General features: G+C 54.4%; 6 protein-coding genes and 1 long non-coding RNA gene across 9 annotated transcripts in view; 6 read left to right on the forward strand and 1 right to left on the reverse strand.

Moving 5' to 3' along the window:
• HOXB8 (homeobox B8) overlaps positions 1-485 on the forward strand; it is a gene marked incomplete at its 5' end in the record, with an annotated part of 1,568 nt that extends 1,083 nt beyond the window's left edge. The window contains one exon of the mRNA XM_079725812.1: positions 146-485. Within this exon, the coding sequence (XP_079581938.1) occupies positions 146-453 (308 nt within the window). The 3' untranslated portion in view covers positions 454-485. The remainder of the gene's footprint in view (positions 1-145) is intronic.
• Positions 486-2,753: 2,268 nt separating this feature from the next.
• On the forward strand, positions 2,754-6,130 carry HOXB7 (homeobox B7; the record flags this gene model as incomplete). Its single annotated transcript, XM_079725970.1, has 2 exons — positions 2,754-3,153; positions 5,285-6,130. 2 exons carry the CDS (start codon positions 2,754-2,756, stop codon positions 5,536-5,538), a joined length of 654 nt encoding a protein of 217 aa, XP_079582096.1. The 3' UTR covers positions 5,539-6,130.
• Positions 6,131-15,195: 9,065 nt separating this feature from the next.
• Positions 15,196-17,551, forward strand: HOXB6 (homeobox B6). The gene is made up of 2 exons (XM_079726211.1): positions 15,196-15,625; positions 16,660-17,551. The coding sequence occupies exons 1-2, from the start codon at positions 15,211-15,213 to the stop codon at positions 16,917-16,919; spliced, it is 675 nt and encodes a 224-aa protein (XP_079582337.1). The 5' UTR covers positions 15,196-15,210; the 3' UTR covers positions 16,920-17,551.
• Positions 17,552-19,595: 2,044 nt separating this feature from the next.
• On the forward strand, positions 19,596-21,081 carry HOXB5 (homeobox B5; the record flags this gene model as incomplete). Its single annotated transcript, XM_079724577.1, has 2 exons — positions 19,596-20,157; positions 20,834-21,081. 2 exons carry the CDS (start codon positions 19,596-19,598, stop codon positions 21,079-21,081), a joined length of 810 nt encoding a protein of 269 aa, XP_079580703.1.
• A 13,999-nt stretch (positions 21,082-35,080) lies between these two features.
• HOXB4 (homeobox B4) lies at positions 35,081-36,664 on the forward strand (the record flags this gene model as incomplete). The annotated part of the gene is made up of 2 exons (XM_079724924.1): positions 35,081-35,537; positions 36,366-36,664. 2 exons carry the CDS (start codon positions 35,081-35,083, stop codon positions 36,662-36,664), a joined length of 756 nt encoding a protein of 251 aa, XP_079581050.1.
• A 23,953-nt stretch (positions 36,665-60,617) lies between these two features.
• On the forward strand, positions 60,618-62,734 carry HOXB3 (homeobox B3; the record flags this gene model as incomplete). 2 transcript variants are annotated; one of them, XM_079725294.1, is made up of 2 exons in its annotated part: positions 60,618-61,065; positions 61,914-62,734. In XM_079725294.1, the coding sequence occupies 2 exons, from the start codon at positions 60,618-60,620 to the stop codon at positions 62,732-62,734; spliced, it is 1,269 nt and encodes a 422-aa protein (XP_079581420.1). The 2 variants fall into 2 exon arrangements, with proteins under 2 accessions (XP_079581420.1, XP_079581421.1); XM_079725295.1 differs by having other exon boundaries at positions 61,917-62,734.
• Positions 62,017-67,749, reverse strand: part of LOC307067735 — a 7,216-nt gene continuing 1,483 nt past the window's right edge. Inside the window, exons 3-6 of one of the 2 annotated variants that reach the window (XR_013811420.1) lie at positions 64,696-64,774; positions 63,155-63,216; positions 62,678-62,728; positions 62,017-62,110 (exon numbers count right to left, since the gene is read on the reverse strand). This is a non-coding gene — a long non-coding RNA (uncharacterized lncRNA). Of the gene's footprint in view, positions 62,140-62,677; positions 62,729-63,154; positions 63,217-64,695; positions 64,775-67,749 lie in introns of both variants that reach the window. The other variant, XR_013811421.1, reaches the window with a different exon arrangement.

Here is a 67,749-nt window from a genome sequence, read left to right on the forward strand (position 1 = left end):
GCCCGTGCACGGGGTAGAAGGCCCCCTGCCCTTATTATACTGGTCTCCTAGGCTGGTTCACGAATCTTCCAACCTTCTCTGTCTCTGCCCCCTCCCCCACCCTCCCCTCCCCTCCCCTCCGTCTCGCCCTTTCCCCCATTCCCAGCAGCCGCCGGACGCAGGCGAGGCCGACAGACCTACAGCCGCTACCAGACCCTGGAGCTGGAGAAGGAGTTCCTATTTAATCCCTATCTGACTCGCAAGCGGCGGATCGAGGTATCGCATGCGCTGGGACTGACAGAGAGACAGGTCAAAATCTGGTTCCAGAACCGGAGAATGAAGTGGAAAAAAGAGAACAACAAAGACAAGTTCCCCAGCAGCAAATGCGAGCAGGAGGAGCTGGAGAAACAGAAGCTGGAGCGGGCCCCGGAGGCGGCGGACGAGGGCGACGCGCAGAAGGGCGACAAGAAGTAGGCTCCAGCTGGGACTGCCAGGGCCGCGGCCGCCCTGCCTCCGCGTGTCACCCGACCGCGCTGCCGTCGCCCGCCCCCGCCCGAGAGCTCTGGCCCCGCGAGCGGGGCCCGGAGCCTGGCCTCCCACCGCAGCGTCCCCGCCGCGCCAGTCCCCGCTAGTGGTAGTTTCTCGTAATAGCTTCTGTGTGTGAGCTACCGTGGATCTCCTTCCCCTCTCTTGGGGGCCGGGGGGGAAAGAAAAGGATTTTAAGCAAGGACTCCCTCTCCCTGCTAGGGTGAGCGGCTGCGGCCTGGCTGAGCCCCACCCCCACGCCCCTGCCCCGTGTAAAAAGCCTCCTTGTGCAATGGTCTTTTTTCCTTTGAACGTGCTTCTTTGTAATGAGCGAGGTACCGATTTCTGCTAAGTTCTCCCAACAACATGAAACTGCCTATTCACGCCGTAATTCTTTCTGTCTCCTCTCTCTCTCTCTCTCTCTCTCTCTCTCTCTCTCTCTCTCTCTCTCTCACCTCGTCCTCATTTCCCCTCCCACCCCCCTCCCCGCTGCCCTCTCTAGCTCGCTGGCTTTCTCTGGCTTCTCTCTTTTCCTCCCCACCCCCCACCCCCCACCCCGCTTTGGTTTGACAATTTCGTCTTAAGTGTTTCTCAAAAGAGGTTACTTTAGTTAGCATGCGCGCTGTGGGCAATTGTTTAAAGTGTTCTTAGGTTTACTGTGAAGAGAATGTATCCTGTATCCGTGAATTGCTTTATTGGGGGGCGGGAGGGCTAATTATATATTTTGTTGTTCCTCTATACTTTGTTCTGTTGTCTGCGCCTGAAAAGGGCGGAAGAGTTACAATAAAGTTTACAAGCGAGAACCCGAGACTTGCCCGGCCCGCGCTCCTCATTTGCTCCCGGCGCCTTGCAGAGCTGAGGAGGGGGGGGAGCCGGTCACCGGGCTCCTGCGTCCGCCTGGCCGCGCAGCGGAGGGGGCGGGGGCTGGAGGCAGGTGGTGCGAGTCCCTTGGCCCAGGGGCGCAGGGGGTGAGGGAGGCGGCTGCGCGTGATTGGAGGAGAGACGAACGAGGGAGGGGAGACGAGAGAAACCCCCTCCCCCTCCGCGTTCCGAGGCTGCCGGCCCCGGAGACCCCCGCGCCCAGGCCATGCTGGAGAGATGCGCCTGGGCTGGTGGCTTTATCCCCCCAACCCCTCCAACCTCCCCCTTTGTTTTTGTGTGCCCTCTCCTCTGTGTGTGTGTGTGTGCGGGGGTAGAGGTGGAGTGCGGAGCTGCTGAACAAGCTGAAAAATAAAAAAAAATGTTTAATTTTTTTTCGTACTCTCGTGGCGGGGGGGGGGGCGAGCAGGAGAAGGGAGATGCTCTTCCCTGCCTCTCCCTTTCTGGGACTTGGCCACCTTCGCCCAGCTCCGAGGTGGTGGCTCGCCGCCTTCCTTCCTTCGCTCCCTCTGCTTCTCCAGCAGCCACGCTCGACTGAGGCATCCGCCTCCGGGAACCAGGAGAGCAGCATACCGGGCCACCCTCCTCCCTTCCTTTCTCTTCCCACCCACCCCACCCCCTTCCTTTTTTAATTTTCAAACCTTTTTTTTTTTTTTTTTTTTTTAGCCACCAGAAACCGCAGCATCCAACGCCCGTGGGCTGGATTCCGCGCCTCTGGGAGCACCCAGGAAACCTCACTCCGTCCCTGCCCGTCTGGGGCAGAGAGAGAGGCAGAGAGCGAGCCTTGAGGCCAGGCTCACCTCGCTCCTTACCTCGGGAGAAACGGACCAATTCCGGACCAAGTTCCCCCAAAGGCCCAGCCAGGCTGAAGCGGTCCGTATTAAGAAAGACCTGGCCTGCCCCCACCCACCCACTCACCCGGTTGTATGCAATCCCTGCGTTTGTTTCTGGCTGGGTAACGGGCTGGGGAGGAGAGGGTGACAACAAGGATCGTTCTCGGAGGTTATTTATTTTCCCTTCCACTCAATCCCTTCTTCCCCAAATCTCGCCTGCAAGCTGCCTCCAGCCCACGGGGGTCGACAGCGGCCCTTGAGCCCCCAGCCCTAATCCACAGGGCCTGGTTTTCTCATTCATTATTGATCATATTTTATAAATCCAACGCCACACAATTTTTTCCACATTACCGGGAGCCGTGGGGAGGCTGCCCGGCTATTGGCAGAGGGGGCGTCACGTGGGCGGGGTCACGTGGTCCAGAGAGGAAAAAGGGGGTCCTTTTTGGTGTAAATCTGGACTCTAATTCTGTAATATATCAAGGAATCTCGTAAAACCGACACTAAAACGTCCCTGCCTACAAATCATCCGGCCAAATTATGAGTTCATTGTATTATGCGAATGCTTTATTTTCTAAATATCCAGCCGCAAGTTCGGTTTTCGCTACCGGAGCCTTCCCCGAACAAACTTCTTGTGCGTTTGCTTCCAACCCCCAGCGCCCGGGCTATGGAGCGGGTTCGGGCGCTTCCTTCGCCGCCTCGATGCAGGGCTTGTACCCCGGCGGGGGGGGCATGGCGGGCCAGAGTGCAGCCGGCGTCTACGCGGCCGGCTACGGGCTCGAGCCGAGTTCCTTCAACATGCACTGCGCACCCTTTGAGCAGAACCTCTCCGGGGTGTGTCCCGGCGACTCTGCCAAGGCGGCGGGCGCCAAGGAGCAGAGGGACTCGGACTTGGCGGCCGAGAGTAACTTCCGGATCTACCCTTGGATGCGAAGCTCAGGTAACGCCGCGCACCGAGCAGTCCCGAGCGGTCCCGAGCCGAGCCGCAGTGGCCCGGGCACATTCCCCGGAAGGCGCCCCCTTCCCGGCCAAGTGCCCCTCTCCGTGTCCAGAGTGCTCCTGGTAGGAGGTCGGCCCTGGGGACGCGGCCCCCCACCCCGAGCCGCGACCCGGCGCGCCGCCCCCATTCCCGTTTTTGCTTGGTGCTCTCAGGCTCGCTCTGCTTCCCTAGCGGAGCCCTCTCCGCCGACGCCGCGGCGCTCTGAGCCCCCAGCCCACCCCACCCCCCACCCTTCCTCCCGGCCTTTTAGCTTTAAATATTTATCAGCCGCGCCGGCACGGGCTGGAGAGGAGGCCGTTTGTCTTGCGGAGGAAGACTGGGGTTTGCGGAGAACAGCCATTAGGGTCTCCCCCTCCCTTCTCCCTTCCCCAGCCGGGGATCTCAGCTCTGGGTGTGTCCCCCAGCCCCAGCTTGGATAAGGTCTAGGGGAGGGGGCTGCAGCGCTGAGCAGTTCTCCCCTCCCCCTTTCTTCCCAGCCAACCCCGCTCCCCCATTATTCCCTTCTGGACAATTAGAGGTGGGCTCTAGAGGCCTGGCGGGAGGAGGGGGTGTGAGAGGTGATGAGGATTCAGCCAGGGACACAGAGCCAGAGAGGCAGGTGGAGAGAGGGGGTGCTGAGGCCAAGAGAGAGCAGGCTCCTGACCCCCAGTAAACTCGGGAAGCGGGGAGGCAGGAGAGCTAGAGAAAGGAGCGGAGGCCTCAGGGGAGTACAGCTGGCTTCCTCAGGTGCCCTTCCTAGCACCCCTGGAGAAGCGGCCGGCTAGTTTGCAAGTGTCGTTCCAGAAGGGTGGAGGTCCTCTTGGGTGAGAGGCTAGGACTCCAAAGAGTCAAATTAAGAGTTAGAGAGCGCAGGCCACCGAGGAAGCTGCTGCAGGAACCCCAAGAGACCAGGGGCTCCGTGGGGTCTCCTGACAAGCCTGCCCCAGACATCCTTCATAATGTTGTCCTGGACTCAGAGGCCAATCGCAAGGTGCAGAAGACCCAAGACTTGTGTTCGGAAGCTCCCAATCCAGCCAGGGTTGAGGGCCAGGAGAGCCCAGCTCTTACACTTTCAGTATTAGTGGTCATGGTCCCCATTACCTGCTTCATAATTCAACTGCCTTTCCAGCTGATTTATTAAAGCCCCAATTTTTCTGCTCATAAACATTTCAGCTTGGCTTTTATCTGACTTGAAATTAGGGCCCCTAGCCCCTCCTCCCACTGTCTCCTTCCTAGGAGGGCTGGCCCCAGCACCTCCCCCAAGCCTCCTCAGGGTTTGGGGCCTAACCTGGGAAGCTCTTCCCTGCCCTTCAGCCCCGACCGCCAGATACTGAATGTTCTACTCCAACCCAGGCTGCTGTGTCTCCTCTCCCTCTGGAGGAGGGAGAGGAGGCCTGGAGGCCCAGAGGTTGCTTTGGAGGGCTGGGTTGTCTGGGCAGGTGGGCAGGCAGGACAGCCTGGCCCTGTCTGCACCTCAGCCACTCACTGGAAAATAGTCATCAGAAGGCAGTTGCTCTCCAACTGACTCCACGCTCCAAGGAAATCTGCAAATTCTCACCTCCTCCTCATTCCACAACAGGCTGGGGGAGGAGGGAGACTGGACCTGTGAGGCTCTTTGTCTCCTTTTCTTTTGGGGAAAAGCCCTCAGGCCAGGCCTAGAGTCCCACTCCAGGGTCACTTGCATGGTTTCTGTTGTCCTGTACCCCGAAAGACCATCAGAGTCAGCATGCAAAAGGGGAGACTTGGGGTTCCCGGTCCCGGAGGATTAACTGCCTTTCACCCACATACACCCCTTTAGGCACAGGGCGTTCAAGAGCCAGCAGGTTAGACCTTGTGTTCAGAAGCCCTAGGCTAGAAGACTTCCTGGGTGGAAGATGGGAGTGTTTGCCGTGGGAGGCCTGTAGAAAGGTCTGCACGTTGAGGAAAGATGGCAGGCATAGGCTGGGGTATGGATAGTGACGATTTGATGTCATGGGAAATAGGCTTTTCCAACCCCCGATGCCAAACCGCATACAGGGTCCAAGAGCGAGGTGAGCACTCCCATGGCTCGTTCCTCACTCACTGATTTTTCTCCTGCAAATAACCTGCGCAGGGACCGACCGCAAGCGAGGTCGCCAGACCTATACCCGCTATCAGACCCTGGAGCTGGAGAAGGAGTTTCACTACAATCGCTACCTGACGCGGCGGCGGCGCATCGAGATCGCGCACGCGCTCTGCCTCACCGAAAGACAGATCAAGATCTGGTTCCAGAACCGCCGCATGAAGTGGAAAAAAGAGAACAAGACAGCGGGCCCCGGGGCCACCAGGCAGGACAAGGCCGAGGCGGAGGAGGATGAGGAAGAGTGAGGGACAGAGAAAGGGCAGAGGAAGAGAGACGAAAAAGGGAAAGAGAGAGAGAAACCCAGCTCTGGGAACTGAACCAGGAAACTCAAGTCAAATAGGGAGGGGAAAAAAAACTATTTAAATAGAAAGCAGTTAATTTTTTTTTTAAGGAGAGAAGGTGAAATTTTGTTTTCTTAACACTGAAAAAAAAATACTACCTATAGGAAAGTCCATCAGGTTTGTTTTGTACAGTATGGGAAGGACGTCATCTACCTGTTCTGTAGCTTTCTGGAATTTGCCTCCCCTTTTCTATGTCGCTCATTGTTAAGGTCTTTGGTAAAATCTTGCTGTTTTGTAAGCCCCATCTTTGACACTGTCTATGTGGTCTGTGGGTCTGGAATAACATGTGTGGTTCCCCGGCTTCCTCAGGAACCCCCCCTTCCCAGTAGCGGCACTGAAGGGGCCTTCGGGAGCCCCAAGGACCCACCAACTAGCTCAAGTGTCCCCTCTGTGCACCTGGCCTGCCCGCTACTCCTTGCTCCCACCAGCCCCTGTGATCCTCTTTGCATTCTATGTGTATCTGAAGGATGGAGAAATAAAAGCAATTAAAAATAAACAGATGCCCTATTTTCTGTGTCTCCCTAAGGCTGGGAGGGGGTGAGGGAGAGTCATGCATCCCAGCACCCATTTGCTCCAATTTCTGCTGCTGGCCCATTTCTTTCTGTGCTGGGGCCTGCTCGTTTTTCTTGTGCCCCTTGCTCTGGGGGCTGCCAACTAGTGAACCTCAGATACCACACACACACATTCCCTTTACATTTTTTTACACATATTGACGCACACATGCACCCAACCACACCTATTTACAGGCTGACACTGCACATAAATAAATATATACATTGTCACACACAGTCACAAACATCCATATTCATATGTTCACAAATAAACATACAGGCATTCACACATCCCAAACCCTGCCCAGAACACATAGTATTCACATTCACTCACACAAGTAAACCCACATTCATACTCACACATTTATACATACCAGGGTACACTCACACACTGGCTCATAAAACACACAGATTCATATTTGCCCCCAAGGAAACACGTCCTTGAGTCCACATGCCCAGTCGCACACATTCACAAAACAAAACAAAAAACAAACCCCCCACAGTTCCACAAACTCTTCCTCATTCAGGCCTTCACACCAGGCTGTGGCTCGGCGGCGCTGCCGCCGAGGCACAAATATAGAGCTGAAATCTGAAGTGCTAGGCCTCAAGCGAAGAAGGAGCGGAAGGAAAGGGAAGGTGACCACCCAAATCCACTCCCCCTTCTCGCGCCGGCAGGCGGGCGGCGTTGGGCAGAGGCCAGGCCGGCGAGCAAAAGCCTCCCGGCCGCCCAATCATCAGGCCTCCAACGTCAGGATGCTCCTGGCTTTCCGCTCGGTCGGCAAACATTTTCCGCAAGAGCTATTCGGTTATTTTATTGCAATTTATTTTACTTTCACTTATTTTAATTTATCTCATTCTAAATTGACCCAGCGGCCCAAGTAAAACTTGCAATTGGGGGAAGAAAATGAGCGCCCATAGCGAGGAGCTGAGCGGTGCAGACTACCCGGCCGCTGTGGCCGCATCCCTGCTGCTCTGAGCCCGGCCGCCCGCCTTCCGCGGGCTGCCTCTGAGCCTTTCTGCCCGCTGTCCGCGCTGCCGGCAACCTGGAATCTTCTCCGGAGTACAGAGGAAGAGAAAAAAGGAAAACACTTGTGTGTGTGGGAGGTTATTTCCTTTCCTGCGTTTGGGCGCTGGTAGCTCAATTCAAAATTCGGGCATATTTCAGGGGACCTGGGAAGCCTGGGGTGAATCTGGGTTGTTGTTTGTCCCCAAAACACCCCCTTGATTGAGGGATAAATACCCAGAGGACGGTGCCTAGGTAGCTAGACCTGCGGAGTTGATTTTTAGTATCTTTTCGATTATAAACCCTGGATTATTTAAATTTAAAGATTGGGCGTCGGAACAAAGAAGAGGAAGAGGGTTGGAAGGAAGCGTGTTGTAGGAGAATCTGTTTAATCTGAATTTGTCAGTAAAAGGCTCCTAAGCCTTCAGTTCCCTCATTAACGACCGCAGGAACCCCACCCCACCCCACCCCCCCGCAGAGCACAGGGAGTTGTCCCTGGGAACCTGGGCGTGTGGGCATTTGGGTGGGAGAGTCAAGGGTCCGGCTTTACCCTCCTCGAATTTCTGGGGTGCAGAGGCAAGCATCCAGTGGCTAGAGTGTCCGCCTTGGCCCCCATTAGCCTCTTTGGGGCAAAAAGTAGGCCCTAGGAGATCTAGGGCCCCACACTGGCAGTGCTACAAGCTTCACAGGTGGGGTTCCCGCCATCTATAGTGCTCGGAGTGAGGGGGCATTCAGAGGTGGAAAAGGGGGCACTGAAGCTTTCATTTTGCCCTGATGCAAGTGGTAACTCTGGACACTAGCTGCTGCTCCTAACTCACCCCCAGATTGCCTTAGAATGGTCCCTGTGTGGAGGTTTTGGGGTGAATTTTTACTAGAAAAGGGGGACAGAACTCCTGTGAGAATAGGGAGGCTCCAAAAAGAACCCCCCTGCCAGCTGGATGCTTGTGCCTCCTCCGCCTGATTCCCCACACCCCAAATCGCACCCCTTCTCAGATTGGGGTTTCCCCAAAAATCGAGAAGGAGAAGAAAAGAAGATGGCGACTGAGAAAAGCGTTGCTGGTGGAGCAGCCATGAAGAAATGCAATAAATTCCTTGTTGTTTTATGAAAATTTACAACTTTGTGATAGAAGTTTATGAGTGGTTGAATCCAGCGATTGGCCAGCGCCGGTCATGTGGCCGGGCGATCGTGAACATGAACTTTTTATCATTTCCCTGGTGGTTATAATGCAGCATTCTTTTGGACACCACACCTAGGTCGGAGCACTGTCGCCCTTCAGGGCTCCAGCCTCTTGATATTTTTATACTTCAGTATCAGCTCGATAAAGCAAAAGAGAGAGAGGAAAAGAGAGGGGGAGAGGAAAGAAGAGAGAGAGAGAGAGAGAGAGGGAAGGAGGGGTGGGAATTACACAAAAGAGAAAACCAAAAATAATTTTAATTTCTAAGTTAATTTGCTTGCTGATCTGGGATTTTAGTCATCATGGAGGGTAAATGGACAATCTGCCCAGGACTGCAGCCTGATACCATTTTTCAAAGCCAGAACTTACTCCATTTTCTATGCATATATCAGAAAAGCGAACACCCTCTCTTCCCAAGTCAGAGAAGGGGAAGCAACGGCTCTCAGGTTGGGACAATATTATCTGGAAGATGAAGAAGAAACCGAACGCTCTCTCTCTCTCTCTCTCTTTTTTCTTTCCTTTCTCTCCACCCCCTTCAATCGGAGGAAAGAAATCCCAAGCTCTGCAAAGGTAAGGGAGATTCTACAATTTCTTCTCATTCTTTTGTATCGATTTTATAGGGGGTGGGGCTTGGGTTTGTCTCTCTCTTCCCCCCCGCCTAGACGGGGCTGAACCCCACCTTTGGGCGCTGCAGAGAGAAGCTTCTCAGGACATTCGGTGGCCGAGAGGAGGGGTGGCTGCTTCCTGGAGGGGGAGCGGGGCAGGGAGACGGGAGGAGGAACCGAAAGGGGCCACGGAGGCGAGCTCTAAGTCGCCTTTTTAAGCTGGGAGGAGAGGTTTAAGCGAGAGGACTGCAAAAGAGAGGATGGGGCTGTCTGGGCTTCGGGACGCCGGCAGAAGCCGGTTGCGACGGCCTCTGTGGGTTTGCGCCCCTCCCCCTCCCCCGTCCTTCTCTTGTTCCGGCCTCCCCCAATTGCCCCCGCGCAGTTCTCTTGCCCGGTGCGGGTATCGGGTATCGGGTATCGGTGGTTTCCCGGCAGCACTGGCACGAGGGGCGGTGGCGCTGAGGGACGTCCTGGTCTCTGGGGGGCCTGGAATCTCCGCAGAGGCCAGCGAGGGCGAGGAGGCGTCTAGAGAGACACAGAAAGAACAATTCACAGAGAAATACTCATTATCTCCCTTCGGAGATATTTCTGAAATTAAAGGGCTGTGGGTGGAGGCACCCAAATCGAGGGAGACCTCCCAGGAAGCGTGCCTGAAAATGCCCAGGTCTTTCGCCACTCCCGCAGGAGGCAGCCTCGCTCTGCAGAGAGACAATTTTGTGGTTTTTAAGGCGGTAGGTTACAGCGTGTTGATTTCTGTGCAATATTGGTTCTATTACTTGTGTTTTGTTGGTATGGATTTCGGTGGAGGAGAAAATTGCCGTGTGTGTCTTGATGTGGAAACATTTCAAACTTTCCTAGATCCAAATGTGGTGATTGTGAAGAAGCTGTTTAACACGTTGTTTTAGGCATGTAAACAAAAGAGAGAATCAAAAACAAAAAAGAGAAGAATAAAATTAAAGGAAAATCCCATTAGGGGACCTGATGGTGTCCGGACCAGAAAGCTGCCTGGCACTGAGCTCAGACAGCTAATCCTGTCCCTCCGGCGCCTGATTTCATTCCCCAGCCAGGCCTCCGGGGGCGGGGGTAGGGGGGAGAAGAACCGCTGGTGGGGTTGAAAAAGGCACAAGTCGCTAGGTTAGGACTTAAAAATAGAGAGGGCTTCTGGGGAAGCTGCCAGACGACAGATAAGGGACTTAGGGCGCGGAGGGCAGGAGAGACTGTGATTTAGTTGGGTTTGCAGGAATAGGTGATTGCCTTCCTCTTTTTAAAGACCAGATGCAGAGCATTCAGCCTCGGGCCTCTGGTTGCCCAGGGATTTGGGGGTCTGGATGTGTGTAGGGGGATATTGGCCCTCTCAATCCTGAGCTTGAGAAGAGAGAAGCAGCCACTTGTGGCGCTGGAGGGGGGCCCCTGGAGGCACAGGTAGATGCCCTCGAAGCAGGCCCGGAATGGGTGCCTGAAGGGACTCCTCGGCTGCGTAGCGAGAGAAGTTCTCGGCCAGCACCCACGGCACTAAGAGCCTATTCTCAAAGGAAAAATTCCCCAAACCCACCCAGACTAGACTAAAGGTCTTTTTCTCCTGTAGTCTTGGCGGGGTATAAATCATCCCTTAGTTTGCTCTGACCCAAATTATGCGGTTTGCTGCCATCTACCGTCCATTTGGAGACATGCGGCTTCGGCACCGAATGCCCCGCGACACTGCCTGAACCATGCCCGACGACTGGAGCCCCCGCCGCTCTGGTTCGGCGGGATTCTGGGGACGTCGGCCCAGATTGACGCTTTCCGCTGGATCTTGGTTCCCGCCTGCCCGCGTGTGAATTGGAGGACAAGCGTCCCCTCCCCCTTGTCAGCCTCATCCCAGCTCCAAACCTGGCGGCTGGCTGAGGGAAGCGGCTTATTCTAGGGCATATTTTAAAAGGACTAATACTTCATCCCGCGGGCAGGGGGCCCTGAATCAAAGGATTGGGGGGTCAGAGTCGAGAGCCCTCTCCCTGCTATACCCCTCCAAGCTCAAGAGGGGATCACCAGGGCCGCTAGGGAGATCCGAGGCCAAGGCTGTTCAAGGTTTATTTGGTTTTCTTTTCGGCTAAGGGAGGGGTCCCGCAGGGGAGGCGCTGGCCCGGGCAGTTCCACTCGGTTGTCAAAAGACAAACCGAGTCTGTGTTCTCCGCGTTTGGTGGTGGGTCTTGCCAGTTTCTTGGCCATTTGAGTCTGTGGTGAAGGAATTGAGCCGAGTTTTCTGGAAACTGTTGGTGTCTTGCAAGTGAGTGTGGGTCACCTTCCCTATTCCCGATCATTTCAAGCGAAATCAACACAAATATGATCTGGGAAAAAACGGGGAGTGGGAGTGGGGATCAATCAGTAAGGAACCCAACCATTGTAATTTCCGTTCCTGCCGGGCCCTTCATACCCACTTAAGCCGACTGCTTTCCCAGAAGCGGGTGGCGAGGGCGGGGGTACGCGCCGCTGCCGCCGAGTTTGAATATTGGCCCCTGTTTCACGGGTTACTGATTAGCTCGGGCTTTCAAGCCGCAGGAGGAAGCTCTGGCCGCTCCTTTCAAGGTGCTGTGGGCCCAGTTCCTGGGCGGGGGCTCCAGGAAATTGCCTACGGTGCCAGGCAGGCCGAGGTGTTACTAGGGTCTGGCCCGGAGCTGCCGAGGTCGAGGGCCCCAGCGGTACTGGGGGCAAACGCGGGGGCTGCGGCCCGGAGCCTTTGGCGCCTCGCGAATCTGGGCCGCAGGAGCAGCCCTTTCAGCTCTTCAGCAGAGAGTGACTTTCTGGCGGCTAGAAGGCCCGGCCCAGTGCCGGAGGCCCCGAGGGAGCGCTCTGGCCCCGAGGGAGCGCTCTCGGAAGGTTTTGGGCCCCTCGGAGGTTTTTTTCTTGTGGACAATCCGAAGGACAGATGGGGAGGGTAAGGCGGCTGGTATCGAGGATTGAAACCCTTAAGGGCTCTTAGGGTGCCCAAGGACCTGGGGAGAGGGAGCTGAGCTGCCGCTGCTCCCCGCTCCATCAGAGAAGATGCCGTTCATTTGCATAATGGAAATGTCTTTGTACTGTGCTTTAGACTGGCCAATTTTAAGGCAATGTTCTCTCTGAACAGCTCTCAAAGAGTGGGAGAGGCCACACTGCTCCCTCTGGGAACATTTGTGTTCCCCAAAACCACAGAATCACAGAGTCTAGGGGAAGAACTGGGTTGAGATGTTTGAATTCACCCCACCCCAGTCACAGTTGGGAGTGGGGTGGGGGAAGTTGCCCACAGTCCTAAGAGCTGGGGGTGGGGGGAGCTTTGCAGCTGAGAGGAAGTGGGAAGCCTGGACAATGTCTCAGTCCCCTCCCCTCCACACACCTACTGGCAAATATCCTCCCTGAGATTACCGGTGCAGGAGAATTTTACTCCAGAGCTGAACACAGCTTAGACTTTTCCCTGGGAGCTGGAATGTGCGTGCGTCCACAGGACCACAGGGTCACAGCTCAGAAAATTACAATTATAAATCCTGCCTGTGGGATTTCTATGCAACCCTTCTGTCGTGTACTCAAGACTTAGTACACATTTATATCCACCTCTCCATACACACACTTCCTCCTCGTTGAGCAGGGGGAGACACCCCAGACCTGCCGATGGCTGTGCCCACTGTGTATTTACATATTCCCCCTTGGAGACAGACAGACGGCAGTGGACCGAACCACAGACAGATTCATAGAGATCTGGCTCCAGAAGCCAGGCGGCCTCTGGCCCGGCCCTGCCTGCCTGCTCTTTCTCCCAAACAAACGGATCAGACGAATAAACGCTCATAAATACCTCTGGGCTTAGATAAGAGCGATGAGGCGCTATTTCCTTTCATGCCGGACTCCAGGCGCCCAGGCTCTGCCTTTGCGGCTCCATCTCACGACAGGCAACCTGCAGAGGTGAGGTTAATTTGGGGCTATGACTCTAAGGATAAGGCGATTATCCTCGTGTTTCTATCACAGGGGAAGACTTCCTCCCTCACCAAATCTTATGTTATCCAGGCTTCATGGAAAAGCCCACACCATCCAGTCCTAGATGAGGACATTGTGGCCAGAGAAGAGGCACAGAGGGCTGAGGCCCAAGGCCCCGCCTCAGTAGCAAGGAGGAGGAAGGTACGCAAGGCACTCTACCCACCTTGCTCCTCCAGCCCAAATGTTCCCCATTCCTCTCCAGGAGTGGGCCTAACCACAGCTGGATTCGAGCACTTATGACTCTCCATCATTAGGAAGCTTGAGTTTATTTTCGTAAATCTTGACAAAACCCCCCAAAGAGTTGGGCTAGGAAGTGGTTGATGGGACAACTGGGAATAGCCACTTAGCCATGAAGTTGCAGCCCAGAAGTTGTCCTGAGTTCAGGGAGCCTTGGAGGCCACTTTGCAAGCAACCAAGTTCCCACCCTTGGTCACCAACTTCAGCCCTCTACCTCTTTTCTTAATGTCTTGTGCCATCTTCAGTGGGCAGAACTGTCTCATAAAAAGGAGCCCAAAGAACAAGTCAGAGAAGGGTCAGCCCAGCCCCTTCACCATCAGGTTTTGTCCCCCACCCTGGCCCATTCCTGGGCCCAGGTCCAAAGGCTGCCACCCTTCATGCCCGGTCTCCACGTGCACATTGGAATGTTGAAAATACACCATGGCTGAGTCTTCCAGCCTGCCTCCAATGCTCATTTTCCTTAGATGAGAGAGAGAGAGAGAGAGAGTCAGAGATGTACACACTCTCTCACACCAAAGCTTGTAGGCAGCAAGCTGGTGATACAAACATGAGACGTGGTAGGGATTGTAGAGATGCTGAGAGACGAACAGAAGGGTAGTGAGCATCTGGAGAGGGGATACGGAATGATAGAATGATAGTTGTAAGCTGCCTGCTGCAACCCCAGGAGGACCCAACCCCCCTCCCTCCTTATAAAACTAAACAAAAACCAAGTCTTGAGAAAGGATTAATTTTAAAAAGAACTGCCAGCTTCTGGAGAGACCTGGAAAAGGAGCAAGGGCTCCTCTCTTCCCAGTGGTCTCTGATTGTCTCCAATATCAGGAGGGTTTGAGGACCCAGAACCGGAGGAGGGAACAATTTCTTCCCTGAACCCAGACTTACTGAAACACCTTTGATTCCTAAGAATCTATAGCCCAGTATATTCTAATGTCTTTTGGGGTAGGAGGTGGGGTGGAGGGAGGGTTGCAGGCAGGATAGGGATCAGACAACCTAGGTTGGAGGATGCCTTTCACCCCTCCTCTCCCTATCCCCCTCTTCCCGGTGCCCCTTCCTGTGCCAAGAGCAAGCAGTACATACTAGAACCAGGCAAGATGTCTTGGGCAGCGGCAGCGGTAGCCTTCCCAGAAGCTCCTAGCCTAGCTGCACAGCCAGAGGGAGAAGCTTAGCCTCAGACCCTGCTCCCATTTCCCGGCCTTCTGGGTCCTCTGGGCAGCAGGCTCTGGCCTGTCTCTCAGACCATAAGAGTTGCAGAGAAGCAGGAATAATAAACCCAGGCTTGGAGGAGATGGAGTAGATCTGAGAAACAGGAAAAACGTTTTTCAAAACCTGGGAAGGAGAGGGTTTCTTCTTCTTTGCTTCTCGCTTTCTGAAAACAATGCTGATCAGTGGAGAACTCTTCTCCCCTTCTACTAGTACAAACCCCGAGAAACCAGCCTTCTCCTTTAGTTCTCTTCTAAGGAGATTGAGACTCAAGATTCAGACATTTACCCACCTTCCCTGGAGGGAATAACCCCTGCCTTGCCTAACCCCAAGCAAAGCAGGGGTTAACTTCTCTGAAAACACAATTAACTTTTTCCTATTCTGCGTGGGGAGGGGAGGGATGTATTTATTTGATCACTGGGGGATGGGGTGGTATCAATCCAAGGGCTCCCTCCTCCCTCAAAGGCACAGACGCCTCTTTCGCAGACCCTGCGTAGGTGGAACAGGACGCGTTGTGCTGTTGGGGAGAGAGACAGAGAAAGCAGAAGGAGAAGAAGGAGGGGGAAAAAAAGGTTGATAGGTTTGTGCGCGGGTCCCTAGCGCGGGCTGCGCTCCTCCTGGGTGCTATTTGACAATTCCTGCCTCTGCCATTGGTCAGTGTTGGATCAGATGGTTGTATTTCCTTCTGGCCCTCACTGGCACCTCGCCATCCCCCCTCAGCTAAAACCCAATCTCAGATATACTACTAATAGGCGCGGCGCTCGGACTATAAAACACAACAAATCATAAACCCGGCGGAGCAGCAGCGGCCACGCGCGCCTCCCCTCCCAATGAGTTCCTATTTCGTGAACTCCACCTTCCCCGTCACTCTGGCCAGCGGGCAGGAGTCCTTCCTGGGCCAGCTCCCGCTCTACTCGTCGGGCTATGCGGACCCGCTGAGGCACTACCCCACGCCCTACGGGCCCGGGCCCGGCCAGGACAAGGGCTTTGCAGCTTCCTCCTATTACCCGCCGGCCGGCAGCGGCTACGGCCGGGCGGCGCCCTGCGACTACGGGCCGGCGCCGGCCTTCTACCGCGAGAAGGAGTCGGCCTGCGCGCTTTCGGGTGCCGACGAGCCGCCCCCGTTCCACCCGGAGCCGCGGAAGTCCGACTGCGCGCAGGACAAGAGCGTGTTCGGCGAGACGGAGGAGCAGAAGTGCTCCACCCCGGTCTACCCCTGGATGCAGCGGATGAATTCATGCAACAGTGAGTGAGACTTGCTGCGGCCGCCGCGACCCCCACGGGCCCCCCTCCCGGAGACAGAGCTAGAGAACACCCCCTTCTCCTCCAGAGAGAGCGTCTCGGGTCAGAGCTTAGGGAAGACCGGGCGCCTGCACCGGTCTCCCGCGCTGCCCTCCCGCCCTCAGGAGTTGCAAAGTTTGCAAAGTCCCAGATGCACTCCGAGTCAAGGGGAACGAGTGGGTTCTCCCGGAGCGCCAGGCCGCAGCCGGGATCCTGGGTCAGGGAGGCGGGCAGGGGCCGCAGTCACTGGCTGGGCTCTCCCTGTCGCCCCCAGCTCTGGTCCGATCCCCCATCCCAAGACTGTTCATTAAAAACGGAGTGCGTCATGGGAAGAGGGGCGGCGTGACGCTGGCGAGGGAGGGTTGAGTCTGTCCCGGACTGGTTTTCCCTGGGGGTCGGGGGCTGGGGAAAGATGAGGCACCAGGAAAGGGGTGGTAGTCAGAGGAGGGGGGGAGAATAAGGAGAAGAAAGAGAGGGAGCGAGCGGAGGGGAACAGAAGGAGAAGCGGGCGCCGGGATCTCAGGTTGGATTATTTGTCGGCCTTAAGTCCCCAATTGATGTCCATTAACGGGACACGAAAGTGAGGAGCCCTTAATGCCGATTACGGATCGATCTACGTCATTACGGATTAAGGGCCGGAATCCATCACAGGAATGGGGGGGGGGGGGGGAGCCAGATGGATGGAAAGAAAAGATGCGGCCGGGAAGAGACACACCTGGCCAGTGCTTTCCCAGCCCCTCCCCCTAGGCTCAGGTGGGATTTAAAACTGCTCCTCCCATCCCCCCACCAAGAATCTAGACAGAAGGCATAAGCCTAGGAGACCTGGAGGGAATCTGGAGGGGGCGCTGGAGGAGTGAGGAAGGGAGGGGGCAGGGAAACAGGGAGAGTGGAGGGCATCCCGGGACCGGCTAGAGTCCCCGTTCGAGGGTCGAATGGGGGAGGGGGGCTGTGGCCCTGGTGACCCCAGGCCTCAGCATCTCCTCCTCTCTGCGTAACAGGTTCCTCCTTTGGGCCCAGTGGCCGGCGAGGCCGCCAGACCTACACGCGCTACCAGACGCTGGAGCTGGAGAAGGAGTTTCACTACAATCGCTACCTGACGCGGCGGCGGCGCATCGAGATCGCGCACGCCCTGTGCCTGACGGAAAGGCAGATCAAGATCTGGTTCCAGAACCGGCGCATGAAGTGGAAAAAGGAGAGCAAACTGCTCAGCGCGTCTCAGCTCAGTGCCGAGGAGGAAGAAGAAAAACCAGCCGAATGAAGGCGCTGGAAGGGGGCGGGGGGACGCGAAGGGAGAGGCCTTTGGGGAGCCGAGGGCATCGGAGAGCCCCGAGAAGGCTCTGCGGGCGGGGGAGCCTGGGGACCTGCTCTCCAGCGCGCGACTGGCAGGGCCACTGCTCTCCGGGACGCCCCCGCCCGCAGAGCTCTCGCTGGGCGCTGGGAGGCCGCGCTGCCTGAGCCCAGCCAGCACCCCAGCGCCCCCTCCATCCCCGTGGAACCTCCTCAGCCCAAAGAGGCTCCCCCGTGAGAACTGAGGGCCGGACTCACTTGATGTTTCCTGGAAGCAGAGCAAAATGCTCTTGTCCGTGTCGCGTCTCATTTCGTCCATGTCCCCCGTGCACGGTTCAATGGTAGATTCGCAGTCCCCTCAGCGGGGGCCTCGAAGACTCCCTGACCCCAGACCTCTCTCCCAGCCCCTCCCCAAAGCCACTGGAAGGAGCACATACTACCTAGAAGTAAGAAGAGGAGCCTCAGAAGAAAACAAAGTTCTATTTTATTAATTTTCTATGTGTTGTGTTTGTAGTCTTGTCTTAGCTCTGGACGTGAAATACTTCGGTAATAATATTAATATTATTAATAATGATAATAATAATAATAAAGACGTAAAACCTCGCTGCTGGGTCACCTCTGCTCCTCCCCTGCCACTCCCCGACCCCCACCGCCACCCCTGCGTCCCCGTGCCGGAAACTCCGCAGCAGAGGCAGGAGCCCTGGTCGGCCCCAGAGGGCCAGACGCGGCTCGGAAGTTACAGTTGCGATAAAGGCTGCAGCGGTTCGGCCCAGGCTCCAGCGCCTCGCCTCGCAGGTGCTGAGGCTCACAACAGCCTCTCCTGGTGCGGAATTGGGGGACGGAGAAGGGCCGTTTCCCTCTTAGTCTCTAGCATTTCCTCGTTTGTCCGTGGCACGAGGGACGCCACCGAGGCCCTCTAGCCCGGAGCTCTTGCAGAGACTGAGCCAGGCGGGTCTCAGTGCCTCAGCAGCGCTGTCCTGTCCGCAGGATCCCCAAGGCCCGTGGTCTTTGGCCTGCCCACATGGCTTGGTCTCCGCCGGCCTTGGCCCTCGGCTCCTGGCCTAAATTGGGGCCACCGGGTATCTATCTCTTTGCTCGCAGCTGAAGGCTCCCGGCACCCGTTCCTGCCTCAAGTAGTAGCTCAGCGACAAGTAGGGGAATGTGAAGCCGCCGGCAGGCGCCGGGCGAAGCGCAAGACTTTCCCCTGCTCTTTGGAGACCTGAGGGCAGGAGGCCAGGTGATGGGGCGGTTCGGTCTCATCCCATCAACCAAACCCCGACCCATTCTCTCCCCACCCCCACCCTCACCCTCGCCCAGGCGAAAAGCTGCGGAGACTGTTTTCCTTTCTTCCTCCTCCCTCTCTCTCCCTTTTTCATTTTTAAAGAAAATAGCCGCCTGGCAGAAGGAGCCCAGCTGTGGCGGTCTTTGGCCGCCCGGCGCGCTCAGCAAGGGGCCGCGGGTCCTCGGAACCCTTTTCCAGGTAAGGAGTGGGCCGCTGGGCAAATTCTGAAACTACCCAGACGCCAGCAAGGGGTCTCAAGTGGGGCATCCCAAGGCAGTAGCGGGCAGCTGGTGAGAAGGCGAAAGGATTCTGCCTTGGTCCCGAACTCTCAGGACCATGTTTACACCCAAACCCCAGCCCCGACGCGGTCGCCTCCACCGTGTTTCTCGCAACTGGGCCACTTAGCCCCAGCCGGCCTCTTCCTTTGGGGTCCCCGTCTTGCTCTGCCCTTCTTCCGTCCGGGGCTAAGGATGAGGAAGAGGTCAGGAGGAGGATTTCAAACTTCTGAGGGAACAAGGAGAAGCGAAGGCTTCTCCTTCGAACCCTCAGCTTAGCCTTACCGGCTCGGCCTGGATGCTGTGGATGGGCCACTGCGTCCCGGTCAGGAAGCAGGCCAGGCTGAGCTCACAGGGGAAAGCCTTTGCAATCATTGTTTTTCACACACATCTTCCAACCTCTCCCGCATTTCCGTCCCCAACTCGGAGACTTGCAAAGCCCGAGTAAGGGAAGAGCAACTCAATCTTTGGTCATCTTATCCAGAGTTGTTATAATAATAATAATAATAATAATAATAATAATGACAGGAAGAAGGACCGATGGACAGACGAACTCCACTCCCGAGAAAGCGGGTAAAGGCTCGATCGGGTTTCTCCTCTAAAAGATTCAACCCTGTGGGTGAGCCTAGGCCGGGTTTCTTTCGAGCCCCGCGGTTGCACGGAGCCGGCAAGGAGGCAGCTGTCGCCGCCATGGCGGTCTGCGGCCCGCGCTCCCGCCGTTCGCCGGGAGGTGGCGCGCTCTGCTCAGAGGCCGCCGCCAACCTTCTCCCTGTTTCTCCCCCTTCTCCTTTTTCCCCCTCTCTCGGAGGCTCGCATTGAATCGGCCCTAACGATTCTCGGATCGTCATTATTTGTAACCATAGAGCATGAATTACCTCTTGAGGTCATCAGCGAGAATTTACGACTGGTCAACAAAAGCACGTGATTCCCTAACGCGCCCCCATCCCCCTTCCACCCCCCCCATATTTGGCCGCATACATAGCAAAACGAAGTACAGTGCATCGCTATAATTCATTAATACATCATAAATCGTGAAGCACAGGGTTATAACGACCACGATCCACAAATCAAGCCCTCCAAAATCACCCAAATGAGCTCGTACTTTGTAAACTCCTTCTCGGGGCGTTATCCAAATGGCCCGGACTATCAGTTGCTAAATTATGGCAGTGGCAGCTCTCTGAGCGGCTCTTACAGGGATCCCGCTGCCATGCACACCGGCTCTTACGGCTACAATTACAATGGGATGGACCTCAGCGTCAACCGCTCCTCGGCCTCCTCCAGCCACTTTGGGGCGGTGGGAGAGAGCTCGCGCGCCTTCCCTGCGCCCTCCCAGGAGCCCCGCTTCAGGCAAGCGGCGTCGAGCTGCTCCCTGTCCTCGCCCGAGTCCCTGCCCTGCACCAACGGCGACAGCCACGGCGCCAAGCCCTCTGCTTCGTCCCCCTCCGACCAGGCGACCCCGGCCAGCTCCAGCGCCAATTTCACCGAAATAGACGAGGCCAGCGTGTCCTCGGAGCCCGAGGAAGCGGCGAGCCAGCTAAGCAGCCCAAGCCTAGCTCGGGCGCAGCCAGAGCCCATGGCCACCTCCACAGCCGCGCCCGAGGGGCAGACTCCGCAGATATTCCCCTGGATGAGGAAGCTTCACATCAGCCATGGTAATTCTCGCTCTCGCTCCCCTTTTTGTCTTCTCGGCTTTCCTTCTCCGCGTTTGGGGGGGGGGGGCGGCGAGGAGAACTTGGCTTTTCCTCAAATATAGATTTCTTCCCTCCAGAGGGGGAGAAGTCTCTAAGAGGGTCCTCACAGCTCAGCTCGGGGGGACAGAGTCAAAGAAGGTCTTTAGCTGGGGGTTGGGGAGGAGTATTTTTAATAATTTGTTCCCAGATTCGCCTTAGGTTTTATTTGCCCAGCTTGAACTAGCTTTAGGATGAAGGGTGAGGTTTATGTAACGTGGGGAAGGGTCCTGCTTTGCCCCCGAAATTTTGAGACTGTTTCTACCAGAGGAGGGGCGAGCAGTAAAACGAGCCTTCCAGGGCAAAAGTGCAACGGTTCTCCTCCCTCCCGGGGTGAGCGACCGCCTGAGCCCGGCGAAGGGTGAGGCACAGGGAGGGAGCAAGAGACAAAGCCGGGCGCATTCACTGCCAGCAGAAGTGGGGGCTGCAGGAGAAAGGGGTGCAGAAAGCGAGCTCAGATGCGGGCATCTGGAGTGGGGAGAATTGGAGCTGCGGTGAGCTGGGTGCCGGGGACGCCTGGGTCCTGCTCCACGCCCCCCTCCCACCCAGGGCCCCCTCCCTTAACCGGAATAACGTTGCCTCGCTGCTCTCTCTGCTCCAGATATGACCGGGCCGGACGGGAAAAGAGCCCGGACCGCTTATACCCGCTACCAGACCCTGGAGCTGGAGAAGGAGTTCCACTTCAACCGCTACCTGACGCGGCGGCGGCGCATCGAGATCGCCCACGCGCTCTGCCTGTCCGAGCGCCAGATCAAGATCTGGTTCCAGAACCGGCGCATGAAGTGGAAGAAAGACAACAAACTGAAAAGTATGAGCCTGGCTACAGCCGGCAGCGCCTTCCAGCCCTGAGCCCGCCGGGAGGAGCCCCGGGCTGCCCAAGAGCCCGTGCTGCTCCCAGCCCCGGCCCCTCCAAGCCTCCCCGCGCTGCCGCTGCCCGCTGGGGACCGGTTCCCACGAGCCTGCCTCGCCCGGGCCTTGTGCTACGATTTTTCGTTTGGTCTTAAGTCTTCCTGTGGCTCCCTCTCTCTTGGACTGGTTAATCTTGTTATTATTGTAATAATAATGATAATTATTATTTTCCCACCATGCTCCCCACTCCCCTCTGCTCACCCCAAATCCGCCAGTGTTTCTGAACGTTCGTGTCTGTGGTTGCACTCCTTCCCCCAGGAAAAAAAGAAACTCGCATGTTTAATGTGAACTTTCCCCTCCCCATCTGTGTTCTGCTAACTTATTTATAAAAGGATGATCGCTGTGTTTTGAGTTTCAGCTAGAAACTTCTCTAAAAGGGGCAGCAGTTGAGGTCGGATAGTGCCGCAGCACCGGGCCCAGCTGAGCTGGCCTCGGAGACCGGAGTCCATGACTGTGTCTCAGTCCACCTTCCTCTTCCTCCCTCCTCCCCACTCCCAGGACCAAGTCTCCCAAGACTTGGTGCTGGGGTGGGAGGGGGCTGGGGAGGACCAAAGGGGTGATGTCGAGAAGAGGGCCGGTAAATACTGAGATTTAAGTTCCTGCCGCCTGGGTAGGCCCCACAAGGCCTGGTCTTGGAGCATCCGGAAACAAAAATAACGCTCAGTGTAAAATGTCTTGTGTATTTCTCTGTGAATCCATGGGTCTGGCATAGAGGGCCCAAACCTTGTAAATATGGGGATAGTCTGGGTCAGACCTATCCTCTCCTCCCTACCCATTTCACGTCCAAGACCATTTGTAGTGAGCGAGTGGATGCTGTGCTACATGTGAAATCTGTCTTTGCCGGGCGGGCCTGTCTCAGTGATTCGCTTTTGGTATTTGTTTGTAGCTTTCCTTGAAGTCAAATAAACGTTTCCCCTCCTCCACTGCCCTTCCACTTGTCTTTTCTCTGGGGCCTGCCTCTCCCATCACCGGGCACACCCTAGACCATTCTTGATAGATCTGGGGTGTAGAGAAGGGAAAGCAGGATGCTCACCAGCAGCCCCTCTCAACCACCTATGTCTCTGCTTGGTCAGCGGTACTTGGGCCAGGGGACAGGCTTTCACGCCTGGGGGACTGAGAGACCCAGAAACCCCGCATGAGCCTGGGGCAGGGGGCAAGGCTGGGGCAAAAAGCAAAGCCTTTGCTGAGCTGGACTCCACCCTGCCTTCCGCCAGCTGGCCAAAAAGTCTCTGGAAACCTCTTAGCAGAAAGTAATCTGCGCCTAAGTCCTGAGCAGGAGGCTCCTGGCCTTTTGGCGGTGAGACAGGCCTGCCCAGCGCCACTGTCCCCTGGTCCAAATCCCAGTTCAGCTCTGCCACCCGCTAAGGCCAAAAAAAAAAAAAAAAAAATCAGCTCAATTTCAAAGGTTTCCTCTCACCCTCAGTCTTCTCTACACTTATGAAGGGCTTCCTCTCTCCAGGGACCCAACTGACCTGCCCTCTTGATTAGGAGCTGGGGTCCCTCCTGGAAGACCCTTGGTTCCCCCATCAACTGGACTGGCTCAGGTCCAGGGGCCAGTCCTCCTCCATCCAAGTCAGCCTCCACCCTGAGCACAAGAGTCAAGTCTGGACACTTACCCGGTCAATCCCTTCCAGCTCGGCCCAACTTCTTACAGGACTTGTGGGGGGAGGGGGAGCTGGTGAGGAGGCAGCTGAGGGTCTTGGTGGCTCTACTGGGCCTTCCTTCCCCCTTCCCCCTTGACTTTGTCCCCTTTTGCCCATAGCAAACTATCCCAAAAGTCGCTATGACATTTAGATGTCAAATGGATAGGGGTTTTATCTTGAAGTTAGATCGTAAAAATCGCGGAGAAGTCAGACAGATACCCCTCACTGGCTCGAGAAAGTCACGTGAGGTCCATAAAGTTAGTTTTATGGTTTTGGGGAGTTGACACCGCGCGGTATATTTCACATTCTCCAGAATGTTAAGTGACACTTTAACTGCTCGCAGTGGTGGGGAAGGGGGCAGAGGTAGGTGAGCGCTCTCCCAGCCCAGAAGGCGGTGGTGTGGCAGCAGCCCAGGCCCAGCTCTCCCGCAGTAAGTCGCTTCCAGTTTTTGCCTTACCCCCTCGAAATTGTGGGGCTTGGAACTGGGGGAAGGAAACCTTGCCTCCGGCAGGACTGTGGGGTGATGAGTGGGGGAAATTTAGCCTGGTTTTGCACCAAGTTCTGACCGGCTGGGTGTCTGAAGAGGGGCGCTCGGGTCCGTTCAATAAGGCCTTTGCAGTCCGGGGTGCCTGGTTTTATTTGCCGGAGTGTCTGCGTCTTTGTGGGGAAAAAGCTTGCGTGGGTTCCTTCAGTGCCCTTGGAAATTTAGGGGGCAAGAAGGAGGGGTGTTTACTGCTGAAGGGAGGGCCCCGTGTGTGTGTGGGGGGGGCCACTTCACTACTGGGTATCTTCAGACAGACATCTCCCCACCCCCAGGAAAGGAACTTTATGACATTCATTTGTCAGGGGTGCGTGGGAGCGAGCCGCCGGGCACTTTTATCTGGATACATCTGAGCTGAGAAAAAGTCCGGGGAAGGCTAACGCAGCTGCTGTGGGCTGCCTTGCACTGGGACACTCTCTGGCTTTTAGATCTTTGAACCCCGTGAAAGGGGGTACCCCTGGTTCTCCATGGTCTCATTAGGGCTATCAGAGATGGGAAGCATGGCACCTTTGCACCCAACTTCAGCCTTCTGGTCCCGGGCCAACCTTCTGGCTTGGCTCTATGTAGGGTCCTGAGGTCCAAGCAGGGAGCAGACAGAGGGGGCATTTCCCTCAAATTCCTGGCCAGGAGCAGGGGGAAGGGGAGAGCTTCTTTTTAATCTAGAGGATGTAGGTGTTTAAGTAGATCCCTGGCAATGCCTCCAAAAATAAAACCTGCTGAAGAACACAGAGCCCCAACTGTCAGGAGAATAAAAAGGGACTTAGGAGATGGGAGAGAAAATTGAAAAGGTGCTCTTTTCCTCTCCTCTCCGCTCCTTTCTCCTTCTTCTCTCCCTACCAGAGCCTAGAGACCCCTTTGTTTTGTGGCACCACAAACCAGAAGGATTTTATTCTTTGACTCCCTGGGGCCCGTTATTTTCTAAGGATAAGTCACCCTCCTTCTAAAAACTGGAGGCCTCTTCCTCATCAAACTGGCCTCCCAATTTTAAGACCCATGGGGGGTCAACCACCCTGTCACTCCTGCATTTGCCAGCCCACCCTCTCTGGATTTAGCTCATTAGCTTCCTTTGTCCCTGGAATTGGTCATGTGGCATCTTAAGGGGCTTCTGATCTTTGGGACAAGGAGAGGGTCACAAGATTCTCCCCATTTCACATTAAAGAACATCTGCACTCTCTCCTAATTTCCTCTCTGTCCTGCAGCTGCTCTCTATTCCCTGAGCTCTGCATTCCCTGCCCAGGCCTGATTTACAGGAGACCTTTCACAGGCTTTGAGTGCAAAGAAGACAGAGAGCTTGGGGTCCTCACCTTACTGTGAAGACACACCTCCCCCGAAACGATGGGGCATTTGTATCCCATGGAAAGGAGACTCTGGTCAGTTCCCAAAGGATGTCGAGCACCATTTAAAATACCAATAAATTTTGGAGGCATAACTTCCACAGGCTTCCGCTCTGGACAAGGCAAATGAGTTGAATGAGATGCAAAGGAAGAGTGCAGTGGGCACAGAATCTGACCTGGGGTCTCCTGGGAAACCCCACTCCTATTGTGCCCCTGGTCTCACTCTGATGCCGCCAGCCACCCTCTCTCAGAAACCCCAGACCACCAGGCCTGCCACTAAAGGTTTTTTGGCCCCCTCCCATATCAGTCCTGCAAACTCTGATATAGAATGTCTGGGGCCAGCGGCCCAGGGACATCTGCTGAGCATATCTAGAGAGATTTTCCGGAGTGGTGAAGATCAGCTCTGGCGGGGGTGCCCACTTCTGCTGCAACAGCCAGAACTCTTGAAGCGTCTCCTCGGGCTCTGAGCAGATCCTGCCTGGAGAAGACCCCACCCTAGCTGGGCTCTCCTCTTCCCCACTTTAGGTTTTCTGGGCAACTGTCTCCCCTGAACCCCAGCAAGGATGTATTGGGGGAGAGGATGAGAGTTTTCCAATGGTTTCTGGTGCAAAGGAACTCTCTCTGCCCCAGACCTGTGTTCTCCTCTCCAGTCTTCCTCAAGACGTTCTCCGGGAAAGCTGTTCCTCTCTCTCCTCTCCCATGTGATTCCCCTCCCCAGCTGGGTCCAGACCCCAACTTTCTGAGCTGCAGGCCAGAACCCACTAGCCAAATCCTCATGCCCATCCATCGGCACCCTCCACCTGGGCAGGGCAGAGGAGGTCAGCAGCGGGAGGGTAGGGCTACATTTTCCCTTTTCCCTCTGAGGCCAGCTTGACCACCACTCAATGGACAATTTAATTTCGTTTTGTTTTATTTGGTTATTTTTTGGGTTTGGTTTTTTGTTTTGTTTCTCTGAGGTTTCGGAGTAGGAGGAAGTATAAAGAAATGTAAACAGGAAAGCCAGCCGGGCCTGGAGTTCCAAGCGCCCATATTTCATCGGCTTCCTCTCGGTAACTGCAACAGGGACACTTAACTCTTCCCTGGCTGTGAGAAGTATTCACTGGGGTTTGGGGGGCCAGGGTACGGGGGCAGGATCCACGTGGAAGCTCCTCTCTTGGGCTGGTTCCTTTATCCTTGGGGTTTGGATGCTGAGGTGGAAGCCAAGGATTCAGAGCAAGGGAGAAGTGAACCGTTCAGCACAGTCCCCCAGACTCAGTCCCTTTCGGGACAGAGCAGAGAAGGCGCGTGCCTGCGTGGGTTTCCCAGCTTGGGGACCAACCCGGCCAACCGAGGAGAACGGGGCTTCGCAAGAACCTTTCCCCTCTTTTAGCGGAGAGCCCACAGGTCACTGTTTCCATTTTTTGGAGTTTCTCAGGGTAATCGGATTTCGAGGCTGGGATCTACCCACAGCGGGATTTATCGATTGCTGCAGCGCTGTTACACATCCATATTAATTAACCCAGACACCGCCTGGAAACCGAGCTGCTTGGGGTGGGGGAGGGGAGAAATGGGGGCCGTAAAGAGAATGGACATTTCTCGGTAAGCCGTGCCCCGGGTTTCAGATTGGAGAATCGCGCCCCTCAAGAAACACGTGTCTTCCCCAAGCTCCAGGTCCCTCGACTTCTCAGCAAGGAGGGTAAAGCCTGACTTACTCTCCACAGTCGGACTCCACGCACAGGTCTCCTCCGGGGTGGAATTAGACACCTCCCAGGCCCAACACTTCCTTGTCAGAGTTAGTTTGCCCCAACAAACTAACTCGGATGGATGTATCCTCTGGTGGTTGTTCCCAGCACGACCTTTCTAGAGGGGTTAACACCGCCTCCCCACCTTCCTTTCAACTTCCCCAAGGTAGAAGCTCTTTATGGCTTTCTGGCGTGTTTTCAGTGTTTGTTGGTGGTGGTGCTGATGTCCTTCCCCTTCCTCCTACCCCTCCCTCCAAAAAGTGATTAAAATCTGTTAAAGGATTTAATTAAGAGACTTAAATGAAAAGGAAGGAGGCGCAAATGAGTTTGGGGAAAAAACCCACACCAAAGCTATTCTCAACGATTAAATCGCCATTTTAACAATATAATGGAGTTTGCATCCTGAAAGGGGAAATCAACGCTCATATCTCATCAATAATTCATAGAGTCCGGGATCACGCAGAGGTCAGCAGACAGGGCCGGAGCGCCGGCCTACTTGGGGCTCCGAGCCGCTGCCGCATACATTACGTGCCGCTGGCCGCACCGCCGCCACCTCCATCGCTGCCGGCCGGGTTGGGGGCAGGCCCACAGGTTTAGACCGATTTTCCCCCTCCTTTTGGCGAATTGCTTGAGACCCAGATTTCGGGCTCCAAGAGGAAGTGGGGGATTTAGCAGACAGGAGAGGATATTGGACTTCGGGCAGTTCTGGACCTGTCGGACCCCGAATATCAGCACCTTTATAACTTTTAATCCCTTTCTCTCCCCCTTCTTTCTCCTTCCTCTATGATCTAGGCGTCCTCTGTCCTGTCTTTTCTCTCCCTAAATCTCGTCTTCGCATCTTCTAGCTTTTCCTCCCTAGCTGCACAGCCACGCTCTGGTCTTTCTCTCCGAGTGGATTCGGGCTGAGCCCCCATAGCTGCGGCCCCGCTGCAGCCTCTGAGCGCGGCGGCTGACTTTGGCTGCAGCGATCCCTGACCTCTGAGCCCAGTGGGGTAGGGACGAATGTGTCTAGAGAGGAAAGGTACTTCGCAGGCCCGAACACCGCTTGCCTAGCCAAGAGACGACCCAGGAGGGCCAGGTGGAGAGGAGGGGATTCAGCCTGAAAAGAAGCGTTTAGGGGAGCCGAAGGGGGAAAGCCCCTGCATGTGGGAACATCTCCTCTTTGGGGCTTGGAGACACGATGGAGTATAATCCCTGTATATCGGAGCTTCTGCTTGCTCCAGTCTCTTCTTCTCTGTGTGTGTGTGTCTCTCTCTTTTCTGTTTTCCGACCCCCAAGGGCCCCAAGGAAAGGAGGAACAAAATCCTTCTCTATGAGAAGCGGGGGCTTGGGAAGCGATATTTGGGAGCAAAGGAAACCGAAACAGCGCAGGTCGCCGCGCGGCCGCTGCTCTGGCCGAGAGGCAGTGGCTGAGGCTGTAACGTCCCCGAGCTGCCAGTAGAGTCCGCCTTAGACCAAGTTCACAGCCAGGCTGGAGCCTCCAAGGCGCCAGCGAGCGGCCGCGCAAGGTGGCCCCGGGCCCGCTGGGCCTCGCAAAGCCTGGACGCTGAGCTCTCTCTTCGGCCTTTTGGGGGCCTATGGCCCCCTTCTCTGCCAAGGAACCCTTGCTCCAAGCGCTCTCCACTTTTCACCCCAGAAACACCCTTCTCCAGTTCAGCCCATTCTATGGCTTCCCATATGTCCCCACTCCTGTCAACGGCAACTGCGGCCCCATTCTGGGGGACAAGAATGGAGAGGGGTGGGTCGTCAAAAGCTCTTCCAGGCATCTAAACAGGAGAGAACGGTGAAAATGCGGGAAGCGGTGAAAAAAGCCGGAAGTGGAGTCAGCATCTTTTCCCGAGGAGGAGTTGTTGAATAATCGAAAGACTGATTCCTCTCCTCCAGGCCTAAGGCCCTTAGTGGGGGCGGAGGAGGAAGGGCAGGGAGCACGTTTTGCGCTTGGGTTTCTGCAGCCGGCGCAGCAGAATGAGACCCTGGGCCGTGAGGCCAGTGTTATTGCCCGAGGGGTCGCGAAGTTGGAGGGTCAAAAGTTTACAGCGTGCGTGAGCCGGCCGCAGCGGCGTCTAGGGGCTGGGGCGGGGTGGAAGAGGGGAGGAGGCAGTGTGTGTGTGTGAAGAGAGAAGAAAGTGAGCAAGGGATGCTCGAGGTAAGGAAGACTTGTGGGCTCGGGGAGTGCGGGAGCGGAACTGGAGAGGGGAGAGGCAGATCTGGGGAAGGAGAAACTGAGGGAGGAAGAAACCCTTCTCCCCAGACTGGCTCTGGTGGGGTGGGGAGCTGCACAAAAGAAAGCGCTCTGGGCAGGGCCAATCCTCTGCGCAATTTTCTCTCCCAAAGACAACCTTTGAGTCACCATATAAAATTTAATTAAAACCTACCCAGCCGCACACATTTTAAAAATCCAATTACCCACACGTCCTTGCAGGACGTTTGGTGGGGCCAAAGAAGTCTTCCAAGGTGAAGACCTGACTCCAGCCCACACCCGCCCCACCAGGCTTCCCCTAAAGGGGCCAAACAGCTGGATCCCCCAGCTCCTCCTCCCTCCAGGCAGGCCTGTTTTTTCAGGCATTACCCCCAGACGGGGTCCAGGCAGTTGGAGTCCAGTAACCATGGGCCAGGACTGGAGGGAGTTTAAAAACTCCCATCCCTCTTTCCCGATTGCTTGGGTTTAAGCACTTGGATATTGAAAGAAGATTAGCTTGTTAATTCTCTCACTCTCTCCCAAACCTACACTTGTGTGTTCTTCCAGAATCCCTCTCTTCCTATTTCAAGGAGGGAGGGAAAATGAGACGGAAAAATACTGAATGGACTCACAGAGATCTTTGTAACTGGCAACCTGAAATGAACCTTGAATCCGTGCATTAAGCTTAGCTCATAAGTAAAATGCTTAGAGAGACTAATTATAACACCAGGGCATATGCTTATTTGGGGTCTTTAAGTGACTGTCTGCTGCCTAATGAGATGTCATCGTATTCTCTTCTAAGCATTTAATATAGGAGGTACTCTCTGGGTGTTTGTCCCGCCAGAAAAAAAGATGACCTGGGAGTTTTTATAAAGATGCATTTGGAAATATGGCCAGAAGAGACCACAGTTTAATGTCAAATTTCAAATCAATTTGACCCCAATTTTTTTTTTAATTAAACCAATTGGGTGTGGGTCCTCATTTCTACTTGGCCTTCAGGCAAGTTTTTCTGGGGAGTCAGGCCACAGGGAATTCCTAGAGTCCAGAGCAGGTAGAGGTCAAAACCTGAACTGGAGAATCTGCCTCTTTCTGTTCCTCCTCAGTCTCTTTTCCCTCCATTCCAGGACAGTATGTTAGCAAGTTGATAGTTCTGTGGAATAGACTGGAGCAGCCCATGGTCCTGGGCTGGAGGGGCCTCAGAATGAGAAAGATGAGTCCTCTGCCATCCCAGGCCAAGCTGGGTACCTTGGGATGCTCTCTTCCGGCCTCCCCACACTAGGGAGATACCCCCTTGCAGACACTCCCCGTAGACTGACTTGAACTGGGTGGAGGGGGAGTCACCTGATCTACTTCTGCTGGTTCCTTGGAGGCTGGATAAAGGGGGAAATGTGTTGCTGGCCCGTCACCTATTTCTGATCCTGGAGGGACAAACCAAAGAAAACCTCTTGAGTATTTTTAACACCTCTCTGATTTCCTCCTCAACCTCCTTGTGGTGGTGCTGGGGGTAGGCAAAGGAGTTACTGTACAGACGAGAAGTAGTTTTAAATAAAAATGCAGATGGGGAGGATACTGTTTGATTTTTAAGGAGAATTAAAGCCTCTGAAAGCCAATGCCCCAGCTTTGACCAGTGCAGTCCAGCCCTTCTCTCAGGATTCTGTCTTCCCCAAACATGCTGGCCTGTGAACCAAATCTCAGCACCAGGAGGTAGAGGGGTCATTCCTGGGGGCCTGGAGGCTCTAAAGTTTTGGCAGAAATGGGGGTCTCTCTGGCATTGAGGGGTAGAACAAAGCAGATGGAGTCTGCATTTGGGTGGGAATACAGGCCTTGTCAGTGCAGCCATTTATAGGGGAGGAAGGAGGGAAGGGGGCTCTGGCTGAGGCCTGCTCTCTGGGACCCAGACCCCCACATTTCCACTTCTCCAGGTCCAGCCTCCATCACAGGCCGCAAAGGGAACTCCCGTGGAGCTCTACCCTTTCCCTCTTGGCCCCCGAACGAGAGCTGACAAAAAATATAGGAATGATGGAATATCAAAGAAGAGGCGGGGCCGGGCTGAGTCCTATCCGAATGGGACTTTTGGGGGGTGGGGGTTGGGGGAAGGGGAGAGAAGTTTCTGGCAAAAAGAGCTGGAGAGGATGAGCTGAATCAAATTCCTTGCTCTGTCATTTTTCTCCCAAGTAATGACCTGCACAAAATTCAATATGACCGAGCGAACTGCGCGAGCGTATTATAGTAACTGCCTGCTCGTGGGGGAGGCCCGAGAGGGGTGAACCGCAGGTCACGGCGTCTAAAAATTATTAAAATGTTCGAGAGCCTGGTGACGCGCCTAGTTGTTTAACAAAGACTGCCAAAGTATGAGATTAATACGAAAACTTGCGCTTCAAAAACAAAAACACACCAAAAAAAAAAAAAAAAAAGTCTTGTTCCGGCCACCAAGGGGGCCCTGAGCTCCTCTGCCCGCCGCCGCGGTTCGGTTTTCCGAACACACAATAGTGGACGAGAGCGAGCTCGTCGGGGGCCGCGCGGGCCCGCGGGCGGGTTGGCGGTCTGGAGGGCGCGGGGAGCGGCCCGGTGAGTACTCCCGCCCGCGCCCCTCCGGGCCTGGCGCTCCTCCGCGCCGCTGGCGGTGCGGGCCGCCGGGGCTCGCCCTCCTGGCCTCAGGGTCTGCCTCCCTCGCTCAGTCGCTCCCTCCCCGCCGACAAAAGGTAGCCGATGCGGCGCGAGCTGGGCACGCCCGGGACGGCGGAGGGGCTGAGCTGCGAGAGGTCACTCCAGCAACCTGTGGCTGCAGGGAAAAGGCGGCCGGCGGGCCAGCGAGCCACCGGGAGCGCCGGGGAGGTGGCTCTGAACGCGGGTGGAGCCTCGGTTCGTTCTTATTATTATGCGTATCAATGTTAGTGCTCTTTGGAGGTGGAGGGAGAGGCAGCCTCCTGCTCTGAACCCCGTCTCGGAAGTCGCTGATAAACCAAGTCCTCCATCCATCGCGGTGGGACTGGCTGGGGTGGGGGGTGCGGCGCCTCGGTGGGATGGGCAGGTGGCGGCTCTCAGCGCGCAGCGCTCTGTCCCCAGAATCAGCCCCACACAGCCCCGCGGGCTCTGCTTCCCATCCCTCTCTCTTGGGGTGCTTGGGGCACCTGGACCGCATCTCTTGAGAAAGTGTAGAGCAGCAGAGAGGCCCCGGTGGCCAGCGCATTGGCCCTCCCCAAATTCCGAAAAGCGTTCGAGTTGGACGGGTTTCAGGGAGGCGAGCTGAGAAGGACAGGAGGTATGGGGTGGGGGAGGGGCCTGGCCAGCTGGAAAGGGTCGTGGAGCCCCTAACTAAAGTGGCCCTTGACAAGACTTGGAAAAGCCCCTGCTTGACGCTGGGGGGCTGTTGGTGGTCCGATCCACACATTTTGTCTGTGGATCCAGGGTCAGGTGCCGGTCTCCCTGGGTGCTTAAATGGGGTTCTGAGATTACTTATTGGACCCTCTCTTGGCAAAGATAACTACAATATTAGTGTGTGTGTGTGTGTGTGTGTGTGTGTGCGCGCGTGTGTGTGTGATTTTTCAAATATAGGTGAGTCCAGCCTGGCTGGGAGAGTGTTGGTGTTCGAAATCAGGCCCGGAAGCCAACCTTGGTAATCTAGATTTGGGATAGAAAATCAGAGTGTCTCTGGGCTTAGTTGCTGGTAGGTGGAAACTCTCCTCCTATCCACCTGCAAGGGTCCCAGGACTAGGGATGGGCAGAGACCTTTAGAGTATGGTGGTTAGAGGGCTGCTTTTTGTTTTGTTGATGTACTTGTTAAAGAAATGGACATTGTTCTGATTTGTTCGCTAGGGATGCAAGTATTCAGACCTAGAGAGATGCATGGGGAGTCTGGGTGCAGAAGAGTCTTCTGTGAACCCTTCTCCTCGCCCTGTGAAGGCCCTCAGCTTTCACAGTCTAGGACGCAGTTCCCTTCAGCTCCGTCCTCAGTCTCCCAGCTTAGTAAATTCAGTGGTTACTGGCAGCCTCAGGAAGTCCCTTCAGAAATTCCAGATCCCCCAGGTTTCCCAGATCCCCATTTTGGTCCCACTGCCAGCAATCCTAGCAGGTGGCTGAATGAGCAAGTTTAAACTGAGAGAGCCTGCCGGGAGCTAGGGAGGTGGGGGAAATGGGGTTCCTCCTCACACTTTACCTATTATCCCCCTTTTCTGGCCCCAGGAGGTATGGGAGGTTGGGAGGGGCCGGAATATCATCTGGCTGCATCTTTTATGGTTCCTCATTGCCCTTCATTCGGAAATGAAACGCCTTTGATCTTTTTCTCAGGTTGTAAACGGAATTGCCCATCGTTAAATATCCGGGGCCCCATCTGCTTGGTCTCCCAGCATTTTTCTTTACAGCTGTTTCTCTCTCTTTTTACCATTGAATTTTTCTAAAGGGACTTTTATGACCCCCCCTTCACACCCAGCCGCCTCTCCCTCTTCCTTTTGCTGAGAGGCGCCTTGGAAAATATCTAGATATTCGTTTGATCGAAAACTAAAGGCTGCAAGGAGCACGGAGTTGCCGATTGGGGTTTTGTTTCTTTTTTTTTTTAAAAAAAAAGAAGTCCTGGGGGGGAGGGGAGGGGCGCGAGGGCACCCAGAAGGGCCTGATTCTGCCTACGCCGCAGCCTCAGGATGACCCTTCCTCCTTTTGTGCTTAGCTAATGTTTACATCTCATAATTCATGCGCCGCCGAGTTGCGCAGCGGCCCCAAGGTTCGCGTCCCTTTGCGGGACCGGCAGCTTCTATTTCTCTCTAATAGAAGAGGAAGAGAGTTGAAAACCTTGTAATCCCAGGAATGGAACCGCAGTGACTTTTCCTGCTCCCAGACCTCAGAACTTGAACAAAACGAAATAAAATCGAAGCACTCAAACCACACCCCAAACGAAGGACGCTTGGAAAGTAGGAGAACTGGAAAATTTCTGGGCCAAGAAGATCTATCTGTCTTCTGTATATACCCTGTAGATCCGAATTTGTGTAAGGAATTTTGTGGTCACAAATTCGTATCTAGGGGAATATGTAGTTGACATAAACACTCCGCTCATTTTTTTTTTTTTTTCCTAAATGAGGACCATCCGGTGACTGACCACACGAAGACTCCTTCCTTCTTCTTTCTCTTTCTTTTTCTCCCTCAACTGCTTAGAGATGGAGGAATCATCTACATGAAATCTCCCCCTGCCTGCCCTTGGGAGCCTTGGTCCTTTTTCACTTCTCTTAAAAGGTTAATATTGTTGCTGATGTTTTTATTTTATCCTCTCCCTCCAGCCCACCGATTCCCTATTTTGGGCTTAGGGAGGCTTCACTGAAAATCCGGTAAAAATGACTTGTCTTCAGTGTGCGAAGGCAAAGGAAATTTGCTTTTCAAACGGATGCAGAGGTCGCCTTTCCGTTTGGGTTCAGAACAAGATGCCCTGGAAACACACGATTACCAGGGGGTGTTAATGTGTGGGGATCACCCCTGTCTCCTATCTTCAGCATCACAAGGATGTGAGATTTCTGCTCGCTGCGCAGGCGGCCGCATTAGCGGCAATTACAACGTCTCGACGCCCGGTTAGCGTTGCTCCGGTGCTTTTGGAATTAGCAAATTTCTATTCAACGTGCTCTCAAAAGTTGGAGGTTTTTTACTCTAGTGCTCATGTTTAGTGTGGGAAACCAAGTCGTTTCTCCCGGCTTGGGCTGCGTGGGGTACGGGGAGGAGTGGATAGGAGAGGGAAAGAGACGGACTGACCGACACAGCCAAACTAATAGCGCAGCTAAATGCGATTTGGAAGGCGAGGTCTCCCCGAATTAGTGCATGAATTTCCTATCGATCCGCCCGCGGTTCCATTCATCTCTGACAAGTCCCTCCGTGCACCCGCCTGGTTGCTCCGATGCCTCCTCTCTCACTCCCTACCCCTCCCCGTGCGGCTGCATAGAAAAGGCCCACGCTCAGTGCCTCTCCCCCGTGTGGGTTCCCCTCTCAGGCGGAGCCCCTAGTCCGCCCCTCACTTAACTCCCCCGCACAGACGACGGGTGCAGGGGCTCCCGCTCGCCCCGTCGTGAGGAGGGGCTGGGGCCCTAAGGAAGGCCTGGGGGAGGTGAGGCAGGACAGGAGGGGCCACACCCGAAGCCCCAGCTTCTGAGGGGATCCAGGGATTGCGCTCCGCCCAGCGCCCCAACAGGCCCTCGGGTGGCAACCTGCTCACTCGCTCTGCATCTCCCTCCCTCTCCCCGATCCGGGTGAGGAGAAGCGAGGAGGCGGTCGCCCCGCAGGAGCCCTATGTAAATCCTGGTGTTGGGTGGGGAGGGTGGGGGGGGAAAGAGAAGAAGGGGAAATAAACCTCTTTGGCTGGAGTAGGGTCCGGGTGAGCAGATTTCCTTATCCGGGAATCGCAGGCGGGGCGGCCATTGGCTCCGAGGATCACGTGGGCCCCTAACTTTGTTCACTTGACAGTAAGTAGGAGGGCTTTCGGAAACAGGAAAACGAGTCAGGGGTCGGAATAAATTTTAGTATATTTTGTGGACAATTCCCAGAAATTAATGGCTATGAGTTCTTTTTTGATCAACTCAAACTATGTCGACCCCAAGTTCCCTCCGTGCGAGGAATATTCACAGAGCGATTACCTACCCAGCGACCACTCGCCGGGGTACTACGCCGGCGGCCAGAGGCGAGAGAGCAGCTTCCAGCCGGAGGCGGGCTTCGGGCGGCGCTCCGCGTGCACCGTGCAGCGCTACGCGGCCTGCCGGGACCCTGGGCCCCCGCCGCCTCCGCCACCGCCCCCGCCGCCCCCGCCACCGCCCGGGCTGTCCCCTCGGGCTCCCGCTCCGCCGCCCTCTGGGGCCCTCCTCCCGGAGCCCGGCCAGCGCTGCGAGGCGGTCAGCAGCAGCCCCCCGCCGCCTCCCTGCGCTCAGAACCCCCTGCACCCCAGCCCGTCCCACTCCGCGTGCAAAGAGCCCGTCGTCTACCCCTGGATGCGCAAAGTTCACGTGAGCACGGGTGAGTGCGTGGGCACCCCTTCCCCCTCCCACCCCCGGGCGCTTTACACCAAAGGGACCTCGAGGCATGGGGGGGGGGGAGCTAGGGGAAGCCAATTGTCCCCGCTATAAACTCGCCATTGCCGGAGATTTACGGTCGCCTGTTTTCAGAGCCACATAATTACATCCCCCATAAATTTTTATGGCCTGGTGGGCCCCGCGCCTTTGAAGTCGGTTCCCCATCCTCTTTGCCATTCTCACCAGCGACTTTTTCGCCAGGGAGATGCAATCTCAGTGAAATTGGAAATTGGGGAGGGGTGTAAGGGGGGGAGGAGAAGGGGGGAGGATGTAATCTGTATTTAAGCTGAGAGTTGAGTCAACTCCCTGTATTTTTTTTTCCTTCCTTTCCTCTAGTCTGGCTCCTTGGCTTGAGAAGTGGGCAAAAGTTTTTACTGGGGGCAGGCACTGCTTGGAATCTGAGCAGAGAGGGTGGGAACTAACAGAAGAAAGGTTTAATGAAGCCCCCTCCCTCTTTCACCCCTCATTCTCCCATCCCGGGCCCCAGGCCACGTGCGGGGAGAGAGGAGCGATTAAAACCTTGTGAAGATTCCTCACTCCCCCCCAGACACCCAAACAACAACGTCGTGACCACACAGTCCTCCAAAACTTAGAGGTCTCTTTCTCTTCCTGGGGTCCCGCTTTCTCTTTCATTCCCACCCCCTCTGGAGGAAGAAGAGGTGGCGGGAGAGGGAGGGAGGGAGACACTGTGTTAGCTGGAAGAAAGGGCTCCCCCTCCTCCCTTTCGGGGCAATAAAACTTTCTCTTTCTCCCTCTCTTTGTGTGTGTCCAGTAAACCCCAATTACGCCGGCGGGGAGCCCAAGCGCTCTCGGACCGCCTACACTCGCCAGCAGGTCTTGGAGCTGGAGAAGGAATTTCACTACAACCGCTACCTGACGCGGCGCCGGAGGGTGGAGATCGCCCACGCGCTCTGCCTCTCCGAACGCCAGATTAAGATTTGGTTCCAGAACCGGCGAATGAAGTGGAAAAAAGACCACAAGTTGCCCAACACCAAGATCCGCTCGGGTGGCACCGCAGGCGCAGCCGGAGGGCCCCCTGGCCGGCCCAACGGAGGCCCCCCCGCGCTCTAGTGTCCCCCACGTGGGAGCCGCGAACCTCGGGGCGGGGGTGGGTTGCGAGCGCGGGGGGGTGCGGTTGGGGGAGACGCGGGAGGGGACCCTGAGGCCTGGGTCCGAAAAAGCCTACCTGCCCTCCCCCCACTTTGTCTATTTACACGAATAAATGCAGAGGAGGGGGGAGGGGAAGCTTTATTTATAGAAATGACAATATGGAGCCGGGCGAGGCCCCCCAGAAGCAAGGTTCAAGTCTCTTGCTTTCTTCCTTAAAAAAAAGAAGAAGGAAGAAAGAAAAAGAAAGAGAAATAGGAGGAGGCTGCACTCCTCATTTTCAGCTTTGGTGAAGATGGATCCACGTTTCATCTTTAATCACGCCAGGCCCAGGCCCATCTGTCTTGTTTACTCTGCCGAGGAGAGGACGGGCCTCGGTGGCGACCATTACCTCGACACCCCGCTAACAAATGAGGCCCGGCTCGGCCGCCGCCGCCGCCGCCTCTGCTGCTGCCTCTGCTGGAAGACAGTCTGGATATTTTTTCTTTGTCCCCCATTCCTGAAACCCAGCGAAAGCATCCTCTGACTGCCAGATAGCGCAGTGTTTTGGCCACGGTAACAAACACATGCACACAACCTCTCTCCCCCGCCGTGCCCGTTCATGGGGACGCTGGCCGCTCACCCCCTTCCACTGCGGGGCTGGGGTAGGGACCACAGGAAGGGGACGAGCGGAGGCGGGCAGGGGGGATGCGTGCCTCGGCTACGCAGGAGCAAGGCAGGGAAATTGAGTCCAAGAGAAAGAGAGGACCCAGAGACCAGGAGGGCCTTCCTCTGGAAGGTCAAGCCGTGTCTGGCGGGGTGAGGGGCCAGTTGCGTTCTGGGAGCTGGGCACAACCCTCTGGCCAATCTGGAGTTGTACAGTGGAGGCCTGTTCTAGACTGAAAGTGAATGTGAAACTAGGAAATAAAATGCCCTTCCCACCTGGGAGATGAGGGTACAGAAGCCTCTCCCATAGTTTATCATTGTTGCATTATTATTATTATTATTATTATTATTAATTATTTTATGGCATGTGCGTCCTCTCTCCTATGCTCTTTCTGACATTCCAAACCAGGACCCTTCTTAGTTCTGGGGCTGCCTGAGTCTAGAACCCTTTGTTGGCGTGAAAATGTGTGTCCTGTACAGAGTGACAATAGAAATAAATGTTTGGTTTCTTGTGACCAGCACGGCGTGTTTTTGTTGAAACCTTGATGTAAAGATGCAGATAAATGCCTCCCAGAGTATATTTTAGGGCACCCCAGTCCATTCGACTGCACATATATGTGGCTGAGGAATTTTTTCAAAGGATCCGATGGGATTTGTATCTCAGAGGACTCCAAATTGTGGTGGCTGGTTTGTTTTCCTTTTGGGGTGGGTGTGTTTTGTTTGGGGCTTTTAATTCTTCCCCTCTAGTCCAAAAATGGATTGAAAGGACTGGGAGGGCTGACTCCAATCCCTAATGGGGGGAAAATGTTTCATTGTAGAACACAAGAGGCTTAAGTATGACAAAGGCTTTCATACAGTGATTTATTTGTCATAAGCAAATAAAATGCGGTTAAAGCTGTCTCCTTCTAGACAGACGGCTCTTTGCTTATTAAAGTTCCGAGAGAGGATTCCGAGCGGCCGGCCTCTTTCCTCCCGCATAAGAAGGTATCGTTTTCCTCTGAGGTGTTTAAGGCTTTAATGAGTCTAATTTTTTGCACAGATGTTTCTGGGTGTTTGCAGGTTTTCAGAGTATTTTTATATTACAAAGGAGCTAGCCGGTGCCATAGCTCAAACTCTGACAAGCAAATAGATAATCAAGAAGACAAATGGCCTCTTTTGTGAAGCCCCGCTCTTGTATTAATTTTCATTTTCTTTCTCATAGAAAGTATCGAAAGTATGACTGGGGACCAAATAGCTTTCTGTCTCTGAGGTCCCAGTCACCCCTAGAATGGAGTGGGGGAAGGGAGGGGTGTAGGTGACCCTCAGAAGCTCTGTCAGGCTTGGGCCGCTTTGGGGCTGAGCCCAAGAGAAGTTCTAAGGTCTGGGGGCTCCGGCCTCGGGGCTCTGGTCCGGTGGTGGCTCCGGGTACAGCTATCCCGCCTCCCAAAAGCTCAGGGCTCGGGAGAGCAGATGCATTTAAAAGTCGTTTTTCGGTCCCATCTCCCTTCAGGAAATAAAAATAACCAATTCCACCAGAGCGTTTTACTGTTATTTCTTTTGCATTCTTCCGGTGTGCAGCTCCCGGGCGTCTGAGGCTGGGTAGGGCCCGGGAGAGACCGGGCCGGGGTCCACCGCGCGGGAAGGGGCGTTTGAACCGCTCGTTTCAATGCTGCGGGGAGACTCGTAGCAAATCGGCCGGACCTGGAGGTTGAGAGTGGCGAGCTTTGTTTTCGGTGGAATCGCGGTGTGATGTTTAGCTGCCAAGGGACGCGGCGGCCCTTCCCTTCTAGAGGGGAAAATAGTTCTTAAAAAGCATATGCCCCCCCCCCATGTCTCTACAGAACCAAATCAAAGCTGCTCTTAGGAAGGTATGAATAGAATAAAAAAGATTTCTGTGGAGCTTAAAGTTCACAGCCATTCTGTGTAGACAAGAGCTAAGAAAAATGTGAGAATTATACAGAAAACCATTAATCACTTCTTTTCTTTAAATACGTATCCTCTCTCCTTTGTTATTATTCAACAGCAAATCTCCGCAGACCGGCTGTTGGGGGAAAAAAGTGTTAGCCGCCACTCCCGGATCTGCAAGGGGGAAAAAATTTGGAACCATAAAGCTGAAAACTTTTTTCTCTCAGTTTGGAAGAAGCCGTTCGTCATGAATGGGATCCGCGGAGTTCAGGCGAGAGGAGGCGAGAGGCTCAAAGGTAACAAAGCCCCCGCCTGGGCTGGCTTTTTTTTTTTTTTTTTTTCAATCGTTTTATGAGCTCTTTTTACTAGGGAAAGAAGAAACACTCTCTCGCCTCCTTCTTTTTCTTTTTCAACTATCTTTGCGGGGGTTTTTATGGTGGACGGTTGGTCAGGTTTGATGCCTTTTATGATGACAGATGCTTGGGTCAGGGACTGACACCTGGAGAGTGTTTGAATTGATTGGGACTGAGGTGTTAGGCACCAGAAAAACCCCAGAAAAGGTTGTTTATGAGGCAGCTCAGAAGTGCTTTCTGGTTTTAGAAAATGCAGGAGGGCCTTGGGAGCCCCAGCATATGTGTGTGTGTGTGTGTGTGTGTGTGGCGAGTGAGGTGCACATGTGGCCCGTGGGTTCCGTGACTCTGCTTGTCTACACTGGGGGCTGGTGTCCCACAGGTCTGTTTACCAGTGAGCAGTTGTCACTGCCACCTCCTGGAAAAATGGAATGCAATTTTTGGATGGAATGCCCTAACCTCAGAGCGGGGCATAGGTGGATGTCTTCAGTTTTTCTTTTTGTGTCTAGGTTGGGATTCTAGACAAATATCTGCAACTCTCTGGAGCAGGAAACTGTTCTGTTCACAGGCAAGGTTCGTTGATGCTGGAATCTTCCTTTTCTTCCACTCTGCTTCCTTCCTTCTTCCTGGAGGCTCAGAGTTTAGTTTGGTTTCCTTTTGCTCTCTTGGTCTGGGGGCTCTGTTCTCCCCTCTGGGGCCCCACTTCTGAAGGTGAGGGAGCCAGTGGGGCCCTGCCTCAGACCAGAATGTGCTGGCCTTTTTTCCCTGGGGCTCACTGAGGCTTTGGAAGTAGGAGGCTGGCAGGAGAGAGAGTTCATGGAGAGGCCACGTTTTCTAGGCGATTAGCTCAGTATTAGAACCACGAAATGACCTCGGAAGCCCCTTGACCTCTCTGAGACTGGACATTGTGTTGGCTCTTGCCTCCTGCCCAGAAGAGAAAGTCACACCTCCGCAGGGAGGGGTCCTTGGGCTGTTGTATGTCCATCTCCTCCACCCCCCACCAGCACCCCCCTTCTTTGCTATCTTGAAATTTCTGGATTGTTTTTCTGTTACTGTCCATTGGGGAGAAAAGGAACAAAAATTTTTTTTAGCTCAGCCAGGGGAGGGAAGCAGGGTGCTGGTCTCTCTCTGTGCAGAGCTCCTTCCCTCAGGCAGACTCACCCTGCCATCCATGTCCAGTGCATCCCTCCTTCTTTCCTGTTTCGTTGGAGGGAGCTGAGGGAAGAAAGACAAAGGGAGGCAGATATGAGCGGTCCAGGGGCTTCAGAGGGCTAGGGGGACAAACCCCTGGGTCCTAAGGAGACAGAGGGCCCCCATTGTGGTTACTGTCTCTCAGAGGTCTGTTATCCAAATCCACAAAATCTTAACCCGTTTTCTGAAGTCCCTTTGTTTAGGAAGCTATTTCTATAATCACTCTCACCCCCTTCCCCACTCCCCAATCCCACCCCAGCTACTCACAGAGCCCACGGAGTACCTCCCCACCAGAGGAGCAAGAGAGATGGGAGAAGGGTCAGTGCAGGCTGTTCTGACCATTGCCAGGGGCAGCTGTGCCATGTTAACCAAAGTTTCCAGCAACTTTCAAGAGAGGTGTGGAGGATTTGCTAAGAAGTGAACTCTGAACACAGAGCCTTTTCAAATCTATATTCTACTTGCTGTATCTTAAAAATCTACACCAACAGCCATCCTCTTAGGAGGGGATAGAGACAAAGAGAGAGACAGACAGACACACAGACTCCAGCTGGGAAGAAGGAAGTGTTCCCTTGAGTTAAGACTAGGAGAGAAAGAAACTTGCTGGGATGTATGTGGGGTGTTGGTTTGCATTTTGTAAATTGTCTCCCATGTCTTGGGGACTGTCTCAGGCAGGAAATAACTGGCGTTGGTTGGTATCCTCTCCTTTGTCCCTGGGAGGTTTAATAAATGCAGGGGCTGGAGGCCTTGGTAAGAAAAGGGAGCGAGCAGAAAGGCAAGCTGGACTGCTCCTGGGATGAAAATATTTGGGGCGATGTACACCCATAACTCATAAGGGCAGATAACCAGTTGTGAGCCCTCTAGAGGCTCAGGTGATAAAGATCTAGTCACCTGAGTCTTTACCACCTGCTTTCTGCAATGTGAGGATTGGAGGTCCACCAAAGGGAAACAATAGAAAGAGAAGGTTGGGGTTCCTTTGAGGGTTTCAGCCCCACAGGTGGGAACTGAGGGACCTTCCCCCTCCCTCACTCCCAGACCCCAGCCTCTGCAGAGCTGAGTGCTGCGGGCACGCTCCCCAGCCCCTTGGGCTCACCTTCTACAATTCTAGTGGCCACCTCTATCCTCCGAATCTTTGGACCTCTCTTCCTCCAGTTCCTGGGCCCTCACCACCCTGGCTCCTACTTGCACCGGTCCGGTCCGGGCAGAGTAGGGCTGCCGGGTCCTGCCAGAGCCTGTCGCTGCCGGGGCAGCCCCAGCGCCCGTGGTGGGTCTCCCTGGGAAGCGGCGGCCCGGAAGGGGGGTCTGGTTGGAAAGCGGAGTTGGGAAGTTTCCCAGCGTGAGTTGAGCGCTGACGGATTTGTGATCGGCCATAAAACAGGCGCGTTCAGATTCGTAAATCAATCTCGCCTTTCTCACAGTATAAACGTTCGCTTTATCGGCAGCAAGAAAGCACTCTGCTCACGCCCGGGCGCTTGTTTATTTGAACATGGACATTCCCAGGATCCGAAGAGTGTGGGCATTTTAATAGGACCTGCCCGGCGTGCCTTCGTGTCACTGGCTTTTCTTTTGCTCGTCCTTAAAAATAATTTCTCCGTTTCAGAGATTGCTGTCTTCCCATGCTCCAGCATGTTCTCTCTCCTCTTTTCTCTCCCCCACCCCCTCACTCCCCACGCCCTAGTATTTTTCTTTTAGGCTTTAGTGGACTGCTTTTCTTTGGGGGACCAGTTTTAATGGATTTCTGGCCAGGACCATGCAGGGAGTTGCCCTCATTGGAGCCGGGCACGGGGCTGAATTCAATACCAGCCTGGGTTTTGTATCTGCACAGTCAAAGCCGACCACCCCCCTACAGAGCCCAGGCCCGCCGGCGCCCCCACCCGAGGGCTGGGAGAGGGATTCCGAGGGGACCAGGCCGGCCCAGTGCCCGAGGCCGGGGCTGCGCTGCCGCTACCGCTGGACCGGACACCACCCGGGGGTGGCGGTTTCTTCGGGGGTGGTTAGGGCACCTGGGTCCTCAACCTTCTCCCCATCCAGTCGCTTTCGGTTCAGACCCCTCCAAACAAACCGCTGGCGGCCCCATGCCCCCCTCCCCAAAACGCGTCTGTTCTTCCCGGTCCACCGGCCGCCGCGGCTGCCCCAGAGCTGCTGAAGATAAGGCTGGGAGTGTGGGCGCGGGGCTCCTTCAGGAATGTCTTCCCTGCTTCCCTTTGCAACCTCATCCCACACCGCGGCCAAATCCTCCGGTTCTGGGATTCTGGTCGTAAGTGGTCTGCTCTTTCTGGCGCCAAGCTGCTGTATGTGAAGGTTTGGGGGCATATTTTGTTTTGTTTTGTTTTGTTTTGTTTTGTTCTGTTCATATCTGAGATGAAGAAGTCTGCGTACATTTCTCTCTCTAGGCCAAGGGACTGGATTTCTCCTATCATCACTAGTGTTTAACCCTTTAATATGCGACCCCCCCATCTTTTTCCTATTGATCTGTCTCCATTGTCTGCTGCTTGGAAGCAAGGGGTACTAACACCTGGGAAATGGGGACGGGGCTGTCAGGCCAACTTCAAAGCCTCTTTCTTCCCTTTCCCTCTCCTCCCCTCCAGTTCAAATCTCCAGCTGTCTTCACTGGAGTGTTGGGGGGTGGGGAAGGGTGAGACAGGATGTGACATAGGTACAGAGAGACTGAGTGTCCACTTCTTTTGTGTAGGAAACTTAGTCCAGGTCTTTTGTCTCTAGAGCGTATCCTCAGTCAGTAGAATTTGGTTCCCTGTAATAGTAACAACACAACGAAAACAAGTCCCCCTTGTGGTTACTCTCAACTCTTGAAGCTCCCGAGTCATCTCTTCGCCCTGTCCCTCTTCTGCCCTTTCAAAAGGTACCACAAAAGATCTCTTTAAAAAGAGAATTAAAGCCAGAAGCCCCATTCTTTATACATATACAATCTGGACTTATAGCTGGTCTCTTTAGAAATTTTGTTGGTTATTTAAGGAAGAGGGGGAGTGGGTCCCACTAAAATACCCTAGGAGTGAGGGAGAGAATAGAGTTGGGGGATGCAGAGAGAGGAACTGGTTGCTGAGAAATGCAGGGGCTTGGAGAAGGACTCTGCGCCCATCCCACCCCACCCCCCAGAAGCCCCTGCAGACTATTTCTGCACCTCCACGAACTAAGCAGAAGCAGGAGGAGAAGGGAGAGAGGAGAGGTGGGCTGTGGGTAAGTGTGTGTTCTGGGGGGGCTGGTTAGGGAATGTAGATACAGCAGATACAGATGTGAATGTGGGAGAGAGAACTAGCTACTATTCCATTTGTGGGTTGGGGGGAACCTATTTTGCAGGAAAATTTCTCCTCCTGAAGGGGAAGGTCATAGTGGTCCTTTGAGCCTGAAATCGAAAGACCCCCTTCCCCCTCCTGGTCACGTGATTCATTAAATAATTAATGCCGAGGTTGCAGAATAGATATGTATTCGTCAGGAAAATCGCAGGCTCGGTCTCCCTGTTTCTGACGTGCAGTTCAACTGTCCTTTGAAAAACAAGCCTGTACCCCGAGAAAAAAAAGAGAGAGGGGGAGAGAGAGGGAGAGAGAGAGAAAAAGAGAGGGAGGCAGCAATAAAACAGCCCCGCAGCCGGAGCCACACCGCGGGCTGGGGTATTGTAAGTAGAAGGGATTTCTCACTACCTACCGCGTCTTATATGTCCATGTAAATTTATTGTTTGTTATTCATGTTATTGTCGTAAAATGTGACAAATAGCCATCTTCATTTCCTGCCATTTCTCTTCACACGGTCCTCTGTGTGTTTATACCCACTGAGGCATTGCATAGAGATTTTAGGAATATTCCTCTTCTCTCTCTCTCTCCCTCTCCCTCTCCTCCAACCTTTTTCTTGATTTATAGCAATATGGGTGTCAGCTTCTCGGCCGGCATGCCAGCCATTGTGTGTGTGTGAGTGTGTGTGTGTGCGCGCGCGCGCGCATCTGCGTGTGTTTGTGAGTGAGTTGTGTTGTTTATGGCCATGTCTTCGATAAATCATTTCTCACAGAAAATGATGTGGAAGCTGGGCTATTTCTGTGGCCGGGAAAGAGTCACTCTCGGAGGCACTTCCTCTCTCTCTGCTCTGTTCCCAGAAGTTGGTTATTTCAGACGATTTTCCGTAATATATCAGCAGTTAATATGAAAGCTCTATAGCTGGAGGTCTTAAATTGCAGCATCTGTGATTATCAGTTAAGGTGAGATCTGTATAAATTTGGTAAACCAGAAATGCCTCATTGGCATATAAACCCAGTCAAAGACCACGACCTAATATAAAAATTATGTTTGTGAGCCTGATAGAGCCAACATTCCTGCAGCAGCAGACAGAGCTTCATTTTTCAGCAGTTCCCCTCCAGGAGGCTGGCTGCTCTGACGCCGGCTGGGGGTAAAGAACCCAACTCTGAAGGCAGAAGGAACCTGGGGGCAAGAGAGGTGGAGGCAGGGGGAAAAATTACTGAAGTTGAAGGCAAAGATTTTTGTAGTCGAGGGGGACCAAGTCGAGGTCCTTTGCAACTGGAGGGGGGGCTGGAGGGATCCAGTTATCGTATTAAAGCTTAACCTATAGGACTGATGTATTGAATATATGACAGGGAGCTGAGGGTGGGGAAGGAGCTACCCAAACTGGGGGAGACAATGCAGGCAGAGGCTGAAGGGCAGGGAGGGAAGCTGAAAGCTTTGGCTTCCCACCCTCCTGTCTAACAAAACAAGGAAGTGAATTCACACCCCAGTAGCCTTCCTTCGACCTCCTGAAACAAAGAAAGTTTCCTCAGCAGTGAGGGACTATATGTGTCTGGGGCTAAAGGAGGGAAAAGTTCTCTAAGTTGTTCTAGAAAAGAAATGTTCCAAGAATCAGGTGGTCTCAGAAAGTTGGAGAGTGTTTCAGGACATGGGGTAGGTTCCCCTCACTAAAGCCCCATCCAGAAAGGGAGCAAATGGGGTACAGATTGGGAGGGGGAGAGCTGGTAACTTTCCCCTCTGATTTCATATGGAGGTCTCAGTACCTCCCCAGTAGGGAAGGGTCTGCTGGTAGAGAGCAAAGCCAGAGGCGGCTTTTGGGGATATTATGTGCTGCGCCCCAAAGTTGTTATGATGAGCCTTGGCCAAGTTCGGTCGGGGCTGCTAGCTTCTCCTTCCCTGGCTGGAGCCTGGCCAACGGACTTTATAGCCACTCTTATCTGTGATACTTAACTCTGCCTGCTAGTGTAAACCTTTGAGCAGGAAAATGCGTGATGCCGCGCCCAGGTGTTAATTATTCATGGCATCAGCGGCGCCGTGGAGTGGCGGCTTAGGCCCCAGCGCCGGCCTCCAGGAGCTCACGCCCACGCTCCGCCCCAGGTGGGCGCTGAGCCCTCTTCTCGTTAACAGGCAGCTCTTGGGTGGGTGGTAGGTGAGGCCTCCTAATTTGGGAGTCTGGGTTGAAAAGGGTTTAGGGAGAAAGAGAAGGAAAAGGCCAAGACCCTAGGCTGGGATGGGTGGGGACATGACCCGGCCTCGCTAAAAGGGCCTGGGGAGAGTCTGGATTCAGGGGCATCTTTGACAGGGCTGGAGATCACGGGGCGGGTGGGAAGGGTCGGAGGAGGCAGCAGAGAGACCTGGGGGATAGCAGGCTCCACACCCTTCAGGCCCCCCATCCTTGGGTGTTGAAGAATACCACACACACTCAGTGTGGGAAGCCAGGATTTCCTTCTCCCTCACCTGGAAAGTGAAGGGGGGTAAATGTGGAGGGGGTGAGTTCACCCCCCATCCAGTGCTCCAGAATTTAGGCCCAAGTCTTAGAATGCCAGAGAGAGGGGGAAAGGATTAACTCTTCCTTGGAGAGGAAAAGGGACATGAAGGGTGGAATGGTGGGTGTTAGTAGCTTCTGAATTCAACCTGTTTTGGAGGATGGGGAATAGCAGGAGAAAGCTGAAGGATGTGCTTCTTGGGACAGGCCAGAGCCAGTGGGGAGAGCTGGGAGCCAATCTCACAGGCCCCTGCCCCTGTGATTCCAACTCCTCCCCCCTTCTCCATCTCCCCTCCTCCTGCTGCCTCTGCCTGTGACGTGGAGGCCTGGTCCCCCCGCTTTTCCTCTCCATTCTCTCAGCCCCGTTCAGGTCTTTGTCTCTTCTGGCCCTCGGGATACCCCCTCCTCTTCCCTTTCCCCAACTCACACGCAGACTCTGCCCAGGAGACAAAAGCAGAGAGACCATCCCTCTCCCCCATTATCTTTTAGTCAATCGCTGGCCCCTTGCTAAATCTCCCTATGTGAGGCCTGATGCCCTCCATCCAGGCATATAGGCCTACCCTTCAAATCAGCAAGTTTGTTGTTGTTTTTTTAATATATGCATTTGTTTCATTTAGCTACGAAACACCCTGCTTCTTACCAGTTCTGCACACACACGCACCCCATTTGCTTGTTTGCTGTGCAGGAGATGGGATAGAATGTATTTGATGGAAGGGGCTTTAGGAAAGCCGCTGACTCTGTCTTCTCCCCAGACGCTGCTGGTGTCCACTTTCCCTATATCATTATAGTGTTTATCCCTGTGCCTTTAAGAAACTGGGCTGCTAATGCTTTAATGAGCAGAGGAGTTAGATAGAAAGATGAGGAGAGAGAGTTGGAAGTAAAAAGAGAGGGTCCAGAGAGAGAACAAGCAACAGGATCCCTTTCTGAGGGGGGAAGTCAAGGCAGAGGCCAAGGAAGGGATGACAGGGAGAATGCAGACAAAGGCCACTCAGAGGGGCAGGGAGGCTGTCCTGGCAGAAGACATCCCACAACTTGGATGGGTACAACAAACACACTCACAAAACCAGAGTTAAGCGAGAAGGGAGGTGGAAAGGAAACCACTCACTTTGCCCCCTTCTTTGTAGAAGATGTCTCCACAGCAGAAGGATGGGTTTCCCCCCGCCCCCGCCAAAAGGACAGGGTTCTGAGGCCAAGGGCGCCACACTGCCCAGAGGGGCAGCCTAATAAGTGAGGGCAGAAGTGACTTCTGGAGACACTCCTAAGTCCTTAGCAAGGCACAATTCAAATTCACTTAAGACAAAGGGAGAAGCAGAGTGTGAGAAGACAAAGGGACTGTGAGAAAGGGACAGAGACCACAGAGAAGGTTAGAAAAGGCAGAGAGAGAGAGAGAGAGAGAAAGGGAAAGGAAAGGAAGGGAAGGGAAAAGAGAAGAGAAGAGAGAAAAACAAATAGAGACAGAAATGCAGAGAAAGAGCCCATCCCCTTGGAGGAGGGGCGGGTAGGCACAGACCGAGGAGAGGGCTGTAGGGTCTGGAAGCTCCTCCAGACTCTGTGCTTTCTTACCAGCAGCTGCCCAAAGCCGAGGCCATCCCAGAAACAAGGGGACTAGAGTAGGCCCTGGGGGCGCTAGATCAGGTGTGAGGCAGCTGGGGCAGGAACTGAAGTGTCTGGAATGGCCAAGATGTCTTGGGCACTTCAAACTCCTCTTCCACCACCATCTTCAATAACTTAAAGGTTGGAATCTCCCAAAACTGAATCCCTGGGGTGGGGTGGGGTTGGGTGGGTGGGCTGGTGGTTGGTGTCGGTCTCTCACACCCAGACCCAGGGAATCCTTCCGTGGCCTCTCTCCCCCTCCTGGGTTTGGTCTCTACTTTCCCTCTTCGGGGACAGGGAGAAGAAGTTGATCTTCCAGCAGCCTGAGAACTTTCCCTTTCACCTCCAATCCACATCTCCTCCCTTGAACCCCACCCCCACCCCCGTCTGAACAAACGGATGCTACCCTCGCTTATCTCCTCCCTCCCCGATCTTTCTGGAAAGAAAAGGGAAAGTTCCCACCAGCCTAAGCAGCTTTAGACAACTCCAGGGAAAATGGAAAACGCAAACCTTCCTCGCCTCTCCAATCCTCCCATCACCCCCTGGCCGCCGCTGGGCTCCCTCCATCGCGCCCCCCATCCTCCTGTCCTGTCCTGCCCACAACGCTCTCCCTTCCCCGCCCTCCTCCGCCGAGCCGGACATATGGAACCCATTTCGCCGGTGACATTGAAGAGCCGCTGCGCGCCCGCCTTCCGCCATGGCGCCCCCGGCTCCCCGCGCCTCGCCTCGCGGTGCCCCCCGGCAGACGCGGCTCCTCCCGCCCGGCCGCTCGGCCCGCTCGCGCAGCGAAACCGCGACCCCGCTCCGCCCCGGGCCCGCCAGCCTCCCGCAGCCCCACGCGGGCCGGCCGCGCTCCGCTTCGAAGGCCGAACAAAGCGGCGGCGGCGGCGGCGGCGGCGGCGGGCTGGGGGCGCCCTTCCGGGCCTCTCCCCGCGCCGGCCGGCGGGACCGAGATGCGGCCGGCCGCCCAGCCCCCGCTGGCGCCCCGGCATCCGGGCCCGGCCGGCCCTTCGCCGCTGCCCGCGCCCTAGCGGAGCCGCACAGGTAGGTGTCGGTGCCGAGCGGGCGCCGGGCCGGGCTCCGGGTGGAGAGCGGGGGGTGCCTGAAACCCCCGCCCCCGGGTCGGGAAGGAGGACGATCGCAACATTGGAAGACAGAGATGGGGGCGAGTTAAAGAGGCGGTGCGGGCGGAGGGTGCGGGGAGGTGTGGAGGAATGTGGGGTGTGGACAGGACCGGCTTAGGGCCTGGGGAGCGCTCTCGCTCAGGAAGGGCTGCAGACGGTTGGAGGCTGCAGACGGTTTTCCGCGGGAGTTGGGAGCTCGGGCTTGTGCGGCAAATGTGAGGGGCATCTGCTGGGGTGGGGGCTGGCTGGGCCCTGCTCCCACAGTCCCGTCGCCACCTATGGCCAGAACGTAATAGCACCTCGCGGGTTATTTGAAGCTGAAACTACAAGGGGTTGCGCTGAGGCCGGGTGTTAAACTGAGAAGGTAGGAGAGGGGGTGATTTATGGCTTCATTGAAGATGTGTTTACTCCCTGCCTGCTCCGGAAACCAAAAACCAAAGAGAGCAGAGGCGGGAGAAGCCTCTCTCCTTGGAGTGGAAGGCAGTGCCGGGTTGATTCGCTGGGATTTATTTTCCCAGATGTGGGGAGATGGCGGGAACTGTCCCTTTGCCGGGACAGAATGTGAGGTATAAGGAGAGTGTGAAAGCACACACACGTAGATGTGTTTTATGTATTGTGTGAGTGCACATTGTGTTCGGGTTGGGGTTTGTTGGGTACAGCATCGCTTTACAAGTGAGCACACAGGGAGCCGGAGGGGGGACTCGGTGTTCTCAGGTCTTGGTACCCTGGCAAGGGGTAGCTCTGGACACACTTTGCCGCCTTGTGTCCTTGCCGTGGAGTAGTGCTCCTTCAGCCTGTGCTTTCTTTCCTCCCACAGCCACGCGCAACAGCGCCCACCCGGCCCGGTCCCTGGCCCCTGCGTGCCATCTGCCCACGCTGCCCGATACTCACTTTGAACCTTTAACTTTGCCATGGGAGGCTGAGGAATTAGTGAGCACAGCTGGGTGGGGAGGAGGGGGGGAGGGGAGAGGAGGGAGGGGGAGGAGGGAGGGGGAGGAGGGGAGGGGGAGGGGAGAGGAGGGAGGGGGAGGGGAGAGGAGGGAGGGGGAGGAGGGGAGGGGGAGGGGAGAGGAGGGAGGGGGAGGAGGGGAGGGGGAGGGGAGAGGAGGGAGGGGGAGGAGGGGAGGGGAGGGGAGAGGAGGGGAGGGGAGAGGAGGGAGGGGGAGGGGGAGGGGAGAAAAAGGCCTGCAGTGGTAGGGGATGTTGGTTTGAGGCTGGCTTGGGTTCCACCAGTACTGCTCAAGCTCCCCCAAAGTCTCTGGGAGGGGACAGGTGAGCAAAAAGGGGGACAGAGCAAAGGAGCCATGCAGGGTGATGGAGGTGGGGAGAAAAATGTTTTGACCCCCAGATAGTTATTTCCGCAGGCCGACTGGTGGCTCTTGCATTTCTGTCCAGACGCCCGGCTTTGCCTGGAAATTGTTTTGCATTAAATTTTCTCAGCCGCAGAATTATCTTTCCTCGCCTCCAGCTAAACTTGCATTTTTCCACCAGACACTTGGGCCCCGCACCAATGAAATCTGAGAGGAAGCGGCTGGGCCCTAAGTGGCTGTAATTTAATTGATTTTATCATAAATCATCAACTTGATGAAGAACCCGAGGTTTCAGTGAAGTAAATTGATATTAATGGGAGTTTCTTGAAATGCAAACTCCCTGAATTGTTAGGGCATCTTGAGCCGGGGAGGTAGATTACATGTGTCCCAAGAGCAGAGAGCCTGGACCTGGAGCCCAGCACAGCTTTAGGGGGTCGGGAAAGCAAGCTGTAGGGGCAGCTGCAGGCAGACCAATTCCTGTAGGGGAGAAGGCAGAGAATGGAACTTTGTTGGGGAGGGAACAGAGTCTGACTCCATGAACCCTGCTGGCAGTCTTGGGAACGCTGGTCTCCCAGTTGATGGAGGCAGTTGGGGAAGCTGGTAGGTGTGTGGGCAGTGTTGGGGGTTGGTCGGGTGAGAAGGCCAGGCTGGTACAATGGGTGCATTGACTCCTGGTTAAAAATTGTCAGGTTTAAGCCTTCCTCTTCTAATTACACAAATTAATTATTTACTGCTCAGGTTGCTGTGTCCAAAAATAGCACTTTTGATTTGAAGAATAACCCACCCGTGACACAGAAGAGCAGTAAAAACCAGTGCACCAGGCTCTGAGGGGACAAGGAGGACCAGGAGTGTGGCTGGTACTCAGTTGCGGGGCTGTAAGCATTTAAATTCCGAGAGAAAATAGTCTGCCTTTGGCCAAGATGGTGCCCATTATTGTCTGAACTCAGTTTATTACTGCTAATTGTCACTCACTTTTACATCAGTACACAGAGAACCACAAACTTTCAGCCCAAAAAAGGGACCTTGGAAGATCATTTAGCCCAAGCCCTCCCCTCCACACAGGATCTGGCTTTACAGAAGGGGACAACTGAGGCCCAATGAATTCTCTGCTTCAGAGCACACAGCCAATCTGGACCACCTAGAATCCAAGCCTCCTGACTTCCAAGCCTATCCCAAGTATGACTTTAGACAAACCACTTCCTGGCTCTGGACCTCAGTTTCTCTATCGTTGACAATGGCAGGGTTGGACAGGACACTCCCTGAGGTCTTCCCAGTTCTGACCTTGAGTAACTCTCTAGTGCTTGGGAGCAGCTCCTTTTTGTGTCCTGGAGTTCTGTGGGCATCTGGGTATAGGTCACTGCATGCATATTTGCAATATACAGGGAGTTTGCATATGCCCAGAGCAGTGCATGGTTACTCAGACTGGCTCTAAGCAATCCATTGGAATCTGGACCATTCCTCCTCCTGAAGGTGTCCTTATTCTCAGCAGAGGAGAAGCCCAGGCCTAGAGCAATGGAGATGGAAGGCAGTGGGAGGGGCTAGCTGGGTGGGTTGGGCTGGGATTGGCATTTGGAGGGGGTGCTAAGGAAGGAGGGGCTCAGCCTCTCAGAGCAAGGCACTTTCCCCACCAGGCATGGGAGCTGAGGCTGGAGTTGTTGGCAGTATAGCCCAGGGACTGATTTGTGGTTTCAGAATTTAGATTCTATGACAGCAGGCCACCACCACCACTACTTCCAGCCTGATCCTGACCCCTGGGCCTTTGGGCCCCCTCTTCTTGGGAGAGGACACACGCAGGCTACCACAGCACTATACCAGGTCTCCTCCCAGGGCCGCCAGGACAGAAGGCCTGCAAGGTGGATGACCCCTGTCCTATTCTTGCTCTTATTTTCCATCTCTTCTCCTAACTGGGAAAAAATAAAATAAGATTCAAAAGAGATGGGGAGTTTCTCAGAAGTTGCATGGTTGTGAGAAGGGAGATTTCTTGTAGGATCAGGGATATGAGGAGGCCAGCAGAGGAGGGGAGGCTTCCAGGTTGCCTTGGGAAGTGTGGTCAAGGATATGAATTCTGGTGAAGGAAGTGGGAAGAGATGAGAAACAAATTCGTCTTTGGGGTTCTGGAAATCAGAGTCTCTGGCCAGATAATCCATTTCTTAGAGCCTCACCCCAAACCCTACTTGAGAGAGAGAGAAAGAAAAAACCAGAAGGGCCGGCAGGCCCAGATTCTGGCCCTATCCTATTCTGACTTTTTATATTCGGAGGCAATTCGGGAGGCCTTCTGCTGATTGGTCATTAATCCGGTGAGTTATTGTCTGCTAAACAGAGGTCACTGGGAGAGACATCCAATCTGTCGGGAGAGACCTGCGCAGTCCCTCGCAGCGGGCTGGGCTGGGCCCTGTTCCTCTCTTGTCTGTTTCTCTGTTCCTTCCCCAGCAACCCCCACCCCCACCCCCACTCCCACCCCGCCCCAAGCTGTCCAAGATTCTCCCTTCTCCTTCTTGTCTTCTCCACTCTGCCCACCTTTGTCTCGACATCCGCCGGGGTGGGGTTTGCCAGGGCAGGACAGAGCTTCTAGATGAGGCGGGACCCCCGATTCAGTCGGGCTCATTCCCATCCAGGCGCCGCCAGCTCCCAACTCCCGACTTGGCCTTAAGCCCCATCAGCCACTGGCGCGGCCTCCTTGGTCACCGAGCGGACTTTGCAGACCCTCGCGCCTGCCCTGTTTTGTCCTGCCCCCTTTTCGCCCTCCCACGCCTGGGGTGAGGGGAGAGTTCAGCTCGGATTTTTCTTCTCCAATCTTAGCGGCCGTTTTCTTCTTTCAATCTCAGCTTCTACTGAGCCGGGTCTACACGGGCCTCCGCCCAGGCGCGGAATCTTCTCGTTTCCTCAGCCCCTTTGTTCCCTCCCGCTCGGGCATCTTAGAGAGGTGGGAGTTGGGGATCCAAATACCAAGAGCGATTGGCAGTAACAATTCCCATTTTACAACACCCAGCTTGGAAATCTTTATTAATATTTAAAAGCGATGGAGATTCGGGTGTGTGTGTGAACTTTTCACGACTCTGCCGCGGCCACAAAGTTGGGCAGTGAAGCTGGAAGAGTGTGGGACCGGGAACCCAGGGAGGACCAGAAAGAAAGAGATCGCTAAAAGCCTTGCCGCCACCCCCTCCCCGACTCCCAGGTCCCGGCTTCTCAGGGAGCCCGGCGGGCCAGGCGGTTTGGGGGCTGGCTGAGCTGGGGGCTTGGGGGAGGGGCGAATCCTTGGTCATCCCAAGGCTGATATCAGAAATCGATTTTAAGGGAGCCAGCCAGTTTGTCCTTATTGAGAGGAGAATTTTCGTTTGCTCTTTGATGGTTTTGGGGGGGAGAGACATGATCCCCGGAGGCCTTGAAGGATGGGCGCCCAGTGATCCCTCAAGGGGGTTTTGAGGGCCCGTCCACTGGTACTGGGTACAGATGAGGAGTGGGGGAGGGGAGCGCGGGAGCGAGGGTCTAGCTCTGGGGGAACCGAATCTGAGAGGAAAGAATGTCTGTGAAGGGGGACATTTGCTCTGATTTTTACCTTTATTATTAATTTCTGCCCTTCATGGATTACACTAAGTTATCTGTGTCTTAATCTTTCTCTCAGTTTTTCTTTTTCATTTTCTCTCCCTCTCTGTCTCTCACACATGGTAAGTTGCTCCAGTTTCCCTCCTTGAATCCAGGCAGAGATCGTTCCCTCTTCTCTGTCTAGTCTGCGCCTAAATCACGACTTCACTGTCCGGGGTGATAAATCCCTCTCTCCTCCTTCTTCCAGACCTCCAAGTCTTCCCTCAGACCCCTCTGGTGTTTCCCACCCCAAGGTCCCTGCCCAGGCTCCTTACTGCCGCTGCCCTATCCCCTGAAGTTTGGAAGGTCCCCAGCCTGCAGCAACACCGCAAACGAAATGGGTGTCCTGGGGCTGCCAGTTCTACCCGCCACCTTCCCAGCCCCAAACAGGGGCAATTGGCCAGCCAGAAATCTCCGAGGAGGGGATAAAAAAGGCAGGAAAGAAACCGAACGGGGATCTAATTGCCTTGCAAGCATTTCGAATGGGCTCTGCTCTCAGAATTCCTTAAGAAGCCCCCACCCCATTTCCTACCACATTTGGGGGTACGTGTGCTCTGAAACTCTTCTCCAGGTTAGCTCTCTTGCTCCCAGCCCTCCTCTTGGCTCCTACCCCACTGCACCCCACCTCCTTGTGTAGCCAGAAGGGGACCACATGAATTGAAGCTCCGAGTGGGGAGGGGTCCACTGCTGTCTCTGGAAAACTCCTCTCCCCTCAGCTCAGCTTTAGGCCGATCCTCCTGCAGCCCTGCAGCTAGTTGTGTGCCCCATGGGCTCTCTTTTTATTCCTTGGGGCAAAGCTGTGCAGTCCCACAAGTGAACAGGTCCTCCTCTTCTCTTAATTTCACAATGACCTTCTCTAGCTAGTGGCAGCAACAGCTAGGAGAGTTGGAGGGTCTGAGGTACACTCTTGCCTTTTTAATTTGGGGAGGAAAAGACCCAAAGGTGCTGTTCTCTAAAGCCTCTAGAAGCCGCCATGGGCGAGTCCCTGACCCACCAGGCCCAAAGCTACATAAGGTCCAATCCAGCAGGTCTCTAACCGGCGTCCAGAGATCTCAGGACAGATTCTTTGTAGCCCTGACTGCTTTCTCTGAGGGTCCTGGCTCGAGCACCAGCACTGGGTCTGGCTTGGGCATTCTCTCTTCTTGATGCTACTAATAAATACAGAAAATGGCTTCCACCTTCCGTCCTCACCTCCCCACCACACTTCCCTCAGCCACCAACTCTCTAGGCAGGCGGCAGGATCCTCAGGACATCACAGTGGGAGACTCTTCATGCAGTTCCTTGCTGGAGGGTAGGGAGGCCATGGGTCCCCCCCTGCACCCCCATTCAGCAGGGCCCCAGGAAACTGGCTGCTCCAGCCCACGAAGCCTGACTTAGTGGGCCTGAAAGAAGTGGGGGCCGGAGGAAGCCAGGGACCACCCCCTACGAGAGTAGACAGTAGGACCCTTTCTCAGCCCAAAGAAAAGCCTGTGAGTGGGGAGCTATGGGGTGTGAGGGGAGCTTTGCCAGACACAGCCACCCTCTCCCGGAGGGGAGACAATAGCTGGAAACCATCTCTCACCTTTGTTCTCCCAGTCCCTTCTCTCCTGGTGCATCCAGATGGGAGAAGGCAAAAGCCAAGGATTCTAACCAGGAGGTCACAAGGTAGTGGCTGGCTCTGTCTACGGAGAAGTTAAGAGAACAAGTTTTCCAAGCTGCCTTTGTAGAATAGAGAGACTGTCGGCCTTCTATTTTATCCTCTAAGCCCGAGTCAGCAGTTCGGCAGAGCTGCAGACACTCCTGCTTTTGGAAAAGCCCTGGCGCTCTTTTTGTCCTTTTCCTCCTCCAGGACCGGCTCTTCCCCACCCCCACCCCAAATCTGCAGACACCTACATTCTTGCCCCCTGTCTTCCTCCTACAGGCCTCCTCGCCTTTTCCTGCCCTTCTAAAACACGCCCGAAGAAAAGTTGAGCTTTTGTAGTCTTCCTCACCTGTTCCAAGAGTCCTAAATCTTGTAGAGCTAAGAGAAATTAACAGGTTTGTTCTGAATAATAATAATATAAATAACTATCCTCATCTCTTCTGCCAGTGCATTTAAAATTAAGCCATTTTGCTGGTTCTTCTCATCTTCTTAGAAGTACAAATGCCCTTATCACCTCTTAGCCGCTTCTGCCTATCCAGAGGTGAGAATCTCAACAGAAACTTCTTCATGCAGTTCTTACAGCCTCTCTATTGGCAGCCGCGTCTGGAACTCAAGCTGAACACAAGGTCCTCCTTTTGTCACCCTCTCCTCAACCCCTCTCCCCCTCCAAGATGGTCTGGATTTTTAAAATAATCACTCGCCGCTTGTTGTCTGCTCTCAAACTGGGGGGGGGGTCTGTTAAAAAGAAAAGAGAGGTCTGGCTCCCCCCCACCCCGACAGGTTGGAAACTGGGCCAGGAGATTTGCCGGGAGAGAGGAGGAATAGAGAGGGTGTGGGGGAGAGAAGAAACAGAGACTGGGAGACTCTGGGAGACTCGGAAGGAGGGACACAGAGCCAGGGGGCCAGAGACGCAGCCACCAGTCCCGCAAGAGTGAAACTACTTAAAAAAAAAAGTCCCAGTGTTCCCACTGCGAATGAATGCAGAGGGGCACCCAGGAAACGCCCCCCCAGGGCCTCCCAAGCTACTTCTCCAATTAGAGGAAGGGTTTACTAGTGGTGCTGGGGGGATCTGTGAACTCCACGGGCTTTGCCTTATCTTTGCGCTCCTCTTCCTCCCCCGCCAAAACCTGCATTTAAAAATTTACCTGTCCTTAAAAAACAAAAACAAACCTCAAACCCTCTACCTCCTTTCCGTTCTCACTCTTTTTTATTGAAAACTGAGGGGGGGTTTCGAAATGCGCCCCCTCTCGCATCACCACCATCACCTTCCTTCCTTATCAGGCATCTAAGCTTGCTAAAGGGGGAGAGGTGGGGGGGGCGTGAGCTTGTGTGTGTGTGAGTGAGTGAGTGAGTGTGCGAGTGTGTGTGTCTGTGTGGTTTTTTTTCCCTGTGCAAAAGCAGAGGCCATTGTTACGGAGAGTAGGGCGTACCAGTCTTATAGGGCAACCACACTGGGGCGGCTTGGCCGCGCCGGAGCCCGGAGCTGGATTCTCAGCGAGCTGAGCCACCCGAGCACCTTTTGGTCTTCTTCTATTTTTTTTCCCCCGCTCCCCACCCCCTCCCTCCTGCGCACCCCCGCTCCTAAGACGAGTGAATTGAAGCGGACGCCGCGCGGCTCCTCCGGCCGGTCTGCCCCTCAGGCTCCCCAGCCGGGGTGGCTATTGGGGAGGGGGCGACGCCGCTTTAAACAGTGGTCTTTTTTTCCTTTGCCTTCAAGGAGGGGAGATTTCTCGCCTGCCGCTCGCGCTGGGGCTCGATGTGAATATATATTATGTCTGCCTGTTCTCCCCTCATCGGTGGCTAAGGTAAGCTGGACTGAAATAGGCTATCAGTTTGTGAATGGCGGAGAGTATGTCTCAATGATTTATGGCCCATATGACTCCAATCTCGGTTCAAGAAGAGTTCACAAGCTTTAAGCTTCCTTCCACGCAGCGACTCTCCCTCTCTCTCTCTCCCTCTCTCTCTCTCTCTCCCTCTCTCTCTCCCTCCCTCTCTCTCCCTCTCTCTCTCTCTCTCTCCCTCCCTCCCTCCCTCCCTCTCTCCCTCTCCCTCTCTCTTCCTGCTTCTCTCCTTTTCTCTTCTCTTTTCTTTCAGCAGTCAGATCAGGGCTGAATTTTTGCCCCGCTGCTAAGAAGAGCCTAATCTTTTTCTCTTTTCCTTTTTTATTGTTTTATTTTTCTTCCTTCTATTTTTTTTTTAAGTCCTGGAAGGTGGCCTATCCTCTCTCCCAGGGCTTCCCAGCTATTGTTACTCTCCCAGGATTTCGGGGGGGGGGCCTGGAAAGGTGGGTTTCTTGGGGTGGCTCACCGCCCTTCTTCAGCGAGACCCTGGGGGGAAGCCGGGAGCCACGTCTCCTTCCCTCCCTCCCTTTCTCCCGAGAAGCCATATGGAGCCTGGATTTTTCCAACATGGAGGCAAGGGAAATAGACATGTTTGGCTTGGTAGAGCTGCTCCCCACCCCCCGTTTTCCTGGATCCCCAGATCTCCGATCCCCTCGGCACCTTTCCCTCTTCTCACTGTCCCATCAGCCAGGCCTCCGCGCCCTCCAGCCGAGTCCGGCCTGGCAAAGTCCCGGTGCGGAGTTGCTAAGATGCCTTTTAATTCGGTTACCTCCAGCGCCCAAACTTGCTGCCGCTCTAGGGCTCGGCCCTCGGCCGGGTGTGCTTGGAACCTGGCCGCTGCTAACCGTTTCCATGTCCTGAACGCTTTCTCTTCGCCTCCTTGGGACAACATAGCTCATCGCCAGCCACCGCGGCAGCAGCAGCCGAGACAGCCCGGCGGCGGCAGCCAGGGGCTAACTCTGTCCGCAAACCTTCCCAGCCCTTTCTCGCCGCCAGCGGAGTCTCCATTCTTTCCTATCACGTCTCTGGCTTCTTGCTTCCCACACTCTCCTGGCCTCGGTCCTGCGATGGTTTGCGAGTTTATTGCAGGGGGAGCGACAGGAATTTCAGCCCCAGGCGTCTAGTCAAATTATTGTTTTATCATCACCATCATCATCATCATCATCATCATTACTGCTGTAACAATCATTTAGACTAAATAAAGCCAGGGCCCAGCCAGCCAACCCCCTCCAACAGTTTTATTTCATTCTCCTATCTATTAATAACAAACTGATGCCTGTTAATTAATTCCCCCTTCATCCAGGGCTGCTCCGAAGCTAATTTTGGTTAAATCATCAGAGGCTAATGGTAATAATAATAAAGGGATTGGGTCAGCCTGGTCAATTGAACTCCAGTTCTCCTCCCTGGAAGGACCTGCTGCTTTGCAGACCCATGCGTGTTTCCCAGAAACAAATTCTTCCCAGAACCCAATCAGAACTCAGGGCTACCCGGCTCCCTTTTGAGTATAAATCTGTGCCATTAAGAAGGGGGTTTATGTGTGGGAGGGATTTCCTTCACCTGCACTCCTTTTTGTTTTATTTTCCTATTTTTAGTTTTCTCTGGAGTTGACCAGCTGGGCTGAATGAGATTTAAGTAGTCCAAACTCATATGTCAGAAGAGAGGGTCTGTCTGAAGATTTTATGAAAAGTGATGGTGAGGGGTTGGGAAGATAGATGGGGGGATGCAGTCAGAAGTTTCAGAAGAAATACACAAAATCCTATGGCAGCTTGAACCTTTATTTTTCCAGCACACTTTTAAAAGCCTGCATTAAAATAATCATTTTTTTTTTTTTGGCCTCAGAGAACTTCAGTAAACAGGGGTACCCAGTTTCCAACCCAGAGAATAATACTGTTCAAATTGCTTTGTTTACTTTCTTTTTTCCTAGGGAAAATTTTTGTTTTAGAAAGCACTTTCCCATCTCTCAGTAGAAAAGTCCAGCAGTTATCCAATTTCTTTCTTCTTTTCTTCTTTAGAAAAATCAAAGGAAACAGACTGTCAAGAAAAGGGTGGGGAAAAAATTAAGCCTGATGAAAAAAAAAAACAGAGGGTGGGGGGAGACCTGGGCCAAATGGTCACAGCACCAACCAGCCCCGCCAGGAAAACAATCCTGTTCCATTTGGGGGCCCCATGGGGGCTGCTGGCTGTGGGGTCCCAGACTTGGCTAGAATAGACTCAGACTGGAGGTGCTGGTACCTGCAGCAAGGCCATGGAGGAGGCTCAGTGCCACTGGCTCTGCAGGTTAAAAATCTTCAGGAAGTTTCTAGGTCAGGCTGCAGTCTTCGTGAGGTGGGAGGGGAAGGAGAGTATCCCTCACACCAGAAGGTTCCCTGCTCAACTTGCTTCTCCCTCCTGCCTCTTTCAGAGATACTCAGTTTTTTGTCCAGGCTAGACTCTGGATGAAAGGAACCTAGATGGAGGCAAAGACAGGAGGCCTCTCAGCTCAGAGGACAGTGTTGATGATGCTTTTATTTTGGAGTCTGCAACCCCCCCCACACACACACCTATCCCAGATTGGGGGGCGGTGTAGAGAGAGGGAAGAGGAGAGGTCAGGGGCTAGTGTGCAGGCAGGAGAGAAGCAATGTCCCTTGCAATAGTAAGATTCTGTATCTAGGCAGTCCCCAAAGGTGTAGAGTCCTTATTTTTTGAGTGGAAATGAAAACTGGTGGCTTTTTCTTTTAAAATGAAAGCGTTGCAATAAGAAAAATCCATTTCAGGTCAAGGCAGTGGCCTCAGCATCTGCTGTGAAGATGTTGGGTGGGGGAGAAGAAAAACCCTATTGATGTCAGTTCCCTTTTCAGTTCCTAAGATGGATTTGAGCCCCAGTCCTCTTCCCCCCCTGTGTCTCTTCTCTCACCCCGCAGGTCAACCGCTACGAACAGACCCCGGGAGGAGGGGGGCAGAAAGGGGAGGGGGGTCCGACGAGCCACGTGACCCCAGGGGTGCCAATGTCCGGTCGTGAGGGTATCAGGCCCTTGCAAGTTGCCACCCACCGCCCGGGCCTCGCCCAGCGATGCAGAAAGCCACCTACTACGACAACGCTGCGGCCGCACTCTTCGGAGGCTACTCCTCGTACCCTGGCAGCAATGGCTTCGGCTACGACGGTCCCCCTCAACCCCCCTTCCAGGCCGCCACGCACCTGGAGGGTGACTACCAGCGCTCAGCGTGCTCGCTGCAGTCCCTGGGCAACGCCGCCCCGCACGCCAAGAGCAAGGAGCTCAATGGCAGCTGCATGAGGCCCGGCCTGGCCCCCGAGCCCCTGCCCGCCCCGCCCGGCTCACCCCCGCCCAGCGCTGCACCCACCAGTACCACTAGCAACAGCAGTAACGGGGGCGGCCCCAGCAAAAGCGGCCCCCCCAAGTGCGGTCCCGGCTCCAACTCTACCCTCACCAAACAGATATTCCCCTGGATGAAAGAGTCGAGGCAAACGTCCAAGCTGAAAAACATCTCCCCCGGCACAGGTACCGGCTCTCTGGCTTCCTCGTCGTCAGCGTTTGTCCGGGCCAGGAATGTCACTGTTATTCTAGCACCAGCCCCTAGGCGCCCAGGCGGCGGCCTGGGAACAATATCAGGTGGCGGCGTTAGCGGCGCATTTCCCCGTACCCCCGACCACCTGATGACCCCTGACCCCGCCAACACCCTCTCCCTCCAGCCCCCTCCACCTGAGCTTCTGAGAGGTCCAGAAGTCCAGGTGCTCGGCCTCAGCCCTTCGCAAGGCCGCAGAGTCAGACGCTGCCAGCAGACGCAGAGTCGTCAACGATTGATTATTATTAAGGATGATTACTGTGGGCATTAATCACAGTCGCTCGGGCGGCCCGGGGTCCCGGCCTCCAGGCACTACAGCCTCCTCGCCCCACATTTCCGCGCCCTGCCCGGAATGTCCAGACTCCCCCCGGGATTCTCCTCAGGCACCTGCCAGGTCCACAGGACCGGGCGGGGTGGGGGTGGGAGGAGTGTCTTCCACACCTGGAACTGGGGATAAGGGGGAGGAAGCGTGCGCGAGAAAATCCAGCCCTAAATAAATGGCCATGCGGCTCTGTCTGCGTGACATGATCAAATTTTCATAAGCTGGGGCAGCGAGAGGCGAACAGGTCTCTTAATAAATGCCACTATTATAGAGTGTCCGCTAATGCGACGGGCGGGTGGGGGGGCAGTGGAGAGGAGGAGGCGGGGACGCGAAGGGGAGGGCGGCGGGTGCTCCGAGTCCAGGCCTGGATTTATTAAGAAACGATGCATTCAATTTCGGCGTGTTCAGTAATTATCTTTTATTTCATTTTCTCCCCTTCCCACCCCTCCCCCTCGGATCCAGCAGAGGGCTGCGGCGGCGGCGGCGGAGGCGGAGGAGGCAGTGGCGGCGGCGGGGGAGGGGACAAGAGCCCCCCTGGGTCGGCGGCGTCCAAACGGGCGCGGACGGCGTACACTAGCGCGCAGCTGGTGGAGCTGGAGAAGGAGTTCCACTTCAACCGCTACCTGTGCCGGCCGCGCCGCGTGGAGATGGCCAACCTGCTGAACCTCAGCGAGCGGCAAATCAAGATCTGGTTCCAGAACCGGCGCATGAAGTACAAGAAGGACCAGAAGGCCAAGGGCCTGGCCTCGTCTTCGGGGGGCCCCTCCCCCGCTGGCAGCCCCCCGCAGCCCATGCAGTCCACCGCCGGCTTCATGAACGCCTTGCATTCCATGACCCCCAGCTACGAGAGCCCGTCCCCGCCCGCCTTCGGCAAAGCCCACCAGAATGCCTATGCGCTGCCCTCCAACTACCAGCCCCCCCTCAAAGGCTGCGGCGCCCCTCAAAAGTACCCCCCGACCCCGGCGCCCGATTACGAGCCTCATGTCCTCCAAGCCAACGGGGGCGCCTACGGGACGCCCACCATGCAGGGTAGCCCGGTGTACGTGGGCGGGGGCGGCTACGCGGATCCGCTGCCGCCCCCTGCCGGCCCCTCCCTCTACGGCCTCAACCACCTTTCCCACCACCCCTCGGGGAACCTGGACTACAACGGGGCGCCTCCTATGGCCCCCAGCCAGCACCACGGACCCTGCGACCCCCACCCCACCTACACAGACCTCTCCTCTCACCATGCGCCTCCTCCTCAGGGTAGAATCCAAGAAGCGCCCAAGTTAACACACCTGTGATGGGAGAGGGAGGGCTGAGGGGCCGGTCCTGGGGTGGGGGAGACCCAGGAAGGGCGGGGGCCGTGGAGTTCTGCGGGACAGCCTGCGGGACAGCCTGGAGGTCTGAAAGAGGAGGCAGGGAGGTGGCAGCCAGGCTACCCGGTAAGAAAGGGCCTGGAGTTCCTTCCCCTTCTCCTGGCCTGAGAAGTTGCTTTTTAAGTCCTGCAGCTCTTGTTAAGTCTGCCTGCCAACGCATTGGAAAGGAATCTACAGCAGATTGGAGATGACCCTATCAATCCTAGGCCTCCAGCAATACCCAGTTGGAATTCCACCCTCGAGAGTGGGGTAGAGAAAGAGGAGATAGGGAAACAAGGCAGAGAAGCACATTTTAAAAAACGGACAAGATGGCTAGGCCAATCACCAGCCAACCAACCAACTTACCTTCCGTCTACGTGGGTAATTCCCCCAACTCTTGATTTTTTTTTTTTTTCCTGGCAATTCTCCTTTTTTAAAAAAGAAAAATTTAAACACATTTCAAAATCAAGGGCACAAAGCACGTACCCCTCCCACTTCCCTGAATCCTCAAATTTCTGTCAATCGATTTGACGTTGATTGGGCACTCCCTCCATTTCTAGTCCCACACTTTTCCTGCTCTAGGACATTAATGTCTATACCCCGCCCCCATCAATTACAGTCTTCAGAGGGCTCAGGGATGGTGAGAGATCCTGAAAGTCAGAGCTGTCTATATTATAAATATATATATATATATTTTTTTTCTTTTATGGCAAAGCTGGGAGGTGAGGGCAGGCAAGTTGTCAGGACTGAAGTTTTGCCCATTCTGCTGCTTCGCGTCGCAGCTCCAGGGCCATCCCCCTCTCTCCACAGAAAGCAGTCGGTGACGCGAGGTTCTACACTTTTCTTTTCTTCCGTTGCTCTCTTGACTTAACGTGAAAACAGGGTATATTTTAACAAACTGTCTGTCCCAGGCGGGGTCTGCAGCTGGGCCTGTGTGCCTTGCTCAACCGGGACAGGACACTTTTGTTGCACTTAGAGTTTACATTTTAATGGATATAAAAACAACTGTGAGAGATGCCTGGGCCTGCAGGAGTCCAGCATTGCTCAAAAAGTGTGTGTTCTAGTGAACATTTTCATATATATTTATTGGTTATAGCCTGTTAAAATATTTTCCTTTTTTGTACTATTTATCCCCCTACATTATGTATTTATATGAGGAAAAAGGAAAAAATTGTACTTTTTTTAGTATTTACTTGTTATAAAGGATGTTGTGTTCCCTGTCATGTAAAACCAGCTATTTTAGTTATATTGTACTCTAGAAAAGAGCTGTAGATTTATGTTAAACTCGTACTTATGAGCAATTGTAATTAGTTCTAAAAGGCATGAACTCAGCTCCTAATTGTCACTGTATGGTCCTGAATTTGTAGAATCAGAGTTAATTCCCTCTTGGAACTTCCTTTGTTCTTCTGTAGTTACTTTTTTCCTTACTTAAAAGGGTTGTCTGTCAAACAATTCTTGAATAAACTTTCTGTTATCAATTTTATCTTGTCCTGGTGGTCCAATTTAGATAGCAGAGCAGCAGGCTGCTGACTGCCAGATTTCCCCCAAGGGAAGAATGGTGAAGACCCTGTCCTGGCCTTTTTAGTCCACTGCTCAGGCCCCTACCTCCCCCATCTGTGTCTCAGGTTTATTTGGTTTTTCTCACACAAGCTTGGAGCATTCTGCCAAGTTCTTTAGCTAAGATTTAAGTAACAAGTTTGGGGGGAAAGGAGACTTGGGCGCTCCCTCTCCATCTTTCTGTTTGGCTTCTTTGCCTCTCAGTTTTTCTCATTGATCGGTCTTTTGTCTTTTTGCTTCTTTGGCCACAACTTCCTCACCGCCCCCCCCCACCCCCTCCACCCCACCCCACCCCACCCCACCCCACCCCATGGACAACAACAAAAACCTGGCCCATTACTGCTTCTTACACGCAACCTAAACTTCACAGTTCTCTTCCGGAGCGACAAAGAAGTCGTCACGTGACCCGAAGCCCAACCACCATTGGGTCTAAAATGAAAACAAAGGAGAATGATTAATCTAAAAAAAAAATCTGAGGCCTAGACTTCTAAGGTCAAACCTTAAAACTAAAGTGAAATTAAATCACTAAATAAAACTCAGGGCGGAGGGAGAGGAGGCATGTTTGATTTCCACTGCCAGGGAAAGGGGAGAGGAAAAGGGTAGGAGAAGCTGTTGGATCCAAGCGTAAATAAAATGGTCCCCAGGCTAATGTGCTGCTCTGTTTCCACGATCCTTGGGAAAACTTCATTTCTTAGTCGTGGTTCCATAAAACTTTTATCACATTGGAGCGAGGATAGAGAGAGTCTGTCAAAGATGAAATGTCACTGCCGCATCGCTGGAGCCGATAAGAGCGAGGAGACAGGGTGGCTGAAATATGGAGCTAATTCGTTGAAAGAGAAGCGATGGCTGCTTGCTGAAGAGTTGCATAATTCTAATTGTAAGCGATGCGCCCGCATTGCTTCATTAGGAGCATATATTTGTTGATAGCGACGGGGCGGGGCGTGTCGGTGAGAATCGTTCCAGGCCCTCAGCCTTAAAGCGAGAGCTGATTTTCATTTTTATGCTGCATCCTGGCAGTCCAAGGTTAGTAATTACAGTCTTTATGCAACAATAAACAACAATAAAAAAGCAACCTGAATTCTACACTCCCCCCCCTCCACCGCCACCGAGTAGGATTTTAACTGGGCTAGGCTCACCTAAGCAGCAAGCAATTTAGCATTGGGTCAGGCTATAATTTAAAGGCATAAGAGCGTGCAAAGTTTGATTGGGGTCAAATAATGCTCAAGGGTTTTTCTTTCTGTCTGTCTTTCTCTCTCTCTTCCTCTTCCCTGAGTAACATTTTCTGAGTGATGTAACTAGATGAAGAGCCATGTTTGCCTCTGGGGGTAGAGGGGATAGATTATTTATCCAGCAGGAGAGAGGCAGGCCACGTCAGAGAGTTGAGCTCAAGTTTGAAAAACAGAGCTTTGGCTTGAAATTGTAATTGCAAACAAGAAAAATAAGGGCTGCCTTGGCTTGGTGTCCCCTACCCTTCCCTCTGAGGGATTTCAGGCCCTAGCTAAGCAGGGGGAAGGGGAAAATATCTGGTCAAGGGGGAAATAGCTGTGCTGTAAGATTCACAGCACAACAAGGGGGCAGCGAAGCGGTGTCTCGGGGAAGGAAGGTTCTCTTGGTCCCTTTTAACACCCAAGTTTTCTGCTGTTCTCTAATCTGGCCATAAAATCTGTCAGCAGGGTTAGAGAGAGCCGTATTTCCTGCAGGGACAGCCGGAGTTGTTGCGGAGAGAAGCGCTCAACCCTGCAGCCAGCTGGAGAGGCTGTGAAAAAACTTGCAGGGCTTTTCGAGGGGGTGGCCGGAGGGAGAGCCCTCTCAGGCCTCACTGCACGACTTCCAGACAGCTGCTCTGCAGATTCTTCTCTGCCTACTCCCCACTCCCACCCCCAACCCCTCCTCCAAGTAGCAAAAATTACTTTATTTGGGGCTGAGTTGGACACAACTAACCGTCTCTGGCGAGTTTGCCCAGTTTTTCGGACCAGCTCTCTTGGATCTGAACCCTCCAGAGCTTGCCACCCCCTGCCCTGCAGCCCTCGCCTCCAGCTCCCCTTTTTTCCTCCTGGCTCTCCTCCACCCCACCCTTTGCCTCAGATTTCTCTGTCTTTTTTTACTCACCCACCACCCACGCGGATGAATACTCACCACCACCCACCACCCACGCGGATGAATACTCACCACCACCCAGATCGTGTCTGTTACACTGACAGAAAGTTTCTAGTTCCAGCTCCCGGCCGAGTTGCCATTTCTCTGCTAACCAGCCTTCTCCTTCTTGCTAGGAGGCAGCAAGCGAGGAGGGGGAGGGGAGGCCAGAGCCGTGGGAGTTCTCCAGACAAACTTTCCACCCAACCCAGCGCCCTTCCTCTGTCCCCATTTCCCATCTGTTTCCCTGCTCTCCCAGAATCACCCTTCTCTTTTGCTAGCACCCCCCCATCCCCAGGCCTTTTAAAGGGATGTGGAATTTCGGCTGTTCCCTCTGCTTTCCCAAAGAGCCAAATTCTTTGATGCCATCCGAGGGAGCTGTCAGGGGGCTAAGATTGATCGCCTCATCTCCTCTCGGTCCCTCTGACCCACTTATTTAAAAATCTTACCCCAGGTCGACTTTTCATTTTCTGTTTTGAGATCTAGTTTCCCACCGATTGCTTGGGGCCCTAAGTCTTGTATCCCTTCCCTCCAGTAAATTACAGCACTCCCTAAATTCATACTATCTTGATCCTTTGAAAAGAAATAAACAACAATTCCCTCCAGGGGCCAGAAATGGAATATCATCTCAGTGGTCATTATTGTTTCACCCCCTCCATGTTCAGGGAATTCCACCTTGTCAGGGATATTAATTAATACAATGGCAAAAATGGCAGGGGGATTCCTAGGGGGAAAAGCCCCACCTCCAGCCCATACATTGACCTGAGGTTTGAGAGTTCTCTAAGTTAAATCGGTGGCTACCTTGGTTCTTGTTCCTGTTGCTGGATATAGATGCAGATACAGGCTTGAGGCTTGAGTGGGTGGGTGCATATGCATCTTAGACCCTGTCTCTTGGGGGTGTCATAGAGGAGTGCACATGCCTCCAGGTGAGGAGGCAGGCAGACATAGGGGCAGGGGTAGTGCTGCAAACGCTGGGCAGAGAAGGCGACTGAGACCACAGAGCTATGCAGGCCAGAGGTGCAAAAGGGCCCCTCATATCTCTCTCACCCCTCTGTGTCAGCCTAGGAGTGCTTGTCGATTTCCCAAGATTTATCTGTTGCTTTTGGGGGGTGGGTGGGGGATAGTGCTGCTGATGCTTGCAAATCTCCTCCTTACTGCACGGTAACACCGACCTTTCCCAAAGGCGAAAGCCTCTTTTTACTAACTCTTCCTCTCACATTGAGATCCTCACTCAGCTTCCTTTTGGGGGGAGAGGAGGGGAAGAGAATGCT

The sequence above is a fragment of the Hyperoodon ampullatus genome (genome assembly GCF_949752795.1).
Source record: "Hyperoodon ampullatus genome assembly, chromosome: 19".
Taxonomy (NCBI): domain Eukaryota; kingdom Metazoa; phylum Chordata; class Mammalia; order Artiodactyla; family Ziphiidae; genus Hyperoodon; species Hyperoodon ampullatus.

What these genes read in the sequence shown, in the direction of transcription:
- HOXB6 (XM_079726211.1), top strand. Translation starts at nt 15,211, where the DNA reads ATGAGTTCCTATTTCGTGAACTCCACCTTCCCCGTCACTCTGGCCAGC. An exon ending in GCGGATGAATTCATGCAACA is followed by an intron (nt 15,626 to 16,659) that starts GTGAGTGAGACT and finishes TCTGCGTAACAG; the next exon opens with GTTCCTCCTTTGGGCCCAGT.